The following is a 64,410-nucleotide window of genomic DNA, read 5'->3' as shown; positions in this document are numbered from 1 at the left end:
GCCATATTCATGTTTTTGATATGTATGTTGAATGTTCCACTCAAATTATGTAAAGACAAACATAAGGCTCTAATTATAGTAACATTATGCCTTCATTCTGATACGCACCTAAGATTGCTTGATCATGGTGCTTAAGTCCGTTAGTTAGAAGTGCTTTTAGCTATTATTTGTCGTTTTTAGTCAATATTGCTTGTAAGGTAGTTTGTTAAGTGTTTCAGGCAAAACGCCCTTAAAAGGCGTATTTTGAGTGCAAAGTCAACCCCCAAGTTAATTCAAGAATCATCGCTCGGTGGAACTTGTGCCAAAGTGACCAAAGAACGAAGGCGAGGAGCATCGGGCAAGCCAACGGTCGTCGGGTGTCAAGATTGGGAGGCTGGCTTGAAGAACCAGAGATAAGCATTCCGTATCGATACGGATTTAAGGCGTATCGATACGCGTTTGTTACCTTTCCAAGCAGAGCTTCCCGTATCGATACGGCCATAATCTGTATCGATACGGGATTGTTACGGGAGATTGGCCTTTTCAGCTTAACGATGTGGTATCGATACTTTGCTTATTCTGTATCGATACGGAGAGCTTCCGGCCAGATATTTGTTGCTTTTTGGGCTTTCCATTTATGGAATACTTGCTTTTTATAGTATGTTTTTAGATATTTGAGGAGAGAGAAACCCATTGTGTATAAATAGGGGTCTCCTCTCTCCCCTTTGTTATCTAGTTAATTAATAGCTTTAATTTTTCTTCCATTAATGTTCTTGAAGCTTTTCAAAGTGTAATCTCTTAGAACTCAAGTAAGTAATTCTCGTTTGTTAATTTCTCGTTTATTAAAGTTGTTCCTACGGACTAGATCTTTTATAATATCAAGTTTGTTTTCGTTTTTATCGGTTAAAAGTCATGTCTCGTTTTTATGCTTTCTTTCATGCTTTAGCTATGTGTGAGTAGTTGATAGGCCAAGTCTCGGGGTAATCTTTCCCGAGGACTTAGGTGGTTATTTGGTTCTCAAACCTTCGGGCTTAAAATCTTGGTTTTCGGAATTTCATTAACCTAGCCTTTTTGGTCTAAGCGAGGCGTGTTAACTCCTTGGTATGAAGTTTAGTCAAGCGGTCTTGGCAAGCGACATATTGAGGGCTCGTGGCCCCCTACGTGTTAGATACATTAGCAAAAATAGGTTGATTTAATTCCGGTTAATCACCTCTTTTGATAAACGTAGTCATTAAAGCTAAATTCTCCGGGCGTGAGCACGCGGTCGTGGCTCTCGCCTGAGTTATATTGAGAACCGGTAACGGCTTAAGTCAAGGGTTAGACGATCCCTAGACTTGCCTCCTTTTAGTTTATTAAGCGTTATCCTAGTCTTTTGCCTTGGCAATTTTCATCGTTTCAAAGCAAAATCAAGTTGGCCGTCTTAAACGCCGAAACCACCATATAAAATCTACATTCCGATTAAGCTATATTCGAATTCTCTGTGGGTACGATCCCGGACTTTCCGGTTATTATGCTACCGACGACCTAGCCCTACGCTTGGGGTATTCAACCTTATATTTGAAGGCGAGGTTTGAAGGCGAAGCACATTCCCAAATGTCATAATAGAACTCTAATTTTTTATTACCTAAATTGTGAAAGTGTTCCAACAAAAAGGGTGTAATCATTCATCTTTGGGATGATAACCTACCAACCATTATAACTAACACAAAAAGGAGACACCATCTAGCTTTAGCTGGACCATACTATATCATTTGACACCCCGAGCTTATTTTAGATTTCCTTCCGACGCATCTGTTTTTAAAGTCAGACATGTGTCCAAAGAATGTACGAAAAGTGTCGTCGTCCGACACTAGTACATACCTCTTACAACGTGTCCGTCCTTTATAGACTATAATTCATCTATGCTGGGCTCTTGCTATAATTGGCCGATGCATGTTTTTGTACAAACAACTGTTTATACCATATAGCAGTTGCACTGACAAAGACAATAAGCACTAACCACCAAGGCTATTCAAACAAAGAGATGAGGATGATGGAGTGGTTGATAAACACGGATGTACTATTTGTGGCAATATTCCTCAAGACTTGTACATACAGATAGGTTCATAATTGCGACCAAGTCTCTAGGTGCTGCAAAAAGGATCATTAACTATGCCAAGGGAAGACTGACTTAGATATATAAAAAAAAAAAACCAAAGCAATATCCCGAATAAAACTCTGGACACACACATTACCACATAAATCCAAGGGTCACCTGGGGCTAACAAAATTTGTAGGGAATTCTAGTGAAATTCTAATATGGGAAGGTATGGGAAAATGATAAAGTTGAATTCCGCCCAAAAAAGACTCCCAAGTAGAAACATAGACATATACAGAGAAAGTAATAGAGATTGCTCAAAATTATACTTGAGGCTCTCTCAGCATACTCTAGAGATTTGGATAGTCTTCTCTGTTGTCTCTAGTCTATGTTTGCGACATATAATCAGCAAAATGTGATAATAAATCAATGGCCAGTGTTTTGCTTTGTTTAAAACTATGAAAACATGAGTTGTTGTGATTTTGAGGAACGGAGTCGGGCCGCTCCACACGGACTCAACAAGTTGTAAATAAAATTGTCAAATTTGTGGTTGGTTCGCACTAAGGGAAAAGAAACCGCTTAAGTCCAACACCAAAAATGTTGAGGAATTCCATCTAACAGTTGGTCTACATAACACAAAAAAAAGTTCTATCGATGTTTACAACCAACGCTAATGGATGTATAGACCATGGATAAGACTGAACTTATTGCACATACACGCAAAAAAAGCAGTAAGTAATTGGAAATAAAATTGTTAAAAACGTGGTCGCTTCACACAAAGTGAAAAGAAAACCCTTAAATCCAGAAACCAAAATGTTGAGGAATTTCATGGATCAAATGGTGTACCTAACATCAAAAAAACAAAATCAAAATGGAGCCTTTTCTTTGGGATATCAATCTACTGCTAATGATTAAAAGAAAGGGCGATGCAATCTAGACGATGGATAAGATTGTACTTACTTTGCAATGTATGCATCTAGTGTTAGGGGCAGGAATTTCGGCAACCAAGGGAGGTTTCCGGTATAGTTATAACGGCAAAGAGAGAGTTGGAGGGAGAGTTTCGGTCCGGCGATCATTGAAGCGCTTGAAGTTGTTTGGGGCTAGCAGTTAGGTGAAGCATTATGTTTTAGAATGTGTGTTTTTGTGTGACTTTCATCACTGCATGTTGACCAGTAGTTACTTTTTTTCTTTTTTACAACAAAAATCTAGACTGCATTGGATTGCACCGTGTAGTTAATGAAAGTCCAATCACCACAGATTCCACTTTAATTTAGTTGCTATTTTCTTATAATGCCAAAATAATGAGATAAAGATTTTCCGACCAAAGTTTGCAGCAAGATACAAATGATATGTTCTAGTGAAAGATGTGACTTGGATGTTTTTGAGTTCATTTTGGATGTGACTTGGATATTTTTTCCCCATAATCAAAATGAGTTGGTAAAAATTCAAATCTAACAGCCAGTTTCTTCCTTCTCAATCTAATGATCTACATTGAATGGCATTCTAGTAAAATAAGTGAAAGTGAAGAGCATTTGTTAAAATACATAAAGTGATCAATATTGTTAAATGTACAACCACTTGCCAAAGTTGAAAGTGAGTTTCACTTGCCAATAAAACATTTGTTTTATGGAGGGTGAGTTTCACTTTCCCATGGTGGTTGTACTTGATTAAGAAGATGTGGGGTCCAAATAAATTTGGTTATTAGCAAAAAGTTACTAATTTTGATTATCAAAATATCCAAATTTAATGAGTTACTAAGAGGTTGCTAAATTTGATTATTATAAATGTAAGCTCTTTTTTGAGCCCACATTTCTAACTTTAGCAACTTTTTGGTTTTGATTATTACATTGTGGATGCTCTAAGGTTGACATGTTTGTCAACTTTTTGCTTCTTAAACTACCCTTTGTTAGTGCCGGGTAGGTACCACGTGGTGCCCGCTCGGCACATCCGAGCCGTCCGATGTGATTTTGGACGACTCAGATTTGAAGAGAGAAAAAGAAGGGCTGAGAGGAGAGAGAATGTTTTAATCTGAGCCGTCCAGAAGTGCATCGGACGGCTCGGGAGTGCCAAGCGGGCACCACATGGGATATACCGGCTCGGCTCTGTGAACTGATTATGAGAACTGTCAATTCTCATAGTCAGTTCTACGAGAACTATGTGAAATGGCTATGTGAATGAAAAATACACAGTTCAAATAGTCTCAACACACACTAAACTACACAGTTCTCATAAAAAATACTATGACAACTATCTATGAGAACTATGTGTTTTCTTTGAAAATTGAGTATTATCTATGAGAACTGTGTATTTTCTATGACAACTACGTATTTTCTATGAGAACTGTGTAGTTTAGTGTGTGTTGAGACTATTTGAACTGTGTATTTTTCATTCACATAGCCATTTCACATAGTTCTCGTAGAACTGACTATGAGAATTGACAGTTCTCATAATCAGTTCACAGAGCCAAGGATATTTTTGTCCGAAATAGTTCTTATAAAGATAATTCTCATAGGAACAGTTCTCATAGAAATAATTATCATAGACACTTCTCATAGAGACAATTCTCATAAAAACAATTCTCATAGAGAGTTCTCATAGTAAATGATATTTTTTTAATCTTACATAATTTCATATTCAATATGGATCTTGTTTAGTAAATATCGTTGAATAGATTTCAAAAATATAATTTTTTTTAAAAATGAATATCTACAACAAAAGTTATGACTTTTTGAAATTTAGATAATGTTTTAATGGTGCACTAATGTTCATGGAGCATTGGATAATTTTTCTATACTAGATGCTCTCTAGTTCCGTGCGCTGAAGCACGTGAAGATGCATGATTGGAATAAAAAATACAAATAATTGTGCACGACTAAATTAAGTCCGAACCTAATTTTTTGAACCGACCTTAAAATTCCTCTACTTTTTACACATTTTAATATACGTTCACATACTTATTATTGTAGGCTTGTTTTAGAATTTTTCTTGAGACCAGAAAGGTTGGGGTGAAGTTGCACCGACCTAGTTCTCATCAGTTGTGGAAGGGACGGGGGGGCCCAATTGACTAACACGTGGACGCGGGAAGTCCCACTAGCCCACTACTCTCGCCACGTTCTCTTCATGCAAACAAAGCACTCGTTCCTTCCCTCAACCCTCTTTTGAAAAAAAGCCCATTCCTTCCCCCACTACTCCTAGATGGAGTGGGTCTCTTCTTATATACTACTGTAGTTCTTCCCACTAGATCAACCAGGCCACTGCTATTCGAAAACCCAATTCTACTAAATTAAACTACTTTGGTACTTAAGAGAGTCATTTTAATTTGTTGGGTTTTTGAGTTTACTGGTATTGCTGTTAGTAAACGAAAATGCCAGGGCTGACCCTCGGAGACACCATTCCAAACCTTGAAGTTGACACCACCCATGGTAGACTTAGGTTCTATGACTATATCGGAGATGGCTGGCTCATTCTCTTCTCCCATCCTGGTAAAATTTCCATTACTAATATTATTCAGGAGCGGATTTACATTGAGACCAGGGTGGGCACGTGACTCCCTGGCCTTTGAACAATTATCAGTTTTACACCAGTTATATAATATAAGTTCTATTTAATCCCTGAAATTCTTAAGGGAACGTACTCTTTCGTAAATGTGAGTTGAATATACCGATTATATGTTATAATTAGGATTAGGATTTCTTTAGTTAGTCATTAGAGCGTTTAATTGTGTGCTTTACGGTTTTTGATTCATGTACTTTTTCATATGTAAATTAGGGGGTCAATTATAAAAGGTAAAGAACTTGATGAATAAATATTCAACTGTTGGTGCGTATTTTTACAAACATCGTAAACCTATACATGAAATGGATACCGGTTAAAGTATACGTATAGTATTATTCTCTTATGTTTGTATAGTATTATTCTCTTATGTTTGCCTATGGAAAAAAAAATTCTAAGTTATGATGAATTAGTGCAGTGTGTGTGTATATATATATATATAATATATGAATTAGTACCCCTCTGTATCATATTTTTTGGATCCGCCACTGATACTATTTATAACTAACTAATTAAATACTACGGACCCACTTTGTTGTTTATGTTAAGCACTCAAATTAAGTACTACTACTAATTAATTGGGTATTTGCTCTAAAGTGCTAGAAGTAGCTCTACTGTTAATTCCTAACTGCACATAGTGACACACATGATACATAGTATATATCTGTTTGTATTTGAATTTGTATGCAGGGGATTTCACCCCGGTGTGCACCACGGAGTTGGGTAAGATGGCCGAATATGCTGACAAGTTTGCGGAGAGGGGAGTGAAGCTTTTGGGATTGTCTTGTGATGATCTCCACTCTCACCGTGAATGGATTAAGGACATTGAGGCCTATAACGTACGTGCGGTTACACCAATTCCCCCCACTCTCTTTCCTTTTCGTAAAAACATTTTGATGATGAGACCAGATCATCAACCACAGCCAATTGTCAAAGCATGAATTAATTTACTACTACGTTACTTGAGTGTTAAACATATCAAGTCCCCGAAGTTGTGAATTTTTAAATTAATGATGCACGCATATAATAAAATATATACGTGTGTATATATACAGAATGGGTACAAGGTTGAATTCCCAATAGTAGCAGATCCAAAGAGAGAGCTGATACAGCAACTCAACATGGTTGACCCTGATGAGAAGGACGCTCAAGGAAACCAAGTCCCCTCTCGTGCTCTTCACATAGTTGGCCCTGACAAGAAGGTATATAATATATATATATATATACACACACACACACACGCTTTTTACATAGTTTGTCTACCTAGCTCCTCTGTTAGCTGCCCTGAATATATGGTTGACTACTCTCTTTTTATTGGGTGCGGGTAAATATGAATTTCTACGACTTAATTAATGTGATGTTAATTGTGGTGTACGTGTCAATTGATAGATAAAGCTGAGCTTCCTCTACCCGGCGAGCGTTGGGCGTAACATGGATGAAGTGGTGAGGGTGTTGGATGCACTACACAAGTCGGCCAAACACAAGGTGGCCACTCCCGCCAACTGGAAACCTGGTGATCCGGTGGTGATATCTCCCAGTGTCTCCAATGAGGCGGCCAAACAAATGTTCCCACAGGGTTACAAGTCTACTCATCTTCCTTCCAACAAGGACTACCTCCGATTAACACACGTCTGAATTTCCACAGACCATCTTACCTACGCCTCCACTACCACTACCACAACCACTACTTTCTCTCTCTCTCTCTCCACTACCACTACCACTACCACTACCACTACTCTCTCTCTCTCTCTCTATGCTGATAAGACTTGCCTAGACGTATGCATGTGTATATGCAAATATACCAGTGCTGCGACCACTACTACTGAAGTTATCTACAGAGTGTGTTTCTGCTTATTGGTTAGTCTATGGTGGCTACGTTATCCTGGTCTTTGGCTTGTTGGAAGAAGCGGAGTAGTAGATAGGAACCCTAGTTTCCTCCCTTATTTGAATAAAAGTACTTTTGTTAAGGATTATGATGTAATATTGAGTTAGACTCCATTTAATTTTCAATGAAATTGTCTATTTAACGTTCTTAAAATTAGGGGCGTTACAAAATTATTGTAAAAAATTTTAATTCTTAGGATTTTGTAGTTTTAAAAGGTGATGTAGCAAGTTTTGGCTATCCAATTTTGATTATTACATTGTGGACCTTTACATTGCTAACCTTAGCAATGTGTTAAATGGATAACCAAAAGATGATGTGACAATTTTTGGTTATCCAATTTTAATTATTACATTGCAGATGCTCTAATGAGCCTTTTATTTATACAGGCCGGAGGGAAAGCCTAATTATGGAAGAAAATCATACTAATTAACTATACTGTAGAAGAAAATCATTCTAATTAATTACAATCAAATCATAATCTCAATATTACAATATTATTTATTATATCTATTTATTCTAACATCTTCATTTGAAAGACTAACAAGCAGAAGTGCTGCTGGGCCTGGGTCGATCTATACCTAAGTAGATGAGGATTAAAAAAAAAATCAACATTTGTTTTTTTTTATTTGCATTAATCGAACACAAAGCTAATAACGACATATACAAAGAAATAAAAAAGTTGAGACAAAATGAAGAAATAAAAAAGTTGATTAATGTTTATATATATATATATATATATTTTTATCGCTAAAAGATGAAATTTTATTAGAAATGGAGAAAGGGGGAAGGAAATTCAACAAAAAGTTGGATAAACATTACAAGGGCAAAAACCCAAGACACCCGAGGGTCTACATGGTCGACAACAAAAAAAAGAACAATAAAGCCCAATCCATACTCAAAATAAATAATGAAAGCCCCAAACATCCAAACGTGAGCCGGCGCACCCAAACCAATCCCCAAACCCTAACTACACCAACCACCATCATTGTACAAAACACCGGAAAAACAGCATTGCCGTTAAGCCGAGCCAATCTCTCTCAAATGTAGAGGCCAACGGCTGAATCCGGCCTACGAAAATGAGAACCAAAGCAATCAGGGTCAAAGGACACCAAAACCACCACCGAATCTGCCAAACCCAAATCCCTAGCATTAGTTGCAGCTTCTACAACAATAATGATTTTTATTTAATCACAACAAAAAAATCGATGCTCACATTAGAAAGAAAGCTTAAAGAAAGTTTGGGGACAAAATAAGAAAGCACTCAAATTTCTGCCCCCCTCTCTCTCCCTCCTATTCCCACGTTTTTATCCTCCCCTCTCTCCCTCTTTGAAATTTTCTTTTTTAAAAGAGTCAAAATTGTTAGAATTTAGCATTGAGAGTTTGGAGTATTTTGAACCCCACTTATATTTGTTTATAGTATATTAGCGTTGTGTCCGTTCCATGTCAAAAAAAAAAAATCAATTTTTTAAAATATTTTTTTACTTAAAAGTGGTTATTTTTTAAAATATTTAGATAAAAATATTTTTTAAACTTTTTTGATTCGTCTCAATAATTCAAAAAAATTTGATGCAAAATAAAAAATAAAAAAAGGATAAAAAGTGCACTTTATCTAAAAGTAAAAAAGTGTACGTTAGTAGAACACCAGTGGATCAAAAATTTGTTAATTCACACAAAAATCTTTGTGCCTTTATAGAATGGGTAGTGATTTTGCCATACTCTTTTTTGATAATGTCACACCATACAAATATATTTTTTATTATAAAAATACACTTACAGAATGTGACATTATCAAAAAATGGTATGACAAAATCATTTTTCCGTAGAATTCATTTTTGTAGCCATGGCCCTCCCCCTCCCCGTCCTTTCCCCTTCCACGTGTTCTCTCTCTCACACACTTTCTCTCTCTCCCACTGTTAAAATTTAGAAGAAAAGTTTCAATGATCGGGCTCGATTCAAGATAAGTGTCATCATTAATCTGTGAGATTATATGCATACTGAAGTGCGTGCACAGCAACATGATAAAGTACCTGACTTTTCTTCTTAGAAAGCCACTAACTACGAAACAACAGTAATTGTGACTAATAAACCATTAATAGCCCACGTCAAAAAGGAAGAAAAGTTAATAATCCCTCCATTGCTGCTTTCAAAAAGATCTCGTCAACTTTTTAAAAGGCGTCTACAACTTGCTTGGACAAAGAACCAGAGTCTATATACTCTCTGTAGGTTGGGGTTATGCGGGAGTGCGCTTGCGTGTAGATCTCGTGTGAGTTGAAAATGTGTGATTCAGGGTCGGCTGATGGCAAAAGCAAGAAAAGCCTGCGCTTCCGGCTCTCAAAAAAAGTTAAAAATGAGGACTTTCAAAATTTTATGATCTTCCCCTATATATATATATATATGGCCCAAAAAAAAGAATTCCACTAACCTCATTTGCACAAAATAAGGTCAATTGAAATTTAGGAGCACAAAATAGGCTTAAATGGTGGAATTACTCATTGGAAACACTAAGGCATTAAACAAAAAAAAAGAAAATAAAGGACAGTCGGAAATAATATATTGCACTGATCCAAAAAAGAAGAAGAAAGAAACACCTGCAAACGCTTCATGCTTCACGCTTCACGCTTGAGGAGAGTCGAAGGGAAGGGAAGACAACGACCGATGACCGTGGATGGAAAATACCTGCATACAGAATTCCTTGATCAAAAATTATCTTTGGTCAACCATTTCTCAAGAAAGATTAAATATGTGCATTTGCAGCAAAAAGATTAAATATGGCTATATTGTCCATTAAGAAGGAGTTAGAGAAGCAGCTTGACTATGGAGACTTAATTAGTACATTTGCAGCAAAAAATGCAAGAAGACTAATTTTCAAATGATGGATTTTGAGGCATTGTAAAAGTTTCATTTTTTGGGGGGATAATTATATATGCGCTTATATTTTGTAATGGTTTTTTTTTTTTATAAGACTCTTTGTAGACCACTATTGTATGAAAAATATAGGGAGGTTTCATTCAAGAGGTTCGCTTCCGATCTCCAAAACTTATGAGCCGACCCTTGTGTGATTGGTCGATGGTTAGTGAGGGAAAAAGAGGGGTAATCTTCGGGGCGAGAGAAGGAGCAAGAGGTACAAAAAAGACAAATGCAGCGTGTCCTTTGTTTTCCTCCGTGGGGGTAATGACTGACTTTTCCTAGATTGACTGAGTGACGTCACTTTTTATCTGGGGAAGAATGTTCTCATTTTTCAAATTTAGTGCTCACCAATCTCTCTCTAGAAAAGATCAACTCTATCTAATCAAAGGAAATGTCAGAGGTATTTATAGGGCACCTAAGCCTAGGTCAGACCTATGACGACGTTCCTATAAAACCTCGACACGTGTCCCTGCCGTACCTCCAGGTCTTGGAAAACTTGTCTCTCGCGGAAGATTTAAAAAAAGGCATAACCCAGGGGAGACGGAGACTCTCCCATAGGCTACACCTTAGGAGAGTCTCCCTTGGTTGTGTTGCGCGCAGTGGCCCCACACACCGCGCAGCGGTCCCACACACTGCGCAGCGGTTAAGTTCAGAGTATGCAGCTGCCGAGGATCGAATCTATGCGCAAAGCCTTGGTATGTTTAAACCTCAACTTGCGGCCCGATCTTTGACCAACTGCACTACACCCCCAGGGGCTCGCGGAAGATTTTCCGCGACGCAACCCCCTTCCCAAGCCACCAAGCCACTATAATCTCCCCAATTCCCGCTCGAGCAAGGTCACGATCTGCAGCGATCGTTATCTCGTCGTGGAACGCTTCCGGACCCTGCCTCATGGTCCGAATGGAACTTCAGACATTATTTGAGTTTCTCTTTTGTAATTCTGAAATTGCAGCGTCCCGCTGGGTTTCTTTCGCAGTCTTCAATAGTTGTAGGCCATTCCATAATTGGGACTCGTCTTTCTTCCGCGACAACAAGCAGACTTCTGCGGAGCTTGCCTTCCCGCGGAGACCGACGCTTTCCCAAGCTTTGTACACGTGTTCTTCTGCAATTGGCTAGTCAACAGTTTCTTCTAGGTCAGGACATTGACTAGGGTTTTCCGGCCGCGCGGGCCCTATGGCCACGTGCCCATTGCTGATTGGCGAGTCAAACGGTCAACAAGGGTCAGAGGTTGATAATTTTGACCGCACCTACACTCTCCTCTCCTCCAAAGTCATGATACATCATTTTACTCATCCAAGCTTAGGGCCATTTCAAGATCAACAGAGTTCTAAGTGTTTCAAACTGATCGTGCACAACTATGAACGGAATCAAATCGACAACATCGCAACACACATTTATCAGGTTCTATTTCCAAAAAAGAATAGATCATGCTAACATTTTTATATGCGTACATATGTACCGATATATATACATGCACCTTTTTTTTTTGACAAAACAACCACGCGTCCTTTCTCACCCATCATGGTGAGAAACAAATGAGTTGATGGAGCCCATGCTACTGATCACTCACCCCTCCGACAAGATCTGTTTGTGTCATATGGCCATAACGCTTAATAGGTGCATAGGTTGTAACATGTAACAGACCGAAGCAAGTAAAACGAATAAAATATGTAACAAATCTATGAAAAATTGGAACAGAGGTTATAAAAGCGAGGGTGGACATAAACCTGGGTAGACACCTTCTCCACTGGCAGAGTCGTCTCTTTCGATACTGCTAGCAGTAAAAATTAAGGACTCAAAGCCAAGGCTACAAACTCTGGATAAGAATGCTAATTATGCTACTATGATGTTGTGGGTACACTAGCACATTTACCCTAACAGTAATTTTCTCCTGTTCCCTCTTCCCCTTGTATCTCTAGTCATTGGATCGTGTCTTTAAATTCTCGTGTCTCAAAAATTTCACATGATCTAACGGCTTAGATGCATATGAGAACAGGGGAACAGAGAAAAGTAGAGTCCATCTACACATGAGTTTGGTCCAACTGTTCGTTCGTTTGGCTCACTAGATGGTTAGTACGTTCGAACAAGTACTATAGAAGTTATATAGAACGTGAAATTCATTACTAGATATAAAGAGCAAGAGGATGGCCAATGTTTCATCCATGATCCTTGAGAGAAAGACTACTTCATCCTCCTAGATATGATGTTCTTTGTTTTTATCTTGGGGTAGAGGATGTCTATTGCTGAAAAATCAGACTATGTCGTTTGTAGTGATTTTCCAGTTGTCCACCAGAAAGACTCGTACACTCTTTTATTTTTATAATGCACTCAATTATTGCATTAAAAGAATAGAATGGTGTTCCCTTGAATCATGATTGCAAGTGATGCTGATTGGGTCTAAAATTTCCATATCCTTGCCCCATCAGATTGAGGCACAAGCGCTCTCAAATGGCACCATAGCCACTGAAAGGGTTGGCTCTGTAATTTCAAACTGATAATTTGAAAGGCATGATAATGAGACCCACCATGTGATTCACAAACTCCATCAACCTCGGTGGGTGGGTGGGGCAGACTTCCCTCGAAAGAATTGGGAGAAAAGACTTGGCTTATCACCATCTAGTATCTCTGTAAACATAAAAATAACAGTATCTCCAAGTGAAAGATCACAAATGCAAAAAACAAATAACTCAAAAAAGGGAAAAAAATGGTATCTCCAAGTGCCCCTTACATCCAACCAAACGACAAATTTGAGGTAAAATACAATTGTTACTTTTAGAGATCAATTAATAAATTTTTTTCGCCTTTAAAAGAAAAAATATATTTACAGACACAACATACTCAACATGGTGCATGGTGGGCAGGCTTCCACGACACAAGACTTGAAACAAATGACTTAGCTATGGTCCTTTGCTATCATTCTACTTCAACAAAAGAAAATCACAAATAGCAATCTACCATGTTGTGTTGTCCTTCCGACCGTAGATATTCCAAATTTTGTGTCTAAGAGGCCACTGGGCACACAAGCGCTATTTTAAAGATTCTTTAAGAAGGCAAGGTAAAAGGTTAAAAGACAACTTGCAAACAGCATGTCACTTAATTTCCACTGAAGGCATACTCTACCATTTACTCATGTTACATGGACTCTTCCGGTGTACGTATTATGTAAGTGCAATTTCGAACACTCTACACTTGGATAAGGTTTGTTGTGTATAATGTCTGTGCCTGATTTCGACACTTGGCTCCTCTAACTTTTGTTGTATCTCACAAAAAAGAAACTCACATTAGCTAAAAAAGAAACATTTTTCACCTTTCACATGGTTGAAGTGGATATTTAGTACAACTATACAAGTACTCAAGACGTGTCCACGAACACGTAACTAAGTATGGGACATATCCTGTTATCATCAACTTTAAGTTTTTAAGAAAGTCTAACACTTGCAGATGCAACCGTACAGATACTCATACCCAAGTTCATGTAACAAAGTTTACCACTAAAAATGAAAGTCACATATCTCATTTGTCACCACCGTGGGATATCTACGGTCGAAAAAATAAAAAAGGAAAGACAAAAGAAAGGAAGAAAGAGATGAAGAAAAAGGGCCACACAGTTCCATCAGCTGTCAAGGGCCTCAAGGCCTTGTAGCTAAAAGAGGAAAACAATGTTAAAGAATGGGACCGACTCCTAGTAACAAGACCCGGAAACGTTAAATACAATCTATACTATTTATACATTTTACCAATTGACCTCAGATTTCGAAGCAAAAGGTGGTCAAGCAGTATCTGTAATGCCGCCACTGGCTATCAACAACAAAAGTGAGTACTTTTCAGTTGGCACACAAAGACGTACCAAGAGTTCTTCAGATAAAATCTCCTTTAGGGAGGCTGCAAGAAAAAACAGTATTTCAGATGGAACTAGTAAGTATAGGAAAAAACATTCAGTCACCACATCAGTATCATGCTTCTAGTTTTCAAAGCAGTCATTCTGATTCAATAACAAAGGAGGATGAAGAACTTGAGTTGCAGTGGGCTGCCATCGAGAGACTACCCGCCTTCAAACAGTTGCGAACATCTTTGTTTGACAGTGAGCACAGCAATGGAAGTAGAACAGGATCTGAAGGGAAGAGAGTGATTGATGTCACCAAGCTTGGAGCGTTGGAACGTCACGTGTTCATTGAGAAGATCATAAAGCACATAGAGAAGGATAATCTCTTATTGCTGCAGAAACTAAGAGAGAGAATAGAAAGGTAATCCTGCCGTTGAATCTTGATAAATAATCACTGTATGATTTATAGTCATCAATTTCTGCACGGCTAAAACTTCATTGCATTCATGTTGTTGCATCATCTCCACAAAAAGGAACATGATCATCACTACAGCACCTACACAATGCTAATGAGCTAGTCTATCAGCAACAAATGATATTCCGAGCTGTTAGCTTGATCGCAGTCCATGCATCAAATCTGTTGATGGATCTTAATGATGAGCTTCAACCAACATTTTTCCATGACCTTAGTTGAATAGTGTTGCATGCATATCATGGGACTGCCCAAATCTGAGCTGACTTGAAGCCTAAAAGAAGTATCAGGCTGTTCTTTTTCGGTTATGTAACTATTTACCAATTACCTATAATTCTTTTATGAATTCAATATAAGTAGGGCACCACGACCGCCTGTAACGAATAGACTGACTGAACAATTGTTTTTACAGAGTTGATGTAAAACTACCTACTGTCGAGGTGAGATACAGAAATGTATTTGTGGAAGCAGAGTGTGAAGTTGTGCAGGGGAAGCCCCTCCCAACACTATGGAACTCTATTGCAAGTGTGTTATCTGTAAGAAGCCTTGTTTTCCTCCAAACTAATACTAGCAGCATCGTGGCTTTTTTTTTTGCTTAAACCTGCAAGTCGTGACTCGTGATAAACTAAGATAATACAGAAAGGTTAAGACCTCAAACAGCACACCTGATCGTCCCCAATAAGCTTAATGAAGGTAACCCTTTAAACAGGTTTACACAAAGGCCATCCATTGCAAGTCTCAAAAGGCCAAGATAAGCGTTCTGAAGGGTGTCAGTGGCATCATCAAACCATCAAGGTAAGTATAATATAATAATACCTACTTGTGCATATGGGTAGCACGTACATTCACTACATTGAACAGTACACAGAATCAGAAAGGCAAGCACAGATATATAGCATTATACAAGTATGAAGAGACCATTTCTGATTTTCCACCACAGTTACAACAAAATATACCAAAGCTGGAGCTTTAATTGCTGTTCATATGTGAAGATTATTGATGCAATTGGTCATTGCCAACATATGTGGTTGCAAAACACTTACAACATCAGGCAGAGGAATGAATCCCAGCTTGAATTGTGGCTCAGTAGCAAAGAGCATCATTAAACCAGTGACAAACTAACAACCCACCAATAACAGAATTTTGGCAGCAGTCATTAGACTGAAAGCCTAGTAAATTCTTTACTTTTTACAGCAAGTTTAGCCTAGTTATGCCAACTTTATGATTGTAGTGCACAATGAGAGCAGCACCCTCCCTCCCTGCACGCGTGTGTGAAAAATAGAGAAGAGAATAGAATATTAGGTGTATAGTACTTTTTTGGAAGCATCAAGGGAATGCAACCCATTTAGAAAAAAAAGGATCATAGGTATATAATAAACCTATGTTCACTTGCACAGGTTTTAGACAGAAAATTCAGGTCGGTTTTAGTGTTTCCAATTCAGCCGAGTTCTTTGAATTCTGAAATGGTGAATGTTGTAGTTAACAGAAGATTCAATCAATAGTTTAATATTTCTATGGATGAGAAAATTTAAGCTTTCATGTTCAAGGAAGATTTGTTGTACGCAGGCTCACTCTTCTTCTTGGTCCCCCAAGCTGTGGGAAGACCACCTTGCTATTGGCCCTCGCAGGACAACTGAACCAGTCTCACAAGGTTAGTTTACCCCAGTAGCTACGTCATGTTTAAAAGACAACATCTTATATCTCTTTCCTTCTTGTTTCTTCAGGTTAAGGGGGAAATCTCTTACAATGGTTACAGGCTAGATGAGTTTGCTCCTCAAAAAACATCAGCTTATATAAGCCAATATGACCTGCACATACCTGAGATGACTGTGAGGGAAACAATTGATTTTTCTGCGCGCTGTCAGGGTGTGGGAAGTAAAGCAGGTAGGATTCCTCACTCCTTCAATATTACCCATATTGGTGTAAGCCGATTCCCTTGTAATTCTTCATTCCTGGGATATTTTGCATACTCCTTTAACCTTGCCTAATGATATGACTTGATTTTGACTTTTGTCTCTGAAATGAAGAAATTATGATGGAAGTTATTAAAAGAGAGAAAGAAGCAGGAATTGTCCCTGACAGTGACATTGACACCTACATGAAGGTAACCATAAGCATGCATAATCACCATCGTTGAAAAACTCTACTGAAAGGCCTGAACATGATTAAATTTAACAGGCAACTGCAATTGCGGGCCAACAAAGAACTCTTCAGACTGATTATATTCTGCAGGTATATTCTTTAGATCAGAGTAGGATCAATCTGGGTTAAAAACAGTATTTCCTCTAGAATCTTTATACCTATTGCTGTAATAAACTGATGCATTATGCCCCATCAGATCCTTGGACTCGATAGTTGTGCTGACGTAGTGGTCGGAGATGCAATGAAAAGAGGAATTTCAGGTGGCCAAAAGAAAAGACTGACAACAGGTAGCATGCATCTTAAAAACCATATTTCAGTATTTCACTTGTATGTATATGTAAAACTCCATATTCTTCAGTCTAGAAATTCATCTTGCCTATGTGAGGGCATTTATGAGTGGAATTTGATGTCCAGCAGACGAGAAAGAACACAGGTGTGGTGCAGGCATTTTCTACTTAACTGAATGCTTCTTGTCTGGTTCATCTGGCAGGAGAGATGATTGTGGGTCCCACAAAGGTTTTACTGATGGATGAAATATCAACTGGATTAGACAGTTCCACAACCTTTCAGATAGTGACCTATCTTCAGCAATTGGTGCACATCACAGATGCAACAGCATTGGTTGCACTTCTTCAACCAACCCCTGAAACGTTCGAACTATTTGACGATATAATATTGATGGCAGAAGGGAAGATTCTGTACCATGGTCCTCGCAGCCACACACTGCAATATTTTGAGGGCTGCGGTTTCAAGTGCCCAGAAAGAAAGGGTGCAGCTGACTTCCTCCAGGAGGTGTGCTGAACAGTGAACACTATACAGTTTCCTATCTTTAGCAATTCCCTTAAGCCACACACGGGCATAATAAACATGACCATTTTCAGGTAATTTCAGAAAAGGATCAAGCACAGTTTTGGTGCAGAACTGACCTACACTATAGTTACATTTCGGTGGACCAATTCTGCGAGATGTTCAAAACAAGTTCTCTTGGACAAAGGCTTGAAGAGGAGCTCTCCAACCCATATGATAGATCCAACAGCCCAAAAAATTCCCTATCATTTAGCATATACCCATTGAACAAATGTGAATTATTCAAAGCCTGCATGGCTAGAGAGCTGCTTCTCATGAAGAGAAATTCCTTTGTATACGTATTCAAAACAACACAGGTAATTTTTAATCCCGTGACCGCTTGTGTCATGTTCTACCTTCCATTTAATTACAATTACTAGGTAGTTACAAGTTTGACACCCTAATTTTGCAGCTTGTCGTCACTGCATTCATGACAATGACAGTCTTCATACGTACTCGGATGGCTGTGGACTTGGTCCATGCAGATTATTTTATGGGTTCCTTGTTTTATGCACTTGTCAGACTTATGACTAATGGAGTCGCAGAGCTCTCCTTAACGGTTACTAGACTTCCCGTCTTCCACAAACACCAATCATTTTTCTTGTATCCAGCATGGGCTTATTGTATTCCAGCTTCCATCCTAAAGATCCCATATTCACTACTCGAGTCTATTCTCTGGACATCAATTACTTACTATGTCATTGGATATTCTCCTGAAGTAGAACGGTGAGCAAAGCTAATACCCCGCTGAATATTAGATGCTATATAGATTATAGACTATTTTCTCCCTATTTTCTGTGCCCCATATCTTATAGTCCTCTAAGAATTCCAGGTTGTTCCGCCAGTTCCTTCTGCTTTTCTCCCTGCATCTAGCATCGACATCTTTGTGTCGATTTGTCGCCTCAGTTTTCCAAACTATGGTTGCTGCAACAACTTTGGGGTCTTTAACCTTGTTGCTAATGTTTTTATTTGGAGGCTTCCTTCTTCCAAGGCGTAAGTCATCTATAACTCATGGTTAATAAAATACAACCAAAGTACTTAACCAATGTCTTTTGATCAACACAGTTTCTTTACCCCCTTGGTTGAGGTGGGGCTTCTGGATTTCGCCAATGACATATGGGGAAATAGGGCTTTCATTGAATGAATTTCTCGCTCCACGTTGGCAGAAGGTAAACCGTGGATGGCACTACTTTTTGTCCTTGCCAAGGGGCCAGAATCATATAATGTTATCAGTACCTTCTTCTTTTTTCTTTTTTTCTTTTTGATCGACATTATCAGTACCTTCTTGCTGCAGGCTACAGGAAACATGACTATAGGGCAGAGTGTTCTAGCTAGTCATGGCCTGAACTTTGATGGTTACTTCTATTGGATATCAGTGGGGGCATTGATTGGATTCATGATTCTGTTTGACCTCGGATTCATCTTGGCCTTAACTTACTTAAAACGTAAGTCTATTTTAAACAGCAACCAAGTATAAGGTTGACTAATAATATTGTTGAGTTTACATATGCAGCTCCGGGAATGTCTCAAACTCTTATTTCTAAAGAGAAGTTATCTCAACTGCGAGGCAAAGAAGATCATAAAAATAGAGAACTGGGGGAATGTGCTTTAGCTCAAGCCGCCTCTTCCAAAACAATTGCCCAACAACCAAAATCGGGTGAGATAACTTGACAAGTATTGCTTCTCAACTTAAAGAATGAAAGAATACCAGCTAAGAAGCACAGACACTTCTATGGATGAGGTATGCATGCCATGCCCGCCACACGTGTTGACAACCCACACTCCTCGGACACTCTTAAAAGTGTCCCAAATAAAACATTATACATAATATTCGACACTTGACTGACACTTTGCGGACACTTGGGCATGCTTCCTTGTCCCTCCAAATAGGTCCTATGTGACGAGCCTTTTCATAGTAACAATGTTTTGCATTCTTCGGAACACAACTTATGCACTTCAAATAAGTTGCAAAACACTTATAAGATGAACACATCATGTCAAGTACAATATTCAGCAATAGTTTTGCATTCTAAAGAATATAAGTTCTACATGAATGATATTTTGATGTTATGCAACAAGTGATTTTCTAATTTTATTCCATTTTCTTATCACCTTTTCAAAAAAATTGTCCACGTACGCAACATATAATAAACCTTATATAACGTTACAGTAACATGTCCCGCCTATGTCATGACCTGCATTTTCAAAAATGGGCATGTCAACCTGTTTGCTTCGTGTTCGTGTCGCTTTACCTAAAAGCCTAGTAAACCATCAGCTTTTCAAATTGCCGAAAAACAAACTTTAAACCATTATATGATGCAAGAGTATGTGCTGGTTTTACAGGTCATGTAGTCCTACCTTTTGAGCCAGTAACGATGACATTTCAAGAAGTGCAATATTTTGTCGACACCCCTCCGGTAATTATGTGCAGCCATACCCTACATATTGTAAGCAGAAATTTTGTAGGTCAAACATTGATTATACACTATACCAACAGGAAATGAGAGAACGTGGCTTCAAACAGAAAAAACTTCAGCTGCTTCAGGATATGACGGGCGTATTTAGGCCTGGGATCCTTACAGCATTAATGGGTGTCAGTGGGGCAGGTAAAACAACCTTAATGGATGTTCTTTGTGGGAGGAAAACCGGAGGCACTATTGAAGGTGATATAAGAATTGGAGGGTATCCCAAAGTACAGAAGCTATTTGCTAGAATATCCGGCTACTGTGAGCAGAACGACATACACTCTCCACAGATCACCGTTGAAGAATCAGTAATATACTCAGCTTGGTTGCGATTACCGGCCCAGATTAATCCAGAAACCAAAGCTGTATGGCATCCTTCACAAATCTATTTTCAGTTCCGAGAATTGTGGCTAAAGTCTTTGTCAGATACCTAAAACCCGACAGCTTTCATGACTAATCAGGCTGCCAGGTGGCTTCAAAAAAACTCCTATGCTGAATTTGATGTAGTCAAATTCAAAAAATCCATAGGAAGAATAGCCTATAATTCCCAGGTAAAGCTTCACATTTAGACCACTGGAGCTACAGTCAACTCTCTGGCAAATCTGGAGGGTTTGACACAGTTGAATTACAACAAATGAATCCAATAACTTAGCCTTGTGTTGGTAATAGATGTTCACATAGAAGAACATCAGACATAAACCATGTAAGAAGTGAGAAACTGATTACTCCTAGTCTTTAATACTATATAGAGCATAGACAAACAAATTCTGTTTACAGTTAAGACAACAAAATGAGGCTATCTATTTCCCCACATGTCAAAAATGCAGAAATTTGTAGCACAAGTTATTGAAGTAATTGAGCTTGATGGCATCAAAGATTCTTTAGTTGGAATTCCTGGGCAAAGTGGTCTTTCAACTGAGCAGCGCAAGAGATTAACAATTGCAGTGGAGCTTGTTTCCAATCCCTCCATAATCTTCATGGATGAGCCTACATCAGGTTTAGATGCTAGAGCAGCGGCAATAGTCATACGCACCGTGAAGAATATAGTTGCTACAGGAAGGACAACGGTTTGCACTATTCATCAACCAAGCATTGATATTTTTGAGGCATTTGATGAGGTAAGATACAGATCCAACAAAGCAAATTTAAGGCCATGTAGCTTCCAAAACCGGAAACCTATGATTAACATATTACAGTTGACAAACATTCCCTCCCATAAACCAAACACTGTCTCTTGTTATTCGAGCTGATTATAGCACAGGGCATAATGCATCCAAGTGCCTATAGTCAATGACAGAGAACCAAGAGGATTCAACCATGCTAATACGTATGCCACCCATGATTAGTCAACCCAACTCAACAATATACTGAACATGTATACATCGCGTGCTTTTCCCCTATGCGATATGATTACAAATTTCTTGTTGAGCTCATGGTACAACTTCCTCATGATTTCAACACCAAAAAAACCTAATCATTTTCTGGTTTGGTTACATGAGAGCAACGACACTGCTCGCCTATCTACAGATTAATAATTTGTTAGATCACTACTTATAAGATACTTTCTCACTACATTAACCAACATTTAGCAGACCCCAATGGGTTGGGACGTAATGCTTGGTTTGATTTGGTAATTAACTAACATTCTGATACTATTGAGACCAGGCTTCTTGCATGATCAAACTAAGTCAAGTTTCTTTCATTTCACCAGTTGGTACTAACAAATGTAGATCATGGTGACCAACTGGTGTGTGTCCTCATATCTGTTAGTTTTCGCAACACTACAATAGCATGCAGTCTTTGTCTGGACAATACATGTAGATCCCACTGAAAAGAGGACTAACCACTTTTTTAAACCTTTTGATAGAAATGTTTCTTTCAGTATCCTCTGGTCCTCTGCTAAGCTACACTGGCGTAAAAGTTACCATTTGTGAGCTCTAGTTGACCAATATTATGACTTGTACCATTACTTGGATGATACAAGATACAAGGTTTTATCTAAGCAATATATTGAATGCCTGCAGTTGATTCTAATGAAAAGGGGAGGACAAATCATCTATTCTGGAATCTTGGGTCATCATTCAAGTAAACTTATAGAATATTTTGAGGTATGTGCAAAACAACAGCAATATACTTCCTATTGGGCACGTGGATCTGCTGTTTCCATGCAGATATTACTTGTACATTTTATATCTACACTATCTCTTTTGGTGTTGGGGCAATGGTCATGGTGTAATATATACATATGGTAGTTATGCTAGAATTCAGGAACAGCATACGTGGATATCAAACTGGTATGAACCGATAACCTTTACATCACAAATTGTAAGTAATGTTTAGACAAGGATATACTCGTATAGTTCATTAACAGAAGTATCAACACAAGGCAAAAAAACCATATCACATTTCAGAGGTTAAAGAAATGTAAGCACTATCTACTGGCCCTTTTTTTCTTTCCTGAGATGTAATATCTAGTGACCTATTCGCAGCAACCAAATGACAATAAATTCATCAAGAAAAAGAAGAAGAAAAGCAATGTACATTCTACCACTGCCAAGTAAATTTTCCTAACATAACGATGAAGAATCATACACACTAGTCCAATAGAGATTTGGTTCTTCACAGAACAATAAAAAATTTGGTTACTAGTACCTTCAACACCCAATAGTATGGAGTATTGACCACCCTAAGGACAAGTGAAGCAAAGTCCCACATCACATGGGTAATAAAATGGTGTCAGAGCTAGTACCGGAGATGGGTAGGGTGCGTGTCTCTGACCTACACACGGCAGGTGCTACCGAGTGAGCATGCTACACATGAAGGAGGGTGTGAAGCGAAGTTCCACATTGCGTGGGTATCAAAGTAATACTAAGTATATAAGTGTGAGGGCACCCTCACTTCAATAATTAGCTTTTGAGGTTGAGTTCTACCCAAGACCGTGTAACAGGACAGAGATTTCCAGGGTCCATCGTTTGAGAATATTTATCATGGGAAAAAAAAGGAAAAACAAAGTCTTTGGATGGATGGATGAAGGTTTTACACAGATTTCTGACCATAACTCTTGTATCATTCTCAATACAAGAACTAGAAGTTACTCAGATTTGTGATGTGTGTTAAAATGTTTGCCAATCAAAACAATGGTCTTTTGAGGGTAAATACACATTAGCAGTGGCGGACGCAGAAATTCCATATACTGGGGGCACGTATTATTCACAATATTAAAAAATATTTCTCTGTATATATACTACTAAATTATCACTCAATCATTGAATATTGATCATTCATTCTATTCTGCAATTGATTTTTGACAATTTTCATGGCTGAAAATAATCTTTCAACTATCACGGTGGCAACCGTAAGATTAATGCCAAAGTCAAGAGAAAAACTAAAGAATATAGTAATTTAGAAATTTGATTTTCGCAATATTTTGGATTGGGAGGAAAACACAAAGAGATTAGGATAAAAGTGGAGAAATAAAGGAAAGAGGTAGAACAAAAATGGAAAGAAAGGAAAGAGGTAGAACTAAAATTAGAAAACAAACAAAAAACAAACCAAGGGATGGGGGTGCTGGGAGTTGAACCCAGGCGCCTGCATTTCTACACAGCATATACAACCACTACACCACACCAATGTTCAGCACAAGTGTAGGAAACTTTTATATATTTATATCAAATTTTACTAGTATTTAATTTAATTTTTTTAAAAAGGCATGGGGGCACGTGACCCCACGTGCCCCAACGTGGGTCTGCCCCTGCACATTAGGTTAGAAACCTAGCAACTATTCATATCCACGTCAATCCAACCCTGCATGAATCCATATCCATTTTGGGAAAAAGAAATGCAAAACCCAGCCATCCTCTCCAAGTCGTGGTGTGGAATACCTACTTCTAGTAGTGCATCTCACCTTAATTTTCAGACATGGAAAGTGAACTTCACTAGAAAAGCCCAAGTAAGGTGTGTCAGTGTTCTTCCAACTCTTGTCAATATATCTATTGGCAGTACTTTTTCTCAAGAGGATGTAAAGTATCTGCAAAAGTGGAAAGATTGTGCACTATAACATCTTTGTTCCTTCATCAACAGGGTATCAGGGGATTGCCAAAGATCAAGAACAACTACAATCCAGCAACATGGATGTTAGAAGTCACGTCTGCATCAGTAGAAGCCGAGCTTGGTTTAGATTTTGCCACCATTTACAGAGAATCACCACAGTATCAGTAAGTTAAATGAAGCTAAGTTAGCATAGGTTTGTTCATCATATTTCTTGCAGATCGAGTATATACTTATTCAAGTTTTGAATGTTATTAATGGGAACAGCGGTTGGTGATGTAGCCAGAGTAGTGTGGATACCCGCACGTGAAGGCAGAGTCTCACACCCAGGACGACCAATAAGTGAAACTTGAGACATCCATTGCGGCATGTCCGTTATCGTGTTAATTTGTTTAGAGTTGCCACTTGGTTCTAGGAACCAAGAAACCAGACAGAGATTCTGTTTTCAGGAGCCAAGCGTACAGTGAGGGGAAGGTGTTAGGCACCCCTCCCCGCCAAACCTAGCCTCTAATCGTTCCATATGGGGCTTTTCAGTTGTTTAGTTTGACCCCACAAATAATTGGTTTTTAGCCATTAACAAGATATAGGTGATCCAAGCAGAAAGGAAAGCACAAAGGAAAACGGGAAAGGGGAAAGGGGAAACATGCATCATGAGATCTTAGAGACTCTATCCTTGGGTAAGATCCTAGACAGGGTTTCTTGATGTGAGATCATGGAGCCAACTAAGGTGACATGCCGTGACACGTAAAGACATGAACCCATGTACCTAGATCTCTATATCATTCTACTTTTTGTGGGATATATGACTAGCATTCCTGGTTAAGTTGTTTCTGATTTGTCAATGCATATAGTCTGAATTAATTCTCATTCTGCACTAACCAAACACTTATCTTGTTCTTCTGGTCCTAGAAACACTGTCGAGTTGGTGAGACAGGTCAGCAAGCCACCACCAGCTTCAAAAAGCTTGCACTTCCCCACTCGTTTTCCACAGAATAGCTGGGAACAGTTTTTGGCATGCCTTTGGAAACAACACTTATCCTATTGGAGAAGTCCGGAATACAACTTGGTGCGGTTCACATATATGATTGTCGCATCTGTGTTGTTTGGGGCAGTCTTCTGGCAGAAAGGGCAAAATATGTAAGTCCTTTGTTTGTTCAATCTGCATTAAAAATCAGCATGACAAACAATCCTCACAAGTAAATCCCAAGGATGTTTATCTAAATAGCAGAACTTCTCCATCTAATAAAACTTGTAAGGTCTAGAGAGATACCAATTTAATATCACTAGTGGTCCATGGAGAAAGTAGCCCAAATGAATTTACTTTAGAGCTAGGATTTCGAGCCCATTCTATTTTGGTTTATTTTCTGGAACTTCACGTACTTCTCTACTAATAACCAAGAAGAGAAATAGATAAACCACACATATCAACTCACATCCAAACAGACTGGGAAAGATTTCGTCACAGACATCATGCGTTCTGTTATCTTATCCACTAAAACCGCAGAATACCATTTGTAGACAAGGACCTAAACAGGGTAACTCTGAATGCTCAACCCAATAATACCGAAATCATATGGACTACGTCAGATAATAGAAGGGTTCCAACATACATACATAATTTTCCATTTCTTTTTACCTAAGGCATAATAACATCCTATCGTATAACATGTTTTTTCTTTCTTTTGAAGAAACAATGAGCAAGATTTGATGAGCATACTTGGATCAATGTTTATTGCTGTCATTTTCTTGGGCATAAATAACTGTTCAACACTACTACCATATGTGGCCACTGAGCGCACAGTATTGTACCGGGAAAAATTTGCTGGGATGTACTCATCATGGGCATATTCATTTGCACAGGTGCACTATTGCTTTTTTTTCATAAATACAATACCGATAATCAGAAGTATTATGTTTCTTGATGCTTATATGGTTAATGGAAGTGCTACTTGTTGAGATTCTAGGTGGCCATTGAAGTACCGTATACCTTATTTCAAGCAATTTTGTTTGTGGCCCTTACCTATCCGTCAATAGGATATTACTGGTCAGCTTACAAGGTCTTCTGGTACTTCTACGCCACGTTTTGCACCTTCCTGTATTTCGTATACCTTGGGATGCTGATAGTCTCATTAAGCTCAAATGTCCAAGTAGCTTCCATATTGGCAACTGCAGTCTACACAATACTGAATCTTTTCGCAGGCTTCCTCATGCCAGGACCGGTAAACCCTTCCATCCCTTATTCAAGTGGCCTATTAGCAAGAAAATTAAATCCTACACTTGTCTGCATTGTTCTATTACATTGCTAACGGAACTAGGCACTGTCATATAAGAAAGACATCAAACTTAATTTTTTTGATAACTAGGTGTCCGGGCTAGCTTGCGTGCACCTCGACTAATCTCAGGCCCTTAAGTTAACATCTGGGAAAACCTCCTGTGGCCATGAGTTTTTTTGGTTGGTGGTGAGATTCAAACCCTCAAGCTTGGGGGGTAAGCCCCGTACTTGCCTTTATACTCCCACTCGACCAAACCCTTGGGGTTAAAAGACATGGAACATGATTCTCGTAGACAGGTTCAGACCCATAGACATCGAACTTAATTGTTGTGATGAGTCACAAAAAGAGGCAATTAATTATAGTTTGCTCTTTCACTTGGTTTGTCAACAACGTCCCACTCATGTGGTTGAGAACATAAAAAGGTGAGCAATCTCATAAAACTTGGTTGTTTTATTTGCAACTGAGAATCATATGTAGGACTTCCATTCAAAAAGGCAAAAGTATTGCGGCCAATTTCCTTTCATCAATCTAAAATTATTCCCTATAACTTTCACAATAGACTCCAATTTTCGCTGGAATTGCTATATGTTGAGTATACCTTCAAATTTCATTGAAGCCATAACCAATGAGACCTTATAAAAAGATGGCATAGATCTCCAAAACTCTTCCTACTTCTAAATTAAACAGGATATTCAAATTTTGAGGGAAGCAAAACAATTTCCATGCTCCGTGAAAGAGCGCATCCAACCCGTATGCATACATTGAATGTTAACTTCTCATTGCAAGTAAAAATGGGCACATGGTACTGACTTTGTTTTTTTATGTGCAGAAAATTCCTAAGTGGTGGGTTTGGTGCTATTGGATTTGTCCTACATCTTGGTCCCTGAATGGCCTTCTGACATCACAATACGGAGATGAGAACAAAAAGATACTGATATTTGGGGAGCCAAAGACAATTAGCTCCTTCATTGAAGAATTTTATGGCTTTCGTCATGATCATTTAGGTCTTGTTGCTTTTGTTCTTCTTGCTTTCCCAATTGTCTATGCGTCTCTATTTGCATATTGCATAACAAAATTGAACTTCCAAAGAAGGTAAAAACATAATGACTCGAACAATAACAGCTGGGGAATATCCTGATGCTCTACTAAAACATAATGTATTGACCATGGTTTCATTATAAACATCTGCCATTCTGTATGCAGTGCCTCAATTGTCATGGACTGTGAAAAAGCTTATGGTGCTTCAACAGCTACAGTTTACGTAATACCCGTGCTAATACCCATGCTTTATTCCCTGAACATTCTAGAGGTTACAGTTCCTGGAATTGCTCTATGCTAAGTTGCCTCAAAGCACACTATACACTTGCTTTATTCCCACTTTCATAGCTTAAAGTCTAGGCTTGCTTGGCATCCATATTGTTGGGTTATAGGAAGCTAAATCCCATTGATTATATGATCAACAAATGCTTAATGTATGATTGATTCTTTCCTTTCTTATACTTTTTCTGGGTAACTTGGTATAACGCATCAAAATTATGTAACACTATTTTCCAGGAAAAACAACACTGTGGTTATTACATCATAAAAGCACAACTGAAGGATAAATCCAATCACATAATCAATAAAGCATCAGTAGGAATATCATTCACACCATCACACAACAATAATACGACTCTTAGAAAGGAAAATGGCATGAAGAGCCAGTGGCGTAGCCAGAAAACTATGTAAGTGGGGGCACCTTTTAAACACATTTCAATCATAAAATTTCGTTTTAAGCAACGCTAAAACATTTGTGCTAAGAATTGAAAAACCTAACATAATTTTTTAATATAGTAAATTACATAGAATTTAAAAACAATCGAATTACTTGAATTGTCTCAGCGGATCAAGTCTAAGAGCAATTCACTACACAATATTTAGCATTATTGCTCCCATTGTTAATAATTGCTAAAGTATAAAACATATAACCCATGGTTTAGGCATTTTTGAATTTTGGACATTATGCATTAGAAAGTTTTAAATAGTAAGTGGCGGCTATTTTTCACATTAGACATCTCATTTCGCCAGTATAATGACAATGTTCAAATATGTGGTAAAGAAATTGAGAATGAAATGATATTTGACTAGAGAAAATACAATTAACTAGAGAAAATACAAAATATACATTTTAAAATCTTAAATTTAAAAAGAAAAGAAAAGAAATTGAGTGGGGGCGCGTGCCCCCGCTCGTCCTATTCTCCCTCCGCCACTGTGAAGAGCCATGAAGTTTTACATGGAGATACACACAGACATGGTCATTTACTTTACATACATAGAGGTTTCCATTCAGTCAATATGCATACGAAGGCTATGTACTCTGTATTGATTTGTTGCAAGAATGAAGCCAAACTAGGTCATGAAATCTTGGAAGCCTCTTCCATAGCCGCTATTTAAGGTAAATGTGCAATTAACTTATTTGCAAATGCTATCGTGCACCTAATGGCTCCAACATGCGAATCAAAACACTATTGCTGCATAACTACATTCAACCCATTAGTCACAGCTGTTTAGTTGAATTAAATTATATATCTATTTAACTTGTTGCCCAGGTTAGAATACCTCTGTCTAAGGAGAAAAAAATGCAAACTCACTGACTCTCGTTTCAGTTGTGGCCAGTGAGGAATTTAGTATAGGCCCAGATGCCCCCCATTTTACTCTTCCACAACTATTATTTGTCCTATGACCCCATAATGTCTTCAGGTTGCCCCCTAAAAAAACCTCCTAATTCATTGTCCCATCAGTTTTGTTTTTCAACAAAAAACCCCATATCCTCTTGCAATGTAGTTTGCTATGAATCCCTTGTGTTGTGTGATAGAGGTACCTTCTCTCTTTTGATGAATATTGTGTTTTGCTCTGCTATGCCATTCATATGTATACTGTAAGTGTAAGTGACCCGTAACACTGGAATAGGTGTGAAAGAGTCATGATTTATATGATTGGTGAAGGGAAAATCATTTGCATCTACATTATTGAAGTATCATACACATAATCATTTCTTCAAGTTAGACTGATTTGGTTGAGTGACTTTTAATCAAATATGAAATATGGCTACACAGACTTTATTTTGGTGGAATACATCTTCACCAAAGCAAAACCAGATTGGCAAAATTGAACTTTTGCCCCCACTACTGATTGTGCATTTATCTCTACCGACAACTGTAAAATTATTAGACCTGAGAGATTGATGAATATAACTCGTGAATTTGACAAACGTAAAGCAACAGGAAGGTTCAGCTAGCTTTTTTCTTGAGTTAGTATCAGCAAGGCTGTTTATAGATTCATCCATTTACATCTAGTAGGGAAAGGTAATGTATCAATGTTGGCTCGACCTCAACAAAACTAAAGACATTTACAGAGGATTTACTTTGTGGATTGTGCCTCCTTAGTTTGGCGGACAGGACTTGAGCACTGATGCACGATGATGATGCGATTCCTAAGCTGTGTTGTGGTCCTAGCTAGGACATGAAAGTCTCATGGTGGGAGGAGGAGACAACCCCCCTAACTGTACCCGTCCCAAGTTCCAATACCTTACGTCTTCAGTTGGCACGTTAAAGAATGAACTTTAGGATGTGCAAGAGCTACCTACGCAACAACTGCCTGGCCACTCAATGTGCCATGTACTGTAACTGCTATCTTCCACCTCTTAGCCTTTTACACTGGAGGTCTCAATAACAATTTCTAGTTCGACCCCATTTACCTTCTGATTTTCTTGTTCCAAACAAACCAAAAAAATTCATTACAGTGATAGAAATTAGAACTCCAAAAAGAGGTAGCAATATATCCTTGGTACAACTCCTCACGAAGTTTTGTAACCATAAATATCAGTATGAATTCACTTTACAGCAACTGAACAATCTTCCCATAGAAAGTACGAAAGGAACCCTAAATTTATTAGAAAACAAACATAAGCTGGATGCTTTCCATTAAGTAAGGATCAAGGCTTTCCACAGAAGGTGCTTTACAAACACATTAAGACTGAGTAGCAGATATTGCAGTTCACTCCCTGAATGTGACAGCTTGATAATCTGATCAATCAGTATTCCTATTGCTAAAGCGACAAATGCATTTGAAATATTATTTAAGCCACACTGACTATCTTACCTCTCAGTTAGGCACCATGATAGAGTAAGTAGTAGAATCGGGTTGGCTCTGCTTATCTTTCCTTCTCTCAAATACCCTCTCCATCTCCATCGTATCCTCCGCCTTTGCACAAGCAAAAATAACAGCATTACAAAATGTAGTGTTCTCGGGTATCTCCAACTTCCCAGCCAGCTGGACTCTGCTAATGATCTTATGAAAGACAGGCGCATTACCATATCCTCTAACAAGACAGCAGAAAGTCTTGGTGTCTGCCTTCATACCCTCTGCACGCCTCTGTTCAAACGTATACTCCATGTGTTTCACATCACCTGCCTCTGAAAATACTTCAATCACATTATCGTAAGTTGACATTGTCCAAGGAAATGAATGCTTGCGCATGTACTCCATCACTGATGACATTTTTCCGTACATTCATTTCTTCCCGCAAGCACCAATGAGAATATTAAAAGGGTAAGACTAGTGTTCATTGTCCATACATCGGGCATAGCTCTGGCACTCTCGAGCATTCCCGAGAGCACTTTCTCCGTCTGGTCTAACTTACCTGCCTTTCCATAGCAGCTTAAGACAGAGGCGGCTCCATGTTATAGGTTGCATGGTCAACTGAACACCCGAACAAATTTTTTGTGCTTAGAATATATGTAAAAATTATGAGCTAGCATTTCTTTGAACACCCAACGTAAATATCAATGAACACTTTATTCTAAAAGTCTTGAACACCTAACGCAAAAAGAATTGAACACCTAACCCAAAACGAATTGAATACTCAATCACAACCCAATTACAGCCCAAAACGAATTGAATACTCAATCACAACCCAATTACAGCTTGTCAATCTTGGTACATAATTCATATTTGAACACTTAACACATTGCATCAAATAAAGCTCATGATCATAGTAAAAAAATTGTAAAAAGAAAGTGAAAAGAAGAATATATTGGTGTAAGTATTATGCTTTACATCCTTTCTCCATCTTTATTGTCGATGATCTAAATGTGTTAATTTTGCATTCATGACAATAACCTTTTTTTTGTGTGTGTCTAGTTAGCTTACAAAATTATGGACAAAACTTTAAAAAAATTCAACAACATTGCAAACCTTTTTTTTTGTGTGTGTGTCTAGTTAGCTTACAAAATTATGGACAAAACTTTAAAAAAATTCAACAACATTGCAAACCCCGTTTACTTGAATAATATTCCTCCGAATTTAAGAATACGATAGAAAATCTCATCATGTCATCTTAAAAATATTTTTGAGAACGTCAACCCTAAGGTAATCGCTACAATTTCTTTCACAAAGGTTTTAGTAGATTAATATGCTAATTAAATGTTGACAAAAAATATGAAAACTGTAAAACTTTACCCTCTCTATTCTCGAAACATTGTCTACTACAAAATACAACAACTTTTGAAAAAAATAAATTTTTGTTAAAAAATAGTATATATTTTTAAGTTTTCATTTCGCCCCGTAGTTAATTTTTTAAGAACAAAAGTTATGTTTTTTGACCATACTATTTATACAACTATATGAGATTCATGTACACATATTATTAGTTAATATATCAGCTAGTAGAGTTAAGTTAATTTTTGAACACCCTATCACAAATTTCTGGAGCCGCCACTGGCTTAAGACTACGTTTTGAGTGACAGTGTTTGGAGTTATTAATCGCTCAGCCATTTGCTCTTACAGGGACTCAAGTCAACCAGCTTGAATTGTGAAGCATCAACGCAAGCCTTGATCAGTATACTGTACGTGTAAACATCGGGCTGACAAAGAGGCAGGGTCTTCATTCTATCAAGAATGGAGAACGCCTCATCAATGAGATTGTTTCGAGAATAAGCAGCAAGTAAGGCGGTGTACAGTTCGGAAGTGGGTTCTAATCCTTCTTCAAGCATTGCTTCGAAAAGTTGATGAGCACGTTAGGGTTGGCCAGATTTTCCAAGCAAAATAAGGAGCTTCATGTAAAGTCCCATCTTTTTGGTTGATAAAAAGACTGTTCCTTGAGCATCTCAAATACCTGGAGATTTGAAAAGGCCACCACTATTCACCTAAATGATTAATGATGTACAAGTAAAGTTGACAGTTTAGTTTAATTTAGTTTTGATAGTGAATGGAGAGAGAAATAGGGTAATGATTAGAGAGTAGGTAATGATTGGAGATAGATAGAAAAAGATGAGAAAATAATAATTAGAAAAATAAGGTAATGATTAGAGAAAGAAGTAAGGTAATGATTGAAAAATAAAACAAAAACAAAACTAAATAGGCAACCGAACACTACCAACAAAGCTTAAGAATACTATTATTATACAATGAAGGGGGCGTCACAGGTATAATAGAAGGAACGAACACAGTGGTAGACATAAAATAGGCTTTGAGAAGAATGAAGAGCAGCTATCTGCGTTCGATAAGGCATATTGACAAGCTCATGGTTGGATTCCTATTTTATTTTGTAGCGATCTATTAGAAGTTTAATGTAACGAAAATTAGAAAAAGAAAAAAGAGGATCATCCAGCGAGAAACAAAAAGATTTTTAAGGAGTTATAATCAGCTTGTTTAGTTCAACTCTCATTTTATTTATTTTTTTTCTCTACACGTTTTTCAATATTTTTTATTTATCCCTCTCCGCTCGTTACACTACAAATAACTTTCAAAAATTTGAACCAAATATCTTACCTCAAGGGCTTCGAGCCATTGTTTTTTTAAGATGCTATCGGACAAGGCCTCGGTGACGGTGTTGGCCCTGGCTCAGGCCTTGGCGTTGTTCTCGCCACCTTTATCACCATCCATCCTACCAATTCTATAAAGTTATCTGCACGTCGGCGTCGGCAGCATCAACCACTTCTACTTCTTCTAGCAGGAATAATCCGGTAGAAAAGAAGCCTCAATCCCTAGAAGCGGTGGAAGTAGTTGGAAAAAGGAGAGGGCCCAATGAAGAACATAAAGAAGAGGTGTACACGGTCAGTTTGGTCCGGTTGTCTAGAAAATCAGTAATCGGACCATTTGAAACAATTCTTGAAAATTGGAAATCAGAAGCTAACCAATATATGCATGTAATCTAACCAGAACCAAATCGCAAGATCAGTCCGATTTTGGTTCGATTTCAATTCTATTCAATAAGCATCTAAACACTTATTCATAAAATATGAACTCTTAAAATTAAAGAAACGGGAAGATAATCTGCTAGAATAGGAAAGAAATGAAAAAAATAAAGCTTTCCAAACAAATGAGATTTCATCTCTAAATAAATTAAGTTTAACAAAGAAAATATTAACCTACAAAATTCAAATACATATTTAATTACACACATATGTATTTTTATATTTATCTTAGTTTTAAATGATCTAGTTCGGTTTTAACTATAGTTCATTAATTGAGAACCAGTAACCGAACCAAAATTAACGGTTCTTATTTTTTTGGAACCATAACCTGATCGTAGAACCGGACCAAATAGAACGGTTTGGTCTAGATCGAATTGGTTTTATGGTTTGGACAATTTACTTAAACATCCTACTTGTGCTTGTCTTGGTGAATAATAATGAGAGAGAAAGCGACCCCGTTACTCAATCGCCGAAGTTGTCTTCTTGGTTGCTTTCTTTTAGCACTTTTTGTCAATATTCAATTTTTTTTCTTAAAAATGAATATTTTCTAAAATATTTAGGTAAAAATAATTTTTCTTTTATATTTTTTCGATTTCTCTTGTCGAAATGAATCAATAATCCACAATAGATTTGGCGCAATACTAACAAATGCGAAAAAAATTAAAATAAGAACAAAACCAACTTATTTCTCTAAAAGTTAGGTGGAACGCGACCTAAATATTAAATAAATATTCTTATAAAAAAATGAGATTAAATATTAAATTTAAATTCATTTTCAAGTGTCCTTATAAAAACGAGATTAATTTGTATTGCCCGGGTTTGATTCGAGATGTGAACGGTACTACATAAATGAGAGATTGGATATACGGTTGGTCTTACTAGTATTAGGTCCCGTTCTGTTATGGTTCTTATCTTTTAAATATTTATTTTCTGCTTTACGAGATAGGTTATTTATTTCCTTTAACGGAACGGGACCTTATTACAAAGGAGGGGAAAACACTTCTATTATAAAAAATTTGCAGATATTGATGCGTGAGTCAACCTGCAAAAGAGAACTTAATGGTTGGGTATGATTGAAATTCAGCACCAAACCTTCTAAAGAGGCCGAAAAATCATTTCCCAAAGAGGATTTCCCAACCATAGAGTAGGCAATTGTACTTGAGGAAAAATTATGGGGTGTCAGTGATATTTAACCCTTATTGTTTAAATTTAGTTTCTTCCTTTGTTTCAAAATCTATAGTTTATCAAAATTTCTAGTTTCTATTGTCTCACAAATTATGAGAAACCAAGTTTGGTGAAATTGGTTGTTTTAACCCTTAGGAGTTCGACGGAGTCGCCTCAAATTTGGTCTGGTTGTTTTTCTGTTTTTTTGTGCGTTGTATGATTTGGTTTATTCCGAATAATTTGTAGATGCCGTATGGCGAACGTTAAATAAACTGGTTTGGTCTTCATGAAAAAAAAAAAAGAGTTGGTTGTCTCATGTTCTCCCTCCAGTGGAGCCCCACTGTAGAGACCCATATTTATTTTATCAATGTTAATGTGTTTATAAATGCTTGATTATTGAGAAAGAAATATGAATCAATAGTGTTTATGTGATTTGGGGCCAAAGTGAAAGAATTGATTGTGAAAGGGTATAAGGTGTGATTTGTGAATATGGGGTATATATAGGAGGCTGGGAGTGTAGGAGATCATTTTTCCTCCTCTCCCTCACCTGGCTCTTTCTCCCTCTCTCGGCTCTCTCCATCTCTCTTGCTCTCTCTCTAAATTTCACTCTAACAACTCAAAATCCACTCAAAACAACCTTCAATCCTTCACCCTCTATGCATATTGTGGGTCGTATTCCGTCGGTGTAGGCTCGGAGGAGATGTATTGCACTCGGTTTCGATTTTCGGAAAGCTATGGTTCGTATTTTCGTGGGTTTCATTCTTCAGCCTCGAGGTAGTGATTCTAACTCTCAATATATGTAATAGAAGTGTTTTCTAGCCTTAAATCGTGTCCTTGGTTGTTGTTGTTGAAATCGTCGAAATCTGTAGAAAATCTGCTCGAACAGGCATCTGTATCGATACTGCTCTAATCAGTATCGATACAAGATTCTCTGGAACGTTTTAAGGCTCTGTTGTATGTCAGTATCTATACAAATGGGTTTAAGGACTGTTTTGCTGTTTTGCTCCAAACTTCATTATTTTGACCCCCGATCACTTCAAACTTGTTTTAAACATCATCAAATCACCCCATAACATTGTTAAACATATTCGTTGAGTTCGTTATGTACCTTTGCATCCCTTGCCCTCGTCTCGGTAAAAGTTTGACGTTGATTATTATATGAACTTCGATTGAATTGAAATGACATGTTATAAGGATATGTTACGCTCGAACACTTGTTGACACAACGAATACATTCAGGACCTATCGACGGGTAGGTGCCTGGCAGGGGGTATCAAGATCTCTTAACTGGCCCGGCAGGAGCTTCAGCTCATGACACTTAACATAAAGCGATGTTGGACACATGGAAAGTTGAAACGGTTAAAGGTTGAGGTGTATACCAAATTTCATATCGAGTTTGTTGGATTGCTAAGCCTTAGTTATTGCCTATCATATGGTTTGCATCATATTCTTACCTTGTGATCATTCCTGCATTTCTCTTGCATATAATTTTAGCGTAGAATTTCCTACTGGACTAGTGTAACTTAAACCTATTATCATTTTTAGGTACTAACACAGGGCAATAGCATGCATGCTTGGAGTGTTTGGCTGTGATCATTATTTTGAAAGTTAAACATTGAAGAGTTACTTAGGCATCTTTGTAAATCTCTTTTGAAGATGTATTTGTAACTTTATTTGTAAATCTTTTGACTGTGGAATATTGTAATTCTTAACTCTTAAATATATTCAGTACTTGTGTTAATTTAGGCCTCGAAGCCAAAGATGTAATATTTTGGGAACTACTGAACGATGGATGTGTGATTATGGAAATGGGAATGCTACATTATTTTGGTCATCATACGGATTATGGCAGGATTTTATTTATGAAAATCATTTATATTTATATTGAAAATCGAGGGCGTGACACCCACGAAGGGCAGGTTTGGAGTTTAGGGCCGAAACCTTCTCAAGAGGTCGGAAAATCATTTCCCAAAGAAGATTTCCCAAACATGGAGGAGGCAACTATACTTGAGGAAAAATTCTGGGGTGTCAGTGATATTTAACCCTAAATTATGAGAAACCAAGCTTGGTGAAGTCATTTGTCTCATGTCCTTCCTTCAGTGGAGGCCTAAATTTGAGCCTCACGAGGAGCAGGTTTGGGGTTCAAGGCTATGGACAATCTCTGAACTCCCAGTTAACCAACTATTTACATCCAAAAATATATCACCAAATAAGAAAATTATACGTGGCACTAAACAGTGTGCAGACCAACCAAAACATGTCGCAATTACGCCTAAAATATAGGAAATCGACCGGATTAATTATGATGTTATTTTAGTACTATACGGTATCGTTTGGATTGGAAACGACTACGTTTGGCCATAAAGTGACAAATGCCAAGAGGATTATGAAGTATAACCATTGATTAACTCACTAACCATCGAACGGTATCATTTTGAGACCCTTTGTGATGAGAATCAATTATATTTATTCACATCCGTTTGAATGACCCATTTAGAAGCACTAACCCATGCTGCTTAATAACAGGAATCCATTATCCACATGATTAGCCACGATTAATAGCAGCAAACGTGGGAAGCAGAAGAGTTTTCTGAGAAGACCAAGTCAACAGCAGTTCGAAGGCAGTTACAATCGTTTTTGGAGGGAATCAAGGTGTTTCAAATCAAATTTGAATGAAAACTTAGGCGCTCAAAGAAAATGTGGAGAACAAGAATTATGGATAGACTCTTTGTCTACAAATAGAAGAAGCAATTGAAGAAGAACCCCTGGACAAATCATCATCTGACATTCCATACAAAATGGTTGCTCAGAGATCTAAAATAGTTTAGGACTTAGGAATTAGTTCGAAGTAGTTAATATAGTTATAGATTAATATTTTGCAAGTTTAAAGACTTATTTGAATGTAAGCTTACTTTTGATTAAATTCAAGTTATCTTACATTATTTCTGTCTTGTTCTTGCTGAAGAGTAATATATCGTATAAGCTTGCTTTTGATTAGATTCAAATGTGCTTATATTTCTGTCCTGTCCTTGTTGAAATCTTAAAAGTAATCGTGTATAAATTTGCTTTTAATTAAATTCAAGTTTGCTTATATTCAGTTATCTTTTCTGATTTCTCTATTTGAAGTGCATCGATTCAGTTTAATTGATACCTTTTAGAAAAATCTTCTTCGTTAAGGTAATCGAACGAATAATCACAATTGCCTGACTAAGTTAGCTACTCCCTCCGTCCCAAATTCTTGGTTCTCTACGGTTTTACGTGTAATTTTCAATGCCCTATATCTCTCAGTGTATATTATTTAAAATATGCAATATAGATCTTGTTTGATAGATTTCAATTATTTCTATAAAATAATATTTTCAAAAACATAAAAAGCAATATACATTGAGAGATATAGGCAATTGAAAATTGCACGTAATGTCGCGCCTTCGATTTTCAACATAAATAAAGATAGCTTTCCATAAATAAAAATCCTCTCATTAGCTTACATACCACCCCAAAAGAATTTACTGTCATCATTCACCAAATTTTAGTTTCAAACGATTACACAATTTGGCACCACGGCCCATCATTTCATAATAATAAATAAGAAAAGTGAAATAAGTGTTTACATTACATTTCCAAAACATAATATACTAAGATGCCAATGCTGCTCTTCTAAATCGGCTTTCAAAAGGGATGCACTTGTGTGTGTGTGTGTGTGTGTGTGTGTGTGTATATATATATATATATATATATATATATATATATATATATATGCACACCACTCCATGCTACTGCTCCGGAGTCACACCTGAAAATGAAGGGTTGAGCAAATGTACGCCCAGTAGAGAAATCTACACAACTATTATATGCAAATGGGATGACAGGTAGAATGAATAACGGAAGTAGGTATGGTATTTCAAATGTGAAACAAAACATGACTGGTAATTATTTCATCGTTGACTATGAAAGGAAAGCTCAATATCTACAAACCAAGATTTGAGTATACCTCGAAGATCTACTACCCATATGATTTCCTCACGACTCCTGATGCCTTTCAACCTATTCTGATATAACTTATCCAATATCTCAACGTCGCAATATACATGACAACTCACATTTGGAGGCAACAAGTATATCTCTATAGTATCGCATCCGGACAGCCAACCATTTCTTTCATGGATTCATTCCGCTAACTCTTTACTTGTTTCCATGTCACAGTTGCAAACCAATGCCACACGTCATGAGCGAGTGCTCTTTCTGGGCTATTCATGAAGTCTCGTCACTCCCCACAAATACCTCTCACATAGATGGAACAAATTCAATCCACATAGTATAGGTCATAGTACCACTATTTCCATACTACACTTCATAACTCTAGCATTCATCTCAATCACATAAAATGGATTCATAAGCGAGACACGTTCACGTAGAAAGTATAAGGGCAACCCCCTGGTAATCTACTCGCAACTATAACACTATTAGTTTCTTATATTATCATACGCATATTCACACATCTCACATCAAAGTAGACTCATTTTCAACAATTTCTAGATTTCTACATTTTAATTCATTACAATCTTACAAGCGATATACTACACCTCAACACAAGAAAATATTTCTCATGTCCATCTCTAGCATCATCAAGCTTGAAGGAATGTCCTACGCATACAAACATGTCTACCTTGAAGGCCTAGAAGTGTACCAAATCATACGTGAGGTTCAAACATAATATAGTTCCCAAAGTCGACACGAAACCTTACACGAACCGGTCTTATTTTGGCTATAACATCCTATTGGTTTAGAACGGGACTACGAGGCTACCACCGTTAGAAACTAGACTTTTCGTACATCAATTTTGATATATAATATACCCCAAACGAGTTCCAAAAGATAAAGTTATACTCATTCAAAGTTACAGGAAAAATTTGCCTTAAGGCCCTGAGTATCGATACCATATCAAAATAGTATCGATACCAATTGATTAACTTGAGTACAGACGCAAGAGTATCGATACCAGATGGTTTCGAGTAGCGATTTCCAAATTTTTTTACAGAGCTCACTAAGGCCTGAATGGGGCGATCAAACACAGATTCAAGCATCAAATCAACACTTAAACACATAATAGAAGTGAGAAATCCCTACCTCAAAGTCGGAAAAACAAAACCCATGTTCAATCAAGCAAACCCTAGCTCCGAAAACCTTGAATCAACCGGATACTCCTCTCCGAGCCTAACCCAACGAACTACAAGCCCAAATCATGTGTAGAAGATGAAATAGATGTTAGGTTTCATGGGTTTTGCGTTCTTTGGTGAGATTTTGTGAGAGTATGAGAGTGAGAGAGAGAGAGAGAGAGCCGGTGAAGAGAAGGGAGAGGCGTGAGTTGAAAGGATGAGAGAAAAGTGATTCTCTACACCACACACACACACACATCTATACACCACACACACACACACATCTATATATAGCCATACACTTATAATTTAAACTTGCACCCATCTGCTAACAATCTTACCACAATAACCCCAAATCACATAACCACATTATTATTCACATAATTTGCAATTTAAGCACTTATCAAATATCAAGACTATTAAATACAGGTATCTATACGTAAAACCGTAGAGGACTAAGAATTTGGGACGGATGGAGTATTTTTGAGTTAATCTAAAAAGAATAATTTCTATTCTTTTTTAGCACGCCTGCACACAATCATTTTGCCAAAGATTGAACTAATTTAGCCCAAACACCAATATATTAACACCGAACTAATCCCGTTGATGTGTACAATATTGCCAAAAAAATAGTCTCACAAAGTATTATATATAAAAAGTAGAAGAAATTAAATAGTTATACTATAAACAAACAAATGTAGCCGATAAAAAAAAAAAATGTAAATTTTCCCCATGATGTAGATTTTATTAATTGATTTTGTTATTTAGTCTCATCTATTCTATCTTACAGAGGGAGAGCACCATTTGGTATGGACTCTTTTTTAGGCCGGCTCACATTTTGTCATTTTCAAATTGCCACACTTAAAAGAAAAGTTTTACAATTAAATTAAGGGAGACTTAGCCAAAAGTCTCTCATATTTACATTTTTTGAGTTTAATGACAAACACCTTTTGCAATCAAATATAAGGACAAATTTGCCTATGAAAGTGTCTAAAATCTTAAGGTACCTAATGAAAGTACATAAAATCATAGGGTACCCAATGAAAGTGCTTAAAACCATAGGGTACACTATATACGAAAAATGCTTAAAATCCTAGAATACCCTATGAAAGTGCCTAAAAACTAAAACCCTATCATAGGAAAGTGCACCATAAAACCCTATGGAAGTGCCTAAACATGTTTTGTCCTTATGGCTAAAAAACTCAAAAAATTGAAGGACATCCACTGAAAACTATTTTGCTGACGTCCTTCCTCTAAATGAAAATTATTTTACCGTCTTTATGGCTAATTTTCCCTTAAAGGAACTTTCGTACCCAATAATTGAATGGGAAAAAAAGTAAAATAACACCGACACAAAAGATAATCTTGAACTTACACACCTCTGGAGCAATTATTTATCACCTTCTGCAACCACAACCACAACCACAAACACAAACATATACACAAACACTTTATGTACACACACATATTTTTTGGTGGTTCCCACACACCAAAAGATAATCTATGCTTCACGCAAAAACCAATAAATCAGATGAAGGTATCTTCCTCTTTCTTGGTTCCCTCTTCGGCTCTTCCAATTTTTCCGCATCCATTCAGACTTTCGCTTCTTTTTGTTTTTTTGAAATGGAAACTTTCATAGAAAACATAAATAGTTTAAAGATTTACATCCCTGGATACAGGGCCGGTTCTGAGATTTTGGGGGCCTGAGACGGACGTAGACAATAAGGCCCTTAATAAAATTTACGACAATAAAATAACAAGTAGTTAAATGATTTTTTCAAAGCCAAATGCATGTATTCGACTAGGAAAAAACCCATACAAATACTAATTTCTGATCCTGTTTTCTTTTCTTTGATCTCTAATTCATCTTATTCTATTTTATTGTGTGTTTAGGAAATTAGAGCTGTTAATGGTAGAATATGCATAAAACTTATATAGGAACCCACCACATGGAATCATTTTCTAAAAGGCTTTATATGAAGATAACTGCTCGTGATCCGCATTTCTTTTTCCTTTTTTGTTTCCTTTGATTGAGCAAGTTAGGTTGGGCCCAACTATTGGGCCTATGTCTCTTAAGTGTAAAATATGTGGTTTAGGTATTAAAATGGGCCTCTAATGTTGCTATACCCAAAAAGATTGGACATATATAATGAGTACCTAAAATAATAGGAGACCCTAATTTTTACACATTCTTGAGGGGCTTAAGGCGCCGGCCTCTTAGGCCTTAGCCCAGAGCCGGCACTGCCTGGATACGAAGTTTCCAATCAAGTCTGCATGTAGCAAATTAACAATACATAACAAAGGAATTGAAAGACGATAATGAACTCATTTTTTTGTCAAATTTGGATCAAACAATAAGCGGGAAGCTATCTACCTAATAAAACACAAGAGTATGAGGACCACACAAATACAAGTTGAAAGAAGGGCTGAGATTCATTTGATCTAAAGTGTTGACAAAGAACTTTGCAAATGTAATGTAAGTGCCCACATTCTTTGTAGTAATTGCATAAATGCCACCGATCTTCCAATTCCAAAACCCTATACGCAAATTGATAGTTCTTTATAGCTAGCTTAAAAGTTTAGTTGGGGAGTGTCGTACGCACGAGTAATTCTCTTTCGTGCCACTAAGAAAAGGATCACATACTACACACTAATGAATCGATTTAGTGTTTGAGCTACTAGCTAGCGAGTGTCTTAGGCATGGAAAATTTCAACCGGGGTGCGTAGTGCCGTAGACACAAACAAAAACTAGTTATACATTATACAACTTGTTAAATACTACACATAATTACATATGACTTGCTAAATACGCAAAATTTGACTCATGCGTGTGCCTGGCCATTAGTTTCACAAATAACAAATCCAATACTTTACTATCTTGATCTTTTGAAAACCAATATTTTAAAACTAATGCTCTTGAACTTGCTAATAATCATTTATTAAACATTAATATTGAAACACAACATTCTATTATGTAAACACACCACAGATCATTCATCAAAAGAGCATTATGTGACCCGTCCGAAAATGAACACTGCGGCCACTAGGTTTTGTGTCACAGTCGAGTCGTGAGGTCAATTGATGATGATTAGGCCTATCAATAGATCGGATTCGATTCGAATCCAATAACGTCGATCCGATAATCTGAATCCGGTAATCTAAATTTGGATCGGATCGGATTAAATCCGTTGTCAATTCGATCTGATCCAAACTTAAAATTTTTTTAAAAAAAGATTATAAATTTTTTATTTCGAAAAAAAAAATGTTTAAGAAGTTGTATTTTTATTTAAAAAATATTTTTTGGAAAATATTTTTTTTATGAATTTTTTTTGTATTTTTTGCTAAAATTTTTGAAGTAAAAAAGTTTTCAAATTGGATCCGGTTTTTTCGAATTCGGATCCGGATTACCACTATCGAATTCGAGTCTTATCGGGTTCGGATCGGATTTGAATCTTATTGGATCCGGCCTATTGACAGGCCTAACGATGATGATGTTTTGTTGGTAACTAACGATGATGATGTGGTGCGTGTAAACGGAGGGTAAAAGCATGTGCTCTTTGCTGATTTATTCAGGAGAAGGATGAGAGTATAGGTTTGATGTGTCATTCATTGAAATGGCACATGATTTTGCAGAGCTAGTCTTGACTTTTTAGAGATCTAAAGCGAAAAATAAAGATCGGGTCCTTTTGCTGATTATTATAAAGGATATTAAAATAGGAGAGACCCATAAAATCTAAAAATCTTTTGCAGCATAAAGCGATCGCCTCTTTGGCTTTAACTCAGGGTCAGCTCTAGATTTTGGTTTGGCAATAGAATTGAGTTGGCAGTTTTGTATAAGAGGTGAGCGGAAGAAGAAGAATGTGTATCGTAGGTTAGGGGAAAATGGTGTAGGTTAGGGAAGTAATTCTAGTTAGGATTCGATTGATTCTAAGTTTTTTTTTTTGAATCAGTCAATTCATTTCAAGCCCGAAGGCAAAGATTACATCGCAAAATACAGGAGTAATCAAACAAAATCCCAGTACAAACCAGTAGACAATAAAAAACGGATGTAATCAAACAACAAATAGATCACAAGCGAAAGAAGAAATCTAATCCCGTGCCGGAGACCAAACACTGCTTCACGCCTGAAACTGCCGTTGACGGCCCAGAACAAGGAAACAACGCCGGCAAACAAAACAGGCCAGAGCTGCTACCGGAAAACCCCAACAACGGCGGCACTGCTACCACTGCCGGAAACCCCCAAGAAGCGCCACCGACACCGCCGTCGACCACCGTAGACCTCACTCCGAACACCCACTAAACCCTAACTAAAATTATTCGCCCACCACCCAAAACCCACCGGATCTAGAGTACTAGACCGGTACAAACCAGACTGGGGGAGACCCAGCCTGTAGAACTCGAGCCAAACGGCCTGAAAAACAGAAAAAAAAACAAAACCCTAACCCCATCAGAGCCTAACCCCAAACCGCCATTATTACCTCCTCCGACGGCCACTAAACTCCGGATTCTGGAAAGACAAGGTGAAGCCGTGACAAATCCAGCCCACAGGTCACCGGCCGGAGGTCGGAACACCTGAGACGAGGTCACCATGAAAACTGCAACACATGCTCCCAAACGGAAGAGAAGAAACACCGACGGAGAGGAGAGAGGAGGAGGGGAAAGGGAGAGGAGGGGCGAGGGGGAGGGGGGGAGGAGGGCGGAGGAGGAGGCGGCGGCCCCCCCTCCCCCAAAACCAGATCTGCTTTGGAACTTCCTTTTCTAGAGAGAGAGCGCTAACGGATAAGGCAGAGAGACCAATAAAGAGGCTGATAATGATTGATTCTAAGTTTAGGTTGATTAGTTTAGTCAATAGATAAGTCAAAATTGAATCGGATTTGGTCAACAATTTTTTACTTTTTTATTTTTTGACAAAATAGTCAATACTGATTCTAGGTTTTTAGTTAATAAAGTCTCTTTAGTTACTTAAGTGCTAATTTATGAATACCTTTTCTTCAAAATGATTGTCTTCTTTTCACCTCTTGGAAATGATATAATAAGCCAACCAATTTTGACGAGACAGGGACGCCAATAACGTCCAATTAAGATATAGTGAGAGTTTATTATGGAGTAGTAGTGGTTCCACCTCTTATTTTGATACTCTTATATACTTTCCTATAGCAATCGTTATTACTAGTACAGCTCCAACTATAATTCTATATATAAGCAGTTTACATTCCAAACTGACAAATGATATTCATAATAACAGTAATAAATGCCCATACACCAGCAGAACCATGTTTTAGCTGACACAAACCTCCTCAGAAGAACAACCAATTTCATTCTTTCAGCTAATTGATAATCAGTTGAATATATACAACATTAACAATCTTGTGCTTTTGCTCAAAAAGACAATCTTGTGCTAAATCTACAAGCCATTTACAGTACCCTCTATATCCAGAAATTGATACAGGGTGACACGAACTGTTGTTGCAGTTTATAGCTCAAAACGTGGGGCTACTAAATACAATTCCTAATACAACAAGGCCTCGTTTGATTCAGGGATTAAAACAGATAGGATTAATAGTCCTGGGATTAGTAATCCTGAATTATTTGTCCAACAAGGGCCAAACTAGATGACAATAGAGGCCATGAGGAACGTACATAGCAAGTTTGCAACCATCTCTCTCTCTCTCTCTCTGAAGTTTTAACCAATGAAAAATCTGAGAGATGAGGTCTGCATATTTAAACCCAAAAAAAGAGAACAGCTAAAAAGGTCAACAGTTCACGGTATTATAGTCGAAAGAAATTGACCAAGGCATGATTTCTATCGAACAGCAGCTAGAAGAATCATAGGAAGAAATCTGACAAGAGTGTCTCTGTTACAAAATAGTTCACAGGTAAGCATAGCTCACGTCTAGGAAAAGGAAACAATAAGTGAGAATAAGTACCAAATCCGAAGAGAAGGCACCAAATATCATGTGTTTCCCTTAGGTCATGTAGCTTGTCGGACTTGCCAAGGCTAAAGAATCTGATGCATCACTCTCTAGTGCCTTGCTGTTTACAGAACAAAACATTACTTCAGTAAAAACTCAAACATTGCAATTCCAAAAAAAGACGGAATCATTCTCCAGTGTCTTGCTGCTTACAGAAAAAAAAAACAAGCCTTATCAGTAAAAACTCAACTGCAATTAACAAAATCCCGAAGAATAGCGCATGAGCAAAGGAACTTCCTGTAAAGGAAGTATTACGATATAGCAGGAAAAGATCCTTGGGTACTTGTAATAATTAGAGCTGCTTAGTGAATTGATGGGAAGATGAAATAGTGTTCATACTTCCTATTACTGCGGGGTAATTTACACAAGCGCGCACGCATACACAAACACACAGACTGAAAAATCTTAGATCACCTAGGTATATAAATATTTGCTATGTATAAATACTTAATTAATCAACCAACCAACCAATAGTTTTGTCAATGGAATTGCCAACCGAAAAATAGTGCCACTTTTTGGAGCTAACACAGACAGAGAGTCGATATCAACTATCAAGGCTTCCATGCAGATGTCAAACAATGCTATTATATGGAATCTAGGGCAGGAATTCATCTACAGTATTTCGTTTGAGATCTGGATAACAGGTCTTCTCTAGCAACTCTCAGTCACCTCTTTCCGCGTCTGTCCCTGCCACTCGTCCATCCTTGTTCCACTCCAGACGCCCTGCAGCCCTTGATCTCCGATATGTCGCCCCTAGCAAGCGCTTGTGTCATTACCAGACGAGCTCTCCAACACCCCAAACCGGGATACAACGCTCAAAAGAATGTATCCTTGCTTACTAGGTCTCCCGCGACTGACCACGACCTCCCATGGTCGTCTGGAACAGATCACTATGCCGCAAAAAGCCTCCTCACAACCCGAAAAGCCTCCAAACACTGGATTCCTGCTCTACTAAGCAATAGCCCCAGCCTAGGAGCCTCCAAACCGAAAACGGAGCGTGGGGTTGGATCCGGAACTGGACCGAACTGGCATGAACCAGCCTAAATCTCCACTGAACCGTGAACCGACCGACACACACAGCACCACTGTGCCACTGACTGGACTGCTGACTGAGACGCCATGTCAGCGTTAACCGGCTGACGTGGCCCATTGACTTCTGATGTGGCACCCAAGTGGGGACCCATCCTGATGATGTGGCAGAACACATGGCACTAACGTGTTAGACACGTGGCCCCACCCGGCACTGACGTGGCTAACACATGGCCCTGACTCAGCGTGCTAGGGCTGACGTGGCCGACATGTGGTCATCGTCTCCACTATTCCGTGCGTGCGGCGCGTGACACCCACGCGGACCGCAGCGCCTTCCACGTGCCACCTTCTACCGAACAAATCCTAGCCTTCAAACCCTGTTTTTTTATCAACTCTCGTCTTGGGTTTAGCAAAACAGCTGCTCTGCCTCCACTCACCGCCTTTTGAAATGCCCGTGAGACTTCCTCGGGTGATGAAACATGACTGCCCACACACCGTGACGATTGTCTCTGTGAGGCGCACAAAACCCACTGATCAAAATCAATTTCCAACCAACTTCGATTTTGATCACAGATTAACCCATGCATCAATGGAGGTTGTTTGTTTTTCCGGTGACCCCCTTTGCTCACCTGTGCTCTGATACCAGTTGTTAGGATCCGGAGTCACTCAACAACACAATGATACAAGCAAAAACTCCCTTAATATTATTTACACAATAATACAAGATGAAAAAACCTCTCTGAGAGAGCCACAACCGGCTCTCCATCGCTCCGGTGAGCCACACCGGCTCACGCGCTCTCCTTCACCCTCTCCCTCACATAGTTTCAGTCACACACCTCTCTGCTCTCATATACATCAATATATATATAGGCAAGAAGAAAACCCTAATCCGTGTTAAGGAAATAAGGTAGAGAGTGATACTGTGCTTCGCGCACACCACCCCACTTGGATGGAATCCCAACACACTCTATGCCACTATGTCAAATAAAGAAGACGTGGGAATTAGGGGGAAGTCTATCGCCTCTTTGGGTTTTTCTTCATGGGCCCATCCCTGCCATGCCATCATCCCCAATTTCGCAGTCAAAATTCGCACTCAGCTAATCTTGTGAGGTAACACTTGGAATACTTCAACATGCCACGCATGCCCTTTGGCCCCCCTTACGGTCAGACCTTGTGTTTATCATAATCTCACCTGGTGCCCTGGTCTTGAGTGAAGATTCTTAGGCACAACTTCCAAAGGCACTCCAAGAAGAGAGTATTTTTGTTCACCCTCGGCGAGGATATGCTCATTCCGTGTCCCAATTTGCTGATCAAAACTGTTCAATATTTTCATTTGTTAAGAGATCATGATAAAAATTCAGCTCAATTGAACATCGATAAGTGCTTCACCTAGGAGTTCGTTTATTTCCGTAAAATTCTTGACTGAGAAGTTGAACTGTTTGATCAAGCCCTTACAATATCCAATTGAGCTGAATTTTTGCCAAGTCTCCTAACAAATGAATCTGGACAAAATGAGCGCTATCATCGTAGTAAGATACGGAATGAGCATACCCTTGCGAGGGTGAACAAAATTGCTCTCCTCCAAGAATAATTGTCAGGGCAGGGCTCAATTGCCCTTGATTCGACCAAGCAGGCTCTCTGCTCCCAATGTCAAGCTCAAATCCCCTTCCTATTAACACATCACCCCGCAGTCCCTTTTCTCTAAGGGAACATTAATGATCCTAGATTCCTAGGACATGTCAATAGGGCCCGGGAACTCCCTCAGGGTTTAGAAGCAGACACTCAACGCAATCTTGCACCCATGCGTGGAAGTCATCCAGTCATCTGGCTATGTGGGGGAACTCCCTCAGGGTTGAGAATGGGACACTCGACCACAATCTTGCACCCATGCACGAGACTTATGCAATCACATGGCTAGGTGGTTGGAGTTGAGAGTTTGCCAAAATAATTGAATCATTCCCTCCAGGGATTTATACCTTGGACAAACCTAGAAAGAGAAATATCTCCCAGTCAAACGATCTCTAATGGCATACAGTGTGTTCTATACACGCCCATACCTGAAGACCAAGCCTGCACCATAAGGCCTTTGGTTTGTCTAGCAGTTAATGTCACTTTACAAACATAATGTCAGGAGGCTCGCTTGTGCCCTCAACACTTGGGGTGAGCTAGCCTCCAAGGCCCAGGCACCCCTAGATAATTGGTGCGGGCACCATGTTCTCATGCATCTATCAACATCGGCAAGGGAGGGTGGTCCATCCATTGTATCACTAGATGACTGTGGGCCCATGTGGTATCTAAGATATCTCTTTTATCAGTTATCTACGATTTACTTTGGAGTTAATTTTATCTTGTTAGGCTATGATTATCTTTTATGTTGTCATCTCTTAAGCCTACTTAAAGGACCCCGCCTGAATGTTCACGGGCATTGAATGAATAAAGATTTTGGGTTTCTGCAAATACTGATGAATACTTATTCCCAGTATGCACGGATTCCTAGGGGCTGTATTTCAGTTCTACATCAATAATAAGCCTCCCGCCCTAACACTTCCAAAGGCCCAGAAGGCCTCCAGACCATGTGTCACATCGATTAACCCATGATGATGGTGATTCCAGCGATATTTGCTTACATAAATGTTTAGTGTTGAAAGTAGAACATAAAATATTGTAGACAAAACAGAGTTCTATCTCCATCGTCCTACAATTTAGGGCCGACATCATACCCGTTCCCACTTCCCAGTCATACCCCATTCCCATTCATTCTGAAACAATCAGTGTTCCAGGAAACATGGAGATACACCATCAAGATATCATGGAATATAAAAATGAGTCAAAGATAAAGGAGAGAAAGCAAACAATGAGTTAGTGAAAGTTTTTTTTATTTATATTTATCAGTATTTAGACAAATGACTAGAAATAATCGATACAAGTGGGCGACTTTCTCCATGGTATGGGCTACACTAATGATTTTGTTCTGCAATCTGCACTGATATTCCACATATAGCATAGGCAATCAGCTAGACGAGTGCAATAGCAAAGAAGCAAATATGCAACCAACAATAATATGGAACTTTAACAGTATCCTGCAAAATTGACATAATGACATGGAACTTAGGTATGTATGCATACATGCACAGACAAGGCATACGCAAATGACAGACATGCACATGGATAAGATGTGCAAACGAATAACATCATCTCAGGTCCCAACGTTAATAACGAGCAAGGTAAATTGACACGTGCCAACAACTAAAGAAAACTGTTAAAAATTACACAACTTGAAAGTTATACCAGGCGTACACATACTTGCATTTCCTCTTATTGTGGCCAAGGCCCTTGCAACTGCTACACTGGAGTTGGCGTTTGATTATTACTACAGATCCAGTCTGCTTCATCTTTGGCCTGCCTGCTGGACGTTTAACTGGTGGAGTTACAGTAACTGCCGCCTCTGTCAGTTGACTCTCCACTGATTTTTCTACATTTGGTACAGGGAGAATTGATTCCGCATATGCAAGGCGGTAACTCTCAGTTGAGAAGTACTGCAAGCAATAATCATATGCACTCCTACCAAGCCTTTCAAAAACAGCAATAGCATGGCAGCAAGGCAATCCAGTAATCTGCCATCCTTTGCAGCTACAGTCCCAATGATCGATGTTCACTAGATCAACAGATTCTCCACGAACTTCAAATATGCTGTCATGCGAGTGTAACACTTGAAGCGAACGTGATTTCGAAGTCTCATTTTGTAGCCTTTCCTCCATAGATGGTGTCAGCCTTGTTTCCCATTGATTGGAATCAACCCGCCGGGTGTAAAACAACTCCATCATCTTCCCTCGTAACACATCAACCATCTGAGTTATTGGCAACTCAATTGCCTCTGATACCCAACTGTAAAACAGTTCTCCAAAGTTAGACGTCATATGATTATATCTTGCCCCCCCAAAAAACACATTTGCCCAGTGTTCAGGCTCACTTTGTATGACCCAATCGTAAGCTTCAGGCGAGATAGCTTTTATGTTTTCAGTGCAACGTTCAAAAGCTTCAGTTTTAGTTGCATAAGCAGCAGCATAAAAGTCTTGAACCATGAGGCGTCTTGCTTCATGGGAAAACTGCCCTTTCAAATCTTTATCAAGTTTCTCAGCAAGATAGCGCAGACAATAACCATGTTGGCAATTGTCAAAAATTGCATGCAATGAATCTCTGAAGCCCTGCTGGAAATCTGCAACAAATGTAATCGGTCGAGAGGTTGATACTGCAGATTTCAACTCCAATAGAAACCAATGCCAGTTGTCATCAGTTTCCTCGTCTACTACAGCAAAAGCTACTGGAAACACACCATCATTCCCATCTGCAGCTGTTGCAGCTAATAAGGTCCCTTGGTACTTGGAATACAGGGGGGTGCTGTCAAGAAAAAGGAGAGGCCGGCAACCTTGCTGGAAACCAGACATTGAAGCACAAAATGATATAAAGAGACGATGAAAACTCGAATCCTCCTTTGTGGCAAATGTAGCAATACTACCTGGGTTAGTCTCCATAATCCTTTCACAAAAATATGGTAACTGACTGTATGCCTCTTTATATGAACCCTGAAGTTGCTCCCTCGCCGACTCCTTTGCACGCCACGCCTGAGTGTAGTTCAGTTGAATCCCATACTCCCGTTTGATGTAGGTGGCAATATCCTTTGGCTTGTAGTTTGGAGAAACTTTCAACTTCTCCTTTATGATACTTCCCACCAAGCCCCTTGTCGACTGATACCCAGCTTTTACAGCAGCTCCTTCGCATGTATGTGTCGGTCTCATTGTTTTAATACAGATTATCTGGGTAGTGGCTGATCTGGATGCATATATCCGCCACGGACAACCATCTGATTTGCATTTGGCGGTTACTCGATGACTATCGTTTTTCTTATACTTGTAAGCAAATCCATGTGCAATTGAGTATTTACGCAAAGCTTCACGAAATTCTGCAAAACTACAAAATATTTGGTCCACCCCAGTGATCGCATTCTCCCACTGACTTGCAGCTCTACAATAATTGTCACCAATAATATCGGCAAGAGCATTAGTTGGGCTTGTCTCAATAGGTGCGTCCATATCGATTGGGTCATCAGCACTCATTGTATCAACAGGGACATCAACAAGAACCATTGCTTCTGAAACAGTTGTCCTGCTCGACCTGCATGACAAAGGGTGCCATAAGACTGTAACTGACCCATATGTCGTCATCTCTCCTATGGTACAGAATTTCAATTTTCAGTAAGATTCACAATCAGAGTGCAATGCAGCAAGGTATGAGGAGCATAAATGTTGTTTAAATATCAGCAGCTCCATTTTGCTGAAACAAGAAGCATAAATGACAGACCACCAAATTCCGACCCCTGTACCTATTGTGAACAAACTGAGCCTTAAATTGCGGACATGCAAAATATGCATTTGATCACAAGAACAAGAAACATCAAGGTCAAATGTAAGTACCTGCTAACAGGCATGTTTGATACATTTTGAGCAACAACTCCATCTGCCATGATAAATACCTCCACCTGGTCAGAATCCCCAAAGAAGTTCACCATGCGCTTGAAGTCCTTGTCCTTGGATATTGTAATAAGAGTCTTTTTGTTTCCGGGGAGGAAATACTTGATCAACATGCCGTCAACACTGCAATGAAATGTTTCAGCTAGTTCCTGCTTGAAGTCACTTAACTGCATTTGTTGATCAAGGTCCAGTGCATAGGCCTCCCCGCCATTGTATGACAAAGACCCGTCTATATTGGTCTCAAACTCACCCCCAGATTGACAAATAGCTATAAGTTTCTTTGTGGCCATACGGTGACCTTTACGCAAACAAAACTACTTGAAGTTCAACGAATGAGAACCAATATGCCCTAAGGGGGGCAACAAACTGTAATTTTCACAAGCAACGGCTTTGAAGGATACCAACCACGTACTGAGAACTACCTACCATCAGAAATCAATAAAAAAAAAAAGTGTAAACCTTTTGCATATGCCAGAATCTGCACAAGTATGAATCCAAAAAGAAATAACATAAACCACGAGAAAAATAAAAACTTATAAAGCAAAATCTATAATAAGACTATAAAATGTTTCCAAAGTACGAAACTTTTCAGGAAAGCATAAATGATCATGATTATTTCCTTACTAATGATTGTTTCCTTACAACGTACAAAACGAAAATTTCCAATCCCACATAACCACAAAAGCTATGGTGTCCTTTCGGTAACCTTGTCAGCTTTCTTCATTCTCTTCATTAAAACAAGAATTGTTTTCATTTACTTGTATAAAACTAAACAAACAAAAATGTCTAGCATATGCGCATTTTGTCAACAAAACTTTCTTTGAAAACAGATGGGGGGGTCTGAGAGGAGTTGCCGATGGGAGAGGGAGTGGCTGGCAACTGGGTAGAAGGGGGAGGGAGGATGAAAGCAACTCTGTTTGCACTTGTTACAAAACATCATGATTTTCATCCTCTCTCATTTCTTGCTTTGTTTATTGCTACAAGATCCTCTCTCATTTCATGGTAAGCTTTAAGTTGGACCAGCGATGCCTAATTAGGTTCAGTGTTTAAAAAAATTGTTCGTGAGTGCCCGTAAAAATCTTCTCGTCAGTTGCTCAATATCTAAGATAGTAACATTCAAGTAAAGACTCTAGATATTGGCAGAATAGACCCGATTAAGGGCCACGGACTCGACAGTTGGCTCAATCGGGAATTGAACCGAAACAAAAGCGAAAACTTGCCCAGGGCCGGCCCTGGGTAGAAGCCTAGAAAGCAACTGCTTCAGGCCCCAAACAAAATGCTAGTGCATCCGCTTTAAATCGATTCACTCCTGGTCTGTGGATCGGACATCCCAATACTTTTTGAAGGAGTGATTATTTTACCAGGCCCCAAATCTATCATGTTTAAGCATCTAGATGAAGCATAAGCAACGGCCACCAGGGACATGGAGAGAGAGAGAGAGAGAGAGAGAGAGAGAGAGAGCGGGTACCTGCTCGGTTTTTGGCTGGTCCTGATCGTGTAGAAATTGGATATATTCGGCGACGATTGCTAAGAAAACCCTAGCATTTTATCCATGTCACAAATTGCTCCCTTCTTAGATAAACTTATTCACAAGTGGAGCCGTGAATAAACTGTTCACATAAAACACAAAATCTTACTCTTTCATTTCGACAATTAACAGTTGAAATATATTTTTAATTTTTGATTGGTAATAAATATTTTATATCGCTAATAATTTGTCTTTAATCTAAATCGTTCAAAACACTTTTGAACGATCAATATTGTCTTTTGTAAATTTTATTTACAGGACCTCCGTAAATAAAGATTTTCCTTATTTTTTTCCTTTTCCAATTCAAAGTCACGTAAACTTCTCATTTAACCTCAATATACATATAATACTCCTATCACATCTGACCATTTGAATTTGTTAGAAAAACTTTTTAGAGATCTATAAAATTATGGGAAAAATAAGCGAAGTGGCTTTGCTTTGTTTTGATTGCTTTTTGAAAAAAAAAATCTCAACTAAGAAAACACTCATTATTTTATTCTTAATCATTACTCACTCATATCTCCAATTATTATTCTCATTTCTCTTTTTATCTCTCTCCAATCATTATCTATACTTCTAATTATTACTCTCATTTCTCTCTTTACTCATAATCTTACAAAATTTCTCAAAAACTCATCAAACACAGCCAAATGATCCTAAGGTTGCACCTGAATGGCGGAATGCCATGTCCTTTTCTTATTGGAATCGTTATTTCAAACAATTCCAAATGACCCTGAGGTTGTAATACATTGAGGGGAGATTTTGTAATTTATTCTATTTTTTTTTTCGCTTTTTGTATTTTTTTAAAAGAATTTTTGAGGGATCCATAATACTTTTTAGAATTTGGTCATTCAAAAGTAAATTTGGAGTACAAAATTCCTCTAAACTCTAAAAAAGAATATAACTCCCTAAAAAATTCTCTCAAAAAGTACAAAAGTGAAGAAAAAAGAAAATAAATTATAAAATCTTCACTTAATATGTCACATTCATTCTCTATTTTGGAGAAATATAAATGGATTAAAGATGCCCTTGGAAAAATATTAAGAATATGTTGTATATCATTCGAAAAGCCGGATAGGACTACGGATCTACGGGTGAAATATCTATGCATGAACATCATTGGCAAGAGGGAAGGTGGGGTGGTTACATGCTATCCTTGTCCCTAATTTACCCACCCCTCTCTAATTCCCCCCACCACGATTTCATTGGAATTTTTTTTCACCTACCATCCCGTCCCAAACGGGGAACCGAGATTCACAGAAAATCAAAGATTCAAACAATTAAAAAAGAAAACTAAAATATTTCATTTCATTGTTATGAAACATAACCTTCATTAATAAACATTAGTTTATTATAAACTAAAACCAACACGTGGGCTAACAAATTTGAGATTACAGCAAATACTCAAAGCCTTAGAAACAATCTACTTGACAAATACTAAACCGGACCAATCTCTTGCGGTATGTTTCGGTTAACCAACAGTTCAAACAGAATTGTCTGCGGAACTTTAGCCGTTTTTTGTTGTGTGCTCCAGAAATAAATAAGAGCAAGAATATTTTTTAAAATCATAATTTGAAAACCAAATTCTCTCTATCCTTGTATGATAGTTTCTTTTGAAAATTTGTGTCACTTTCAAATGTTCATATTTTTTCAATGGTAACTTTAAAAAATATGCAATATGAATATTATTTAATAGATTTCAATTAATTTTATTATTCTACGTTTTCAAAATTATAAAAAATATTATAAATTAAAAAATTAAATGGTTTAAAAATGACACTAATTTCCAAAATAGATCAACAAAGTTGGACGGAGTATCAAGCAAACTGGGGCTGCGAAGGGAAGAACGGAGAGAGAGAGAGAGAGAGAGGGAGAGATGAGTGATCGGCGATGTATGATGCCGTTGAGGGATGTGAAAGATCACCCGAAACGGAAGGTGAATCTAATTGGTATTGTAGTGGAGTTCAGCATTCCCAGGATGAGCGAGGGAACTGGTACCTATTTTTTCGTTCTTGGTCTCTTTTCTATTTTTACACTTTCTTTGCAAAACCAAACACAGAAAAGCAACAGAAATACATAGAGTCATAGACGTATATGTTTGCATAGAGATGCATAAATCACTCAAACTGGCTAGTGTTTGCAGACTACTGCACGATTCTGAAGGTGATTGACCGGTCTCAACAGAGCCCTGAGTTGTCAGTCAATGTTTTCATTGATGATGTTCATCAACTCCCCCACATTCGCTCCCGCAGAGACATCATTTTGCTTTCTTGTGTTCGGGTACTTAACATTTAACTTCCCTCCCATTTTCTTCTTTATTGGGTTCAGTTACAGACTTACAGTGTACATACTCTCTAGCAATAATAACTATTATTCGTCTTTGTATTTCTATCACCTTGGTGTCATTGGTTATTGTTTCTTAGTTAACAATCCAAACCAAAACCAACCGAGCCTTGTGTCCCAATCAATTGAGGTCGGCTTATTTTTCCATTGAGCTATGTCCAGGGCTATATCCGTCTGTATCACGACATCCAAAGTCTGTTTAGGTCTTTCTCTTCCCGTAGCCCTACTATCCACTACTATCATGTCACTCTTCCTGACTTCTGCATCTGCAGGTATATGGTAAATATGTCCAAACTGCGTTGTCATGTATAGGTACAACTCCTGCCATTTTAAGAGTAGTTTCGTTTCTAATTCTCTCTCTCCTAGACTTACCACACACACACCTCAACATCTTGATTTCATAGATTTATGGAAAGTCGGTTATGAGTAGGTGTAATAGGGCTTGAGGTCCGCTCTCTTTGTAGGTTTCCCTCGCCAAGGTTTCGTTGTGACACCTCTATTGTTTGAACGAATCAGCAAAGTCTAGAGCTCTTGTCATTGTTGAAGTAGTTGAACAATGAGGTTACACCCTCTTATATATGTGTGGACAGAGATTCTTGTGGGCAACACGTCAAACATGCCTTTTGTTGTGGTGGTTATTCTTGAAGCCTTGTTAGATCTGGGAGTTGCTCTAGGACAAAACTTGAGTCATGTTATTGGGACGTGTTGCATGGGCTTGGTAAATCAGATTGTGTTTTATAGTGTTAAGGCTGAGGATTTGGACCAGAAGATGAAGTCATCACTTTCTTCTCTTTGCCCAATTGCAAGTTTATTTAGTCTTTGAGACTCACTAGAGAATCAGTGTCTGGGAGTGACATCCTTGACTTGTGGAAAGCAAAATCTTCAAGGTTTCTATGTAGAAATGGTTGTCTCTTTTCCTACTCATGAGGTTACTTGAACATATTTTTTTTTATCATGCTCATGCAATTAGCTGATAAACAAGATTAGCAAAGTATGGGTTGTTAGGATTTTGTCAAGAAAAGGACGGAGTAACCTAAATAAATGGCTAGCAGGACCTTAGGTCCCGTTCCCCTAAGGGAAATACTTCTTTTTGAATTAAAGGTGATGTATTGTGAGAGAATGACCTGTCTCGTAAAGCGGAAAATAAGTACTTAAAAAATAAGAACTTTAGCGGAACGGGGCCTAATTTAATTTTACTCACAATAACCTCTACCGGGGGATAGTTATGCTTCGAAACTGGTGATGGTTTGTCTTAGCTTATTGCCTATGCAGTTGAATGCCAAGTTACAAATGAATTTGTTTAATTATTTTTTCCTGCTTTGTAACATGTCGACGGGCTTGTTCGTTTAGAGGTCTCAAAACCCTGTGCACGGTCCCCAATAAATTTTCTCTATCTATCTCTCTCCACTCATTCCTCTTAAAAACCTCCCTCAAAACCCAAAATGAGGTCGTCATTACTTGGGCATGAATCTATCTACTAGTATATGGCTGATGTAAGAACTGGTGCTTGCAGATTGAAAGACACAAACAAGACGTATATGCTGTTTTTAATAAGAGCTTCTCATCCTTTGCTCTGTTTGATGGGAAGTGTAGTTCTGTTTTCAGTCCTTATCAAACTTCTCCAGCATTCTGCCTCCTAGATTCTGACAAGCCGTTCATTACATGCCTGAGGAATTGGTGCCTCACTTTTCAGCTTGATCCCGGTGAAATCTCTTGATATTGTGAATGTCGTTAAGCCTGAGTAATTGCCATGTTTCGTCTTTTTGAATTTTCCCTTGGTTATCTTTTACGATGATTGTAATAACTAGACTTATATTTGTAAAAAAAATTGATTTCTTTTTTGCTTTTTTGAACCTCTTTTAGGTTGGGCAAACCACTTTGGTAGATGATAACATGTGAAACAATTTTGACTTGTATGACTACTTACTCTTTTTTTTTTTGAAGAGAAGGTGGTAGAACTTAGTAACTGCTTTTTTAAATATTAACTCAATACTTTTCTCATAATGTGTGCTTTGCAGGTATTAGCCCGTATGTAGTGTCATTGAACGACATAAAGGAAAGGGAATATGTTGATCTCGTATGCAAGGTAATCATGCTACCATGGTGTTCCACAATTTGTAAGCCTTATAAGCTTTGCCTGACAAGTGTTTTAGTTTGCCCTATTTCTAAAATTTAATTTATTTGGACCATTGATTATGATGTTTGAATAGTTATCTTTAGTAGGTTCTGGGTGTCTGTGAAGTATCTAGCAATGAGTGGATGCTCTTTATCTGGGATGGAACTGATGTTCCTCCTCTAAGCTTTAATACCAAGTAAGTTTCTCTTTATGTGCAGCCTTGTTTCAGCTCTTTATTGAGGTACCATGAATCTTAGCATAGGGCCTATCTTCATCACTTCCAACTGTTAAATATTACTATCAGATAAGCAACACAATCTATTTTTTCGTTGTGTGATTTGTAAATGGTTAGTGTTAGGAAACTATGATATTTTTTATGTTGTTTTCATTACTTTGTCATTCTTTATCTCATTAGATTTTCTTTCCCCTTGAAATGTTTCTCATACCGATTGGAGAATTTGATATGAAGTTACTTCACCCTTCTTTTTTCCTTAGAAGATGGAACCTGCTTTTATGAGGTTCTGATTCTATCTTTCATGCCGAGTTTGATATTTAAAAGAGAACACCATTTGAAAAAGCAAAGAAAATGCAAGCAACCTTCATTTTTTGGGCGGCGTTTTTGAAACTTGCTCTTAACAAAGTTGAGAAACAATTTGTAGGGTACGAAAAGAAAGAATAGTTGCCTTGAGTTTTTCATTGTGAACATTCACTTTTGTACAATCAGTAATGCAAATCAAGGCACTCATTTTTGGGGGACTAATTTGTTGCAGACTGATAGCTTATTTATTCATTACATTGTCTTATAGTATAGGAAATGAATCTACTACATTTCTACCAGGGTTGCAAAAGGATCTTAGTTGCTGGATCCTCACATGGGGGCCTTGCTTCTTGCTCCCGGCTCCCGCTCCCATCGCAACAAAATCTCGATCCCAGTATGGATGGATCCAAAGGAATGGAAGAAAAGCTACTAGGAAAGAGAAAATGAGAGTCTAATGTTACATATGAAATTACTTAATTACGATATATATGTTACAACTAAGCAAAAAGATGAATATTTCTTAAACTATATTGTTATTAATAACACTCCTATCAGCGCTTTTAATACTATGTTAAGTTACCCATTGTCCCAAAAGCAGCGGTAGGAATTGGGCCCAATAGTGTTTATCAAGCAATTCAATAACTGCTTCCCTTTTGTTTCAAGCTATGAGTTTTTATTTGTTTTGTGAATATCCTTCTCAGCTTGTCCGTATCCCTTGCCTGTATCCACACGGCTTAGTTTATAGTTGTTGTGGTATTGTACTTTTTTTATCTGAGGGAATGTTACTTTAAGCCAGTGCTTGCGAAATGCAGTTGATAATAGCAATCATTATAATACAAAGATAAGTATGTTTATATAGGCTAACCTTATTAAGCTTAGGCAAACCCTAATGCGTTTAAAAGACTACACTACCCTTACAACAAAAAAATGAATAGCAATAATAAGAACTAACTACTAGCCAACCCGTTTCACAAGTGAAAGTAAGTTTGTTTGATAGTTATGAGACATTAATCAACATTTTGGAATTTTTAATGTTTTCTTTATTGAGAGATTTTAAACCAATATGTTATTTCAATTTGTGTGATCAGATTGGAAGAACATAGCTCAACTCGACTTCAAATTGAATCGGTGCCTTTGCCTACAAATGTTATATCTAATTTTCCTTGTGTTGGAACTGTGTTGAGAGTTATTGCTGACCAAGCTTTTGGGAAACTTGGCTACCATTTCCATAGCATTGGCCAATGGGTCCGAATTCGCAATGTCTTATTTGAAGTAGACTCAGGGCTATGGAAGGGTTTCCTAACTTGTGCAAGTAAGGTTCGACTTCTATCTGAGAATGACAACAGCGTCGCAGAATGTAAAAGGTAGTGGGATATAGTTCAAAACTTGTTTATGTCCATAGACGTTGAAAAAAGAGAGGATATAATTGTATGACCTTGTTGCATTTTTCTAATCATACGGTTTAGAATGGCTGAAATTTAATTTTTGTTTATGTTTTTGTGGAATAGGAATCTAACGGAGAGGCTGTCGCGGTCTGGTCGTGTGCCCATGTCTAGCTATCATGTTTCTAATTTTATAACTGGTATCGTATTAGTTTTTCTCCTGATACAATCTATGTTATACATTTCTTTTTTCTGCATCCTTGGATACCTGAGGATGTGAATCAATAGTTTCTCAAAGTTGACACATTACGAGTCCACTAAATTTGCTCGTCTTGTTTACTCATCTCTATTTTTTCTATTCACCAGTTTTGACACTGACAGATTACGAGTCCACTAAATTTGCCACTTTGATGGATCTTCTTACTTTCTCGAAGGTGACTTGTGCTTCTCAATCAAGACCTTTGTCCTATCTTAGTTCTAAATTTGATTTTTGCCGATTCTAAATTGCTTTGCAAAACGAGAAAAGGGCAAACAAATAGTTCATTAACTTAGAGAATATGCAACTCAATTTCTTGGTACTTGAATGCGAATCATCAAAGGGATATGTTCTTAACAGGGTACTTTTTTAGCTAGATGATTAGAAATTGCTTCTTTTAACTTACTTGGAGTTCCAATTTCTGATCTTACAGGATAAGGGGAGATTCAAATGTATTGTTCGTGTAGTGGCAATATGCCCCTCACAAGTCAAGGACTTCTGGTCGCCTGCTGGACTATCTAGGATAAGAGTTACATTGGAGGATCCAACTGCTAGAATACATGCTCTACTGTGTGGTGAAGACGCGGTAATGCAGCTTTATATACTCCTGATGCTGAAATTTGGTTTAACTTAAGATCCCTTTTGCTTTATATATTATATATTGTTTACACTTACTTTTTCTTGCTCTATACAACAATTCGAGGAACTGTTTTTTGGAGGTTACCCATCTGCTAGTGTACTTGCTGCCAAGATGAATAAATTGCTTGGGGTGCCTGGAAATGACGATTCTACCAGGAATCCACCGTGGATACAATGTTGTCTAGAACTCCATTTGCCTAATGAGGCTGGTGCTTTGGGGGCTAGGCACTACCATATACGTTTCACAAACCTTGTTTTGTAGTTGTGCTATTGTCTTTCAGTATGATTTCAACAATGCACGCACTTACCAAGTTGTATAGTTTTTCTAGTGTTGCCCATGTTGTATGTATGCTTCGGCTTTTGGGCATATCACAGTGGTACAACTCATGTATGTATTGTGGCGACCCTTGGGGCTCTGAAAGCACTTGGCACGATAGTAAAGCTCATCAAATGTATACTTCCAAAAGTCCCCATGAAGTTTCATTTTGTTTCTGGACCAATTTTAAGTTAATCATGGTACATGTACTTTTTTGGGAACATCCTTTGATTTGGATCCCACTCTAGTGTTGTAGTTCTTGAGAAGGGAAAAACAATGAACCCACTCTTTTGTTTGGTGCTTGGGGAGCAGGAGCGTTTGTTTTTCTTGGGTTGGCTTGCAGAGTAAAAAGCAAATTAGCTCCACAATATGGCCTCTTTTTGCATGCTTTTTGCTCCTGGAAATTTGATTGAATGAAATATGGAGATTACCCTTTTCTGGAAATAACCAAAACTAATTTATCTCTAGAATTCTTATTGTTTCCCTTTCTAATATTACAAATTGAACGAGAATTTTCTTTATTTGTACATTTTTCTCATATTGTTGGATAAGTATCTCTGCGTGTCCTCGGCTTGTCCCCAATGTGTCATGTGTCCTCAAAGTGTTTCACATAGATATGGAAAGTAGTTAAGAGTGTTGGTGTTTCATTGTACCAAGGTTTAAGAAAACAGAAAGGTGAAACAGAAAAACATAGTGCACCAACTAGTATGTTAAGTAGAATTCTGCCAACAACTGCAGAATCACGTCCGCTGTCAAGAAAGATGGCACCAACAATAGATTCGAAACTGTTACCGAAGGAGTTGAACCCTGGTTTTGACAATTCATTTTTGAGCTTCCTTACAAAAATGTTACCAACACGTGCATGTATTGTGGTGACTCTTTGATCTTCTTGACACCCCCTGAATCCATGATCTTATACTCTCGACATTGATTTAACCTCGGACTTCACCGCACCAACTCTATTGATGGACCCCCTCAATCCATTGAGAACCTCTATGCAGCAGGCTATTGCCATTAGCCTGCATCCTTGCTCCACCGAGAGTCACCTTGAAATTTTTCCGCTCCATCGAGAGTCTCTATTCAAGCTCGTCAAATCGGTTTGAGTCTGCCTAAAGATTGTCAGCCATCGGCTCTAATACCACTTGTTGGTAATCCGCATCCGTTTAAAGACTAAGTTTTGCAAGTGGCGAGCCACTCAATTATGTGTTAAGGTCCAATTATTTTTCTATTTATCTAATGTGAGACTCAATCTTCCAACACATGTTCCCACCGCATCCCCACCCGTTTGCGGATGGTGAGTGCTTTACTTTTGAATATAAAAAAAGACGACGGTAAAATAATGGAATAGTACTCCTTCCGTCCATTTTTAAGTGTCCTGCTTCGTAATTCCAACTTATTAAAAAGACATCATCATTATACCTTTCACATCAACTTTTTCCTCCACTTTTCCTACTTACCCATTATCATTACACTTTTACTCACTTACACTTTTTAAAATGGAATCTACTTTTAGGGACAAAATAGACAATTCACCAATTTTTACCCACTAACTTTATAAAATAGACACTTATTAAGGGACAGCCCAAAATGAAATACCGGACTATAAATAAGGGACGGAGGGAGTAGTACTTATGAGAAGATAGCATATACAAGAAAAGGGTTTCACGTGTTGAGGACGTGGTTGGGAGCGTGGGCCATGTGCCAAGGTGCAGTCGGAGTGGAGGATATTAAGATAAGAAAAACAATTACTCCATCTGTCTCAATTTATTTGTTCAATCTCGAATTTTCAACTTATCGGACTTCTAACTTATTAAAGAAATCATATATGATTTATTGATTTGGAAATTTACATAATCTGATTAATTGATTTTGAAATTGGACAGTCAATTTGTGACATATATAAGTAAAAAAGAAAACAAACAAATCGGAATGTAGGAAGTATAACTCATCCAACCTCATCTTACGAATCTTGCCTTTCTTCTCTCTCTCTCTCTCAATTTGATGCGTGCGTCTGTCCTCAAGTCCCTACCCATATACTACTTCATAATAATAATCATATAGAGAACGGAGGCAAGGAATTAAGGTAGCTCGCTCCGAGTTAAGAGTTGCGTCAAACATTGAGCCCTGCAGGTACATACGTTTAGTCGGAAGATGAATTCTTGGGTTCGAACGTTCACATCACCATTTAGAAAAGCATGCACTTTCTTGACCAATCAAGATCCAAGCCCAACCACATTTACCCGCAGGGATGATCAGCACAACAAGTCTCAGCAAGGTAACTAATACTTACATAATCAGCAACACACACTCTACAAGTGTGTGTGTGTGTGTCTATATATATATATATATATATATATATATATATATATATATATACACACACACGGAGTATTTTTGTATATGCAGCTGATGTACTTATCTAAAGGTATAGAGTAATTATTAATATTGTTGGATGATATGTATGGGCCGGTGTGTGACTACATTTGTTTGTATGTATAAGTGCAGCTGGGCATTGTGTTCAGGATCTGCATGGGGAAGTGATGGCTTGTGGTTACGAGGATGTTCAAGTGATGTGGTCCATCTTGGACAAGTCCCAATTAACCACCACCACCACCCATCATAACCAGCTGGAGCAAACAACACATCATTTCTTGAGGGAGGGCATAGTCCGTTAACCCAAAAGCCTACTAGAACCCAAATGCATGCTAGCTAGCTTGCATTGTAACAATTCAATCATGGC

General features: G+C 38.1%; 6 protein-coding genes across 11 annotated transcripts in view; 4 read left to right on the top strand and 2 right to left on the bottom strand.

Annotated features, from left to right (window-relative positions):
- The first annotated feature begins 5,273 nt into the window (after positions 1 to 5,273).
- Positions 5,274 to 7,640, top strand: LOC131316201 (1-Cys peroxiredoxin). The gene is made up of 4 exons (XM_058345501.1): positions 5,274 to 5,538; positions 6,299 to 6,447; positions 6,664 to 6,810; positions 6,998 to 7,640. Exons 1-4 carry the CDS (start codon positions 5,421 to 5,423, stop codon positions 7,241 to 7,243), a joined length of 660 nt encoding a protein of 219 aa, XP_058201484.1. The 5' UTR covers positions 5,274 to 5,420; the 3' UTR covers positions 7,244 to 7,640.
- Positions 7,641 to 14,138: 6,498 nt separating this feature from the next.
- LOC131316204 (pleiotropic drug resistance protein 3-like) lies at positions 14,139 to 27,666 on the top strand. Its single transcript, XM_058345504.1, has 24 exons — positions 14,139 to 14,644; positions 15,108 to 15,231; positions 15,405 to 15,490; positions 16,262 to 16,346; positions 16,420 to 16,579; positions 16,723 to 16,799; positions 16,874 to 16,927; positions 17,034 to 17,124; positions 17,328 to 17,629; positions 17,719 to 18,000; positions 18,096 to 18,409; positions 18,516 to 18,676; positions 18,749 to 18,852; positions 18,978 to 19,128; positions 19,197 to 19,340; positions 20,027 to 20,100; positions 20,181 to 20,513; positions 20,976 to 21,266; positions 22,173 to 22,256; positions 24,229 to 24,362; positions 25,105 to 25,332; positions 25,884 to 26,055; positions 26,160 to 26,414; positions 27,298 to 27,666. Exons 1-24 carry the CDS (start codon positions 14,307 to 14,309, stop codon positions 27,562 to 27,564), a joined length of 4,311 nt encoding a protein of 1,436 aa, XP_058201487.1. The 5' UTR covers positions 14,139 to 14,306; the 3' UTR covers positions 27,565 to 27,666.
- A 141-nt stretch (positions 27,667 to 27,807) lies between these two features.
- LOC131316134 (pentatricopeptide repeat-containing protein At3g06430, chloroplastic-like) lies at positions 27,808 to 33,392 on the bottom strand. The gene is given in 6 exon segments (XM_058345410.1): positions 27,808 to 31,060; positions 31,063 to 31,166; positions 32,227 to 32,297; positions 32,300 to 32,575; positions 32,578 to 32,622; positions 33,279 to 33,392. Coding segments are annotated over 6 exon segments (1,059 nt in total). The 3' UTR covers positions 27,808 to 30,611.
- A 12,376-nt stretch (positions 33,393 to 45,768) lies between these two features.
- LOC131315614 (uncharacterized) lies at positions 45,769 to 54,146 on the bottom strand. Of its 4 annotated transcripts, none has more exons than XM_058344771.1 (4): positions 54,021 to 54,146; positions 52,496 to 52,974; positions 50,313 to 52,196; positions 45,769 to 46,056 (listed from the first exon to the last, which is right to left on the bottom strand). In XM_058344771.1, the coding sequence occupies exons 2-4, from the start codon at positions 52,840 to 52,842 to the stop codon at positions 45,990 to 45,992; spliced, it is 2,298 nt and encodes a 765-aa protein (XP_058200754.1). In that variant the 5' UTR covers positions 52,843 to 52,974; positions 54,021 to 54,146; the 3' UTR covers positions 45,769 to 45,989. The 4 variants fall into 4 exon arrangements, with proteins under 4 accessions (XP_058200754.1, XP_058200756.1, XP_058200757.1 ...); XM_058344773.1 differs by having other exon boundaries at positions 50,328 to 52,196; XM_058344774.1 differs by having other exon boundaries at positions 50,328 to 52,196; positions 53,914 to 54,024.
- Positions 54,147 to 55,876: 1,730 nt separating this feature from the next.
- LOC131316513 (protection of telomeres protein 1b-like) lies at positions 55,877 to 61,966 on the top strand. 3 transcript variants are annotated; one of them, XM_058345913.1, is made up of 10 exons: positions 55,877 to 56,074; positions 56,215 to 56,360; positions 57,937 to 58,126; positions 58,442 to 58,509; positions 58,647 to 58,735; positions 60,166 to 60,441; positions 60,586 to 60,659; positions 60,841 to 60,893; positions 61,149 to 61,301; positions 61,419 to 61,966. In XM_058345913.1, the coding sequence occupies exons 1-10, from the start codon at positions 55,957 to 55,959 to the stop codon at positions 61,614 to 61,616; spliced, it is 1,365 nt and encodes a 454-aa protein (XP_058201896.1). In that variant the 5' UTR covers positions 55,877 to 55,956; the 3' UTR covers positions 61,617 to 61,966. The 3 variants fall into 3 exon arrangements, with proteins under 3 accessions (XP_058201896.1, XP_058201894.1, XP_058201895.1); XM_058345911.1 differs by having other exon boundaries at positions 60,826 to 60,893; XM_058345912.1 differs by having other exon boundaries at positions 55,878 to 56,074; positions 56,224 to 56,360; positions 60,826 to 60,893.
- Positions 61,967 to 63,655: 1,689 nt separating this feature from the next.
- LOC131316325 (uncharacterized) overlaps positions 63,656 to 64,410 on the top strand; it is a 1,114-nt gene continuing 359 nt past the window's right edge. The window contains exons 1-2 of the mRNA XM_058345646.1: positions 63,656 to 63,945; positions 64,176 to 64,410. The exon at positions 64,176 to 64,410 is cut by the window's right edge and continues 359 nt beyond it. Of these exons, the coding sequence (XP_058201629.1) occupies positions 63,822 to 63,945; positions 64,176 to 64,345 (294 nt within the window). The 5' untranslated portion in view covers positions 63,656 to 63,821 and the 3' untranslated portion in view covers positions 64,346 to 64,410. The remainder of the gene's footprint in view (positions 63,946 to 64,175) is intronic.

Source organism: Rhododendron vialii, chromosome 2a (assembly GCF_030253575.1).
Source record: "Rhododendron vialii isolate Sample 1 chromosome 2a, ASM3025357v1".
NCBI lineage: Eukaryota > Viridiplantae > Streptophyta > Magnoliopsida > Ericales > Ericaceae > Rhododendron > Rhododendron vialii.
This window is presented reverse-complemented; position numbering and strand designations above follow the sequence as displayed.

Excerpts from the sequence above, each read along its gene's own strand:
- LOC131316201 (XM_058345501.1), top strand. The coding sequence starts at position 5,421 with ATGCCAGGGCTGACCCTCGGAGACACCATTCCAAACCTTGAAGTTGAC. Across the intron at positions 5,539-6,298 it reads CATTCTCTTCTCCCATCCTG|GGGATTTCACCCCGGTGTGC; the intron begins GTAAAATTTCCA and ends ATTTGTATGCAG. Across the intron at positions 6,811-6,997 it reads TAGTTGGCCCTGACAAGAAG|ATAAAGCTGAGCTTCCTCTA; the intron begins GTATATAATATA and ends GTCAATTGATAG.
- LOC131316204 (XM_058345504.1), top strand. The coding sequence starts at position 14,307 with ATGGAACTAGTAAGTATAGGAAAAAACATTCAGTCACCACATCAGTAT. Across the intron at positions 16,580-16,722 it reads GGGTGTGGGAAGTAAAGCAG|AAATTATGATGGAAGTTATT; the intron begins GTAGGATTCCTC and ends TCTGAAATGAAG. Across the intron at positions 22,257-24,228 it reads AACTTATAGAATATTTTGAG|GGTATCAGGGGATTGCCAAA; the intron begins GTATGTGCAAAA and ends CTTCATCAACAG.
- LOC131315614 (XM_058344771.1), bottom strand. The coding sequence starts at position 52,842 with ATGGCCACAAAGAAACTTATAGCTATTTGTCAATCTGGGGGTGAGTTT. Across the intron at positions 52,197-52,495 it reads TCAAACATGCCTGTTAGCAG|GTCGAGCAGGACAACTGTTT; the intron begins GTACTTACATTT and ends TTTGTCATGCAG. Across the intron at positions 46,057-50,312 it reads TGCAAGTATGTGTACGCCTG|CAAGGCACTAGAGAGTGATG; the intron begins GTATAACTTTCA and ends TTCTGTAAACAG.
- LOC131316513 (XM_058345911.1), top strand. The coding sequence starts at position 55,957 with ATGAGTGATCGGCGATGTATGATGCCGTTGAGGGATGTGAAAGATCAC. Across the intron at positions 56,361-57,936 it reads TTTTGCTTTCTTGTGTTCGG|ATTGAAAGACACAAACAAGA; the intron begins GTACTTAACATT and ends TGGTGCTTGCAG. Across the intron at positions 60,894-61,148 it reads ATCTTCTTACTTTCTCGAAG|GATAAGGGGAGATTCAAATG; the intron begins GTGACTTGTGCT and ends CTGATCTTACAG.